Raw genomic sequence first — 72,089 nt, 5'->3', positions numbered from 1 at the left:
AATGGAAGGAATTCTTAAGATTGAGCAACACATGCCAATAATAGGACTTTTACTAAACAGTCAGCATGGATTCAGAAGAAGGAGGTCATGTTTTACCAATATGCTGTAATTCTATAAGGATACAAAAAAGGATATGATCAAAGTGGAGCATTTGAGATTTTATTTATTTTAACTTTCAGAAAGCATTTAATAAGGTGCCATATGAGAGGTTGCACATCAGATTAATAGAAGTGCGGGTTTGGGCTCAGACACAGAAGCAGAGTGTTATGGTGCGAGGAACCCTATCAGAAAAGTGTTCATAAGGCATTAAGAAAACTAACAGAATGTTACGTTATATACCATGATGTGTGGAATACAAGTCCAAGGAGGTTATACTGAATCTTTATAATGTACTGGTTATACCTCACCAGTTGTCCTGTGTGCTGTTTTGGTCTGCAGGCTACAAAAAGGACATAGCAGCGCCAGAAAAGGTCCAGAGAAGAGCAACTAGGCTGATTCCAGGGCTATAGGGGATGAATTATGAAGACAGATTAAAAGAGCTGAGTCTTTCCAGTTTAAGCAAAAGGAGATTAAGAGGAGACATGACTGAAGTGCTTAAAACTATGAAAGGAATTATTACAGTAGATCGAGACTGCTATTGAAACATGTGTTCATCAAGAACACAAGGACACAGTTGGAAACTTGTTAAGGGTATATTTCTCACAAACATTAGGAAGTTTTTCTTTACACAGCGAACCATAGACACTTGGAATAAGCTGCTAAGTAGTGTGGTAGACAATAAGACTTTAGGGACTTTCAAAACTATACTTGATGTTTTTTTAGAAGAATTAATTGGGTAGGACAGGTGAGCTTTGTTGGGCTGAATGGCCTATTCTCATCTAGATTGTTCTAATGTTCTAATGCATGTTTTCATGCAAAGATTATTATTATTTCACATTTCAGACGGAGTTTTTATAACATTAATGAAATGATGGGAAAGGAAATTAAATATATTACATGCAATAAATTCCTTATAATTCAAAGACTATTTGTATATAAATGCCTTCATGGTGGGTGGCATGGTGGCGCAGTAAGGAGACCTGGGTTCGCTTCCCGGGTCTTCCCTGCATGGAGTTTGAATGTTCTCCCCGTGTCTGCGTGGGTTTCCTCCATGTGCTCCGGTTTCCTCCCATGGTCCAAAGACATTCAGGTCAGGTGGATTGGCGATTCTAAATTGGCCCTAGATTTGTTTGATTTCAGCCTATTTAATCTGAGCAGTACTTCTCCCTCACAGTACCTCCTTAGTAGTCCCTATTACCACTGGGAGGTTATCTACTTCCTCACTTGTAAAGACCTCAGAAAAATTCTTATTTAGAGCATTCACTATTTCACTGTCTATATTGTTAAATTTTCCTTTGCTATTCTTGATGCACTTCCTCTTCCTTCATTGTTCTTTTAATACTGAAAGAATCTCTTTGTGTCATCTTTCACCTTATCTGCTATTTTCCTCTCCAACTGTATTTTAGCACCCCCTAATAACCTTACTTAATTGTTGTCCTCATGTTATAATATGCCTTATGATTCAATTTGGAGTTATTAGTCGTATACAGCTTATACAACTGTTTTGTTTTTTTTGCAGCTTCTTTTTTAACTCTTTATTAACTCAGTGCAGAGTTTTTTAAAATTTCATATTAATTCCAAAGTTAGGTATATACCTGTCATGCATTACCTGTTAAACATTTTTAAACCTGTTCCACTGCTTCTGTACTGTGTCCATTCTTAAAAGCTTATCCCAGTCTATCTTTCTTAGACTCTGCCAAATTTGTTCAAAATTTGCGCTACCAAAGTTAAACTTAACAGTTTTAGTCTTTGCATCTGCATTCTTACAAAACACTGAGAATTGTATTACATTATGGTCACTTGACCCTAGTGCAGGGGTCGGCAACCTGCGGCTCGCGAGCCACATGCGGCTCTTTGGATGTGAAGCTGCGGCTTTTTAGTTCCATACGCAAATATTATTTATTTTATCAAAAAAAAAAACATTTCAAAATCGTTCTGAATCGATTAACGAGGATTAGGCACCGATTCTATCTCTCAGCCACTTGTACTCGCTTTTCACCGCACCCCTCCCCCGTGACACGCGTCGTCACTGTCATCAGTCCGTCGGAAGCTCTCGAATGACGCCGTCGTCGGATGTTTCTATGTAGGTTTTAATTTGCTTTCGACGCAAGACAATTTGGCGTCTTCACCAGTGCTTTGGCTGTGACGTATAGTTTGTTGTTTCAAGTAAAAGAGTTAGAAGCGAATTATCTTCTCAAAGTTATGTATGTACATATATATATATAATAATAATAAAAAAACCGAAGGAAAGGTAGGTAACATAATTAGTATTATATTTTTAAAATACATATTATACATATTTTTTTCCAAATAAGATACCTAACTACTTTTTTGAAGTCAATAAGAATTGTCAAAAAAGAAACAAAGTACTACTGTTGGATATTACCGCAAAAGTGTTTTTATTAAAATATATATTTAATAAATTACCTATTTTACTATTTATTTATTTTATAGCTTTTACTATTTAAAAATTAGCGTTAAAATAATAATTATAAGTGTAAGTACCTATAAATTGTTATTTAATAAACCTATTTTCGAACTCTGAGGATCAAAGTAGGTAGGTATTTGCAGTTTTAGATTGTTTATATGTTTGGCAATTTTCATTGATTTCGGCATAGCTGGACATAACACCTTTACTCGTAAACTAAGTATCTAATATTTGCCAAAATTTAAAAAAATTGGGTTGTGTGGTTTTATGAAACCACGATGCAAGTGAAACTTTTGTTCTGATTGTAGGCATTTGACTCACTAGCTGTATCGTTGTCCATCACGATCAAGTGAACAACATTTACATCAAAACACTGATCAAAACACACAAATACCGCGGAGCACTTGCACGAATGAGTGAGAATATTAATTCTACACGTTTAGCTGTTGCGAGCCATGTACGCCGCCATATTGGACTTGGCTGCGTACACTTTACCCCTACTCCGGCTGCTTCACTTTACCCCTACTCCGCGGCGCTGATGCGAGCCATTGGCGCCGCCACATTGGCCTTGGCTGCTCGACCGAGCGTCTTTCACTTTACCCCTACTCCGCGGCCGGCTGTAATGGGACATGCGATAGATGGACGGAAAAATTTGAGGCGATGTAAAAAAAGTTTCACTTTAAAAAAAAAACTAAAACGTGCAGACTGCGCCGTGATAAACACGTTCTGACAAGTCCGTTCGTGCCAGTCGGCGATCACCGCACACGGGAGGCGACCACAGATGCGACGAAACTATGTACTTATAGTCAATCAGTACGTGAGAGAGTGAGACAAACAGTGTTTCGTGTCTAAATTATTTATTTCAATAATTAAATTATTAGAGAATTATTTATTTTATTTAGGTAAGTATTTTTAATTGGGAAATATCGTTGTAAAATGTTTTTTGATAAATTATATTTCATTATGCCCAGCTTCTCGTATGTATTTACTTAGGTATACGTTGACATAGTAAATAATTGCAAAACTTGTCATCTGCTGTTTTGGATACCTAAATAATAATTTTAAAAATTCTTTATTACAGCTTCACCGCAAGCATGGCATCTACAAAAAAAAAGAGAAGAACTGAAGAAGAGCATCGAGAATTCAATCGGGATTGGACGGAGTCGTTCGCTTTCATATGCAACTCAGATGGCCTTCCGACTTGTCTCATTTGCCACGAAAAACTCGCACACAATAAGAAATCAAATTTAGAAAGACACTTCACTAAAAAACATACTCAGTTTGCTAGTAAATATCCAGCCGGCGAAGAACGAAAAAAAGCTGTCGACGAGCTCCAAAAACAAAAACAGCAATCAAGTTCCATGTTAAGTAACTGGATGCAATCTACAAGTAATGTTAATCTGGCAAGCTTCGCGGTATCACTAGAAATTGCAAAAAAAGGCAAACCATTCACAGATGGTGAGTATGTCAAAGATTGCTTCATACGTGCATCTGAAGAACTGTTTCGTGATTTCAAAAACAAACCAGAAATCTTGAAAAAAATCAAAGATTTGCCACTATCTGCTAAAACAGTACAAGATAGAATAGCTAAAATGTCTTCAAATGTAACATATTTGCAGGTGGAAGATATTCAACTTTCTTCTGCCTTATCACTTGCTATAGATGAATCTTGCGACATAAAAGATACGGCACAAGTTGCCCTTTTTGTCAGGTATATGTCTTCCCAAGGTCCAAAAGAAGAACTTCTAGGATTGCTACCGCTCTCGGGACAAACTAGAGGGGAAGATATAGCGAATGCCGTGCAAAAATGCCATGAAGACAATAAGATCGATTTAAATAAAATCATTTCAATAGCAACTGATGGAGCCAGAAGTATGACAGGAAAAAATAAAGGGGCAACAATGATTCTTCAGAGCAAAATAAACCACGAAATTCTTACGTTTCACTGCATAATACACCAAGAAGCGCTTTGTGCCCAAACATTTCCGGCCGAAATAGTTGAGGTCATGAATTTGGTAATCAAGATTGTTAACAGCATCTTGTCAAAAGCACTCTACCATCGTCAGTTTAAAGAATTCTTAAACGAAATGGAGACTCAGTATTCCGACCTCCTTCTTCACAATAAAGTGCGATGGCTTTCCAAAGGTAAGGTGTTGAAACGTTTTGCTTTGTGCTTGATTGAAATAAATACATTCCTAAATGAAAAAGGCATTAATCACCCTGAATTAGAGAACGACACTTGGTTGCAAAAATTTTACTTTATGGTGGATATCACAGCGAAATTAAATGAGCTGAATCTAAAACTGCAAGGAAAGGGAAACCCAGCCTATGTTTTGGTAGAAGAATTGGTTTGTTTTGAAGAAAAATTCATTCTTTTTGCTGAAGATATTCAGAGCAGTAAATTACTTCATTTTCAATTTCTAAAGCAATATCGCGATAAAACCAGTGCAACTGTTGACACGAATTACTTCAGCACAGTTATAAAAAAAATTAAAGATGAATTTGCTGACAGATTTGAGCAATTCAAAACCAACAAAACCACTCTAGCATTCATAGTAAATCCTCTCAACACAAATAGTAACGAAATCCACATTGAGCCATTTGGAATTGATACTGGTTCTCTAGAAATGCAATTGATCGATTTAAAAAGTAAAGCTTTGTGGAGTGGAAAATTTACAGAGTTGAAAAGCAAGTTGGAAGAGTTGGAGGTCCAGAAATGTATGTACGTAACGCAACAAAAGTGGACAGCTTTAAAAGAAATGCCGCGAGTTGAGGCACTTATATTCGACGCATGGAATAGTCTTCCAGATTGCTACAGTGAGGTGAAGAAGTTGGCATTTGGAGTGCTGACTATCTTCGGATCGACATATTCGTGCGAGCAAGCGTTCTCTTGCATGAATATAATTAAAAGTAAAGTAAGAAGCCAACTAACAAATGAAAATTAAGAGTCGTGTTTGAAACTTAAAACAACAAGTTATGAGCCAAATTTATCCAAACTTTCTAAAACCATGCAAAGCCAACGCTCCCATTGAATTTGTTTGCTCAAATGTATGTTATTGTTTTTTTTATTTTAAGTACAAGTTACATTGTTTAGTAAAGTTTAAATTTTCTACTTGAATAACCATGCAAAGCCATCACTCCCATTGAATTTGTTTGCTCAATTGTTTGTTATTGAAGTACAAGTTAGTGTTGTAAGTAAATGTTTAATTGTTTTAATTTTTTACTTAAATAATAAGTAATTATCTAATAATGCCATATATATATATTATCTAATTTGTTGTGAAAAACACTACTTATATATGAATAAATAGATATTTTTTCTTATGAATAAATAGATTAGTTTTTTTTAATCAAAAAACTTTATTTATGCGAGTACTATTTATTGTTGGCAAGAAAAAATTTTGTGGCTCTTTAAAAACTTTGAAATTTTGTAAATTGTAATTTTTGACTCTTCCGACTCAAAAGGTTGCCGACCCCTGCCCTAGTGGTTCAATTACCTCTACACCCTCAATTCTATCCTGATTATTACAAAAAACTAAATCTAGACAGGCTTCACCCTGCATTTATGCTTTAACATACTGAGTTGAAAAACTGTCACTGATTACTTCTAAAAACTCTGGCTCTTGTGCTCCACTATTTGCAAGGTTATCCCAGTTAATATTCAGGTAGTTAAAGTCCCCCATGACTATAATATCCTCCTGTAAAATTGCCTTTTTAATATTACTAAAAATATGTGTGTTGAAATTACTGCCTGCATTAGATGGTCTATAACACACTCCCAAAATAGGACCTCTTTCCTTAATGCTTTCCAGTCAAAGCCACATGTCCTCACAAAGATGGAGCTCATCATCCAACTAAAGAGGACTTGCATTAAATTCTGTTTAACATAAACAGCAACCTCACCTCTTTTTCTGTTCTGTCTATCCTTCCTAAAAATGTGTATCCTTCTATGTTATACTCCTCTCCATTATTGTTATTTAGCCAGGTTTCCGTTATTGCTATAATATCATAATTATTCTCCACTACATACAACTCCAACTCACTTGTTTTATTTTTGATACTTCAAGTGCATTGAGGCAAGCTATTTTAATGTGTTACTCCTTATACTTTTACATTTAAATGTTGGGTTAGAATTTACATTACTATACATTTTTATTTTTACACTATTGTTTGTTTCATCATGTACAATTCTAAACCTGGCTTGTCCAAAACTCCCTGCCCCACCCCATTCCCTAGTTTAAACAATCCTAAACTAACCTACTCAAACGAATCCCCAACACACTGGTGATTCTCTGGTTCAGATGTAACTTGCCCCAGTGGATCAGGTCCCATCTGTTCCAAAAGGTTTCAATATGCCCCATAAATATGCTCTGAGGCTAAGGATCTGCGCTGGTATCCCGAAGGTTGCCGGTTCGAATCCCTGTCACTGCCAAAAGAGATCCTACTCTGCTGGGCCCTTGAACAAGGCCCTTAACCTTCAATTGCTCCAGGGACACTGCTACAATGGCTGACCCTGCGTTCTGACCCCAAGGGGTATGCGAAAACTAACAAATTCCTAATACGAGAAATTGTATATGGCGAAATAAAGAACAAAAAAAAAAAAAAAAACCTATACCCTTCTACACAGGCAGAACTTTAGATGAGACTACCGTGTCAGTTCTGCTCCTCAGCCTGGCACCTAACTCTTTAAATTTGGATTGCAGAATTGACAGGCTATCCTTATGAATGTCATTTGTTCCAACATAGACAATGAAAACTGGCCAACAGCTTATCCACCCTTTCAGGGAGGTCTTCCACCTGTGCACACGGAAATCAACACACTGTGCGAGACTCTCTGTCTGTAATTGGTCAGATTTCTTTATTTGTTCTCACTGACTTTTATGATTTCTCAGTTTAGCCCATAAATTTCTAGGTGCATAACAACTTTATATTTGGCACCTGTTCAGCTTAAGATTGTAAAACACAAAAGATCATAAGTGTCACAGATCATTAATGGTACCAAGTAGCCATCTGTTCAGGAGATCTATAACACATGCTGTCTCATAAAGGCAAACTGCATTTTTAACACTAGAATTCCTGAAGCCAGTGAAAAATACTTGTAATCCCAGCCCACTTTAAATCCCTTTGCACCTCTACCATCAGCGTCTTTTGTTTTGTCAATGCGTCAATCAGTACAAACAGCAAGCAGCCTGCTGTCCCATCCCCCACCTTGATAGAGCTCAGCTCGCGGGCAAAAAGGTCTCCCAGCTCTAGCCAAGGCTCTTTATCTGTGTGTGGGGTGCCTGGAGTTGTATAGGGTAAATAATACAGTATATAGTTATTTGGAATACATGCATTTCATGTGTGTTCTGTGTCTACAAAGACCTGGGTAAGTGTAGGATGAAAGGAAATGCGAGAAATGCAAGAAGTGCTGAACACATACCTAAAGCAGAAACTTTTTCCATGTTATATTAGTAATGATGAGAAGTGAATAATGTGTGAAGACTTTAGTCCAAATATCAAATAAACACGTGCGCTTTTATTCAAGAATTTAACCAAAGAAAAAAAAGCATTTGAGTTACATGTGGCTATCAATGAGTTCAAAACTCAAGCTCAAATGTCAGTCCACAGGGAGTTTATATATATTCTTGAATGGTGCAGCAGTAAGAACTGGCGCTTTATAACCTGAAGGTCCTGGGTTCAAGACCTGCTATTATTATTATTATTTCTACAGTATAATAGAAACACATTTGATTTGAGTCTGTAACACCCAGTGTAAATTTTTGCTACTTGTAAGAGTTAGCCCTCGTTTTTTTATTATTCAATTTTATTCTCTCAGTGACGTTCATATGGCACAACGAACTTGCCTCTCCCTCGTTGAGTTGATGGCATTTATCTCCATTCTTTTCACAAGAGCAGCACTGGGGCTGATGCCTAAAGTCATTTTAGTACATGAGCAATTTGCCACGCTAGTGTTTAGATCTGACAGCACCGCGTTGTCAGTTTTGAGCAGGCAAGTAGCAAAAATTTACACTGGGTGTTATGGACTCAAATCAAATGTGTTTCTATTATACTGTAGAAATAATAATAATAATAGCAGGTCTTGAACCCAGGATCTTCAGGTTATAAAGCGCCAGTTCTTACTGCTGCACCATTCTTACTGCTGAACGCCAGGGGAATGTGATCCATTGCTAATTAGCTTTTAAGATCCCCTGTTTTAAGCCAAGCTGTGTGCCAGCTACCATGCCCAGTTTGAGAAGACTGAAAAGCAGCATTACTTCAAGAAGGGAATTTCAGTGTCTATACTTTAGTAACAGAAAGAGTAACATTTGAAGTTGCTGGGGGCAAAGTCCCTAACAGCAAGCTGAGGAAGGGGACATCACACCACACTACAGACAAAGGACCATGTAGCCTTAACAAGAGTGAACTCCATTGCAAGCTGAGTCCTCCAATTCAACCTGGAGCAACAGCACACAATTTCATACATCAGATATCATCCATAAAGACTTAGTATTACAATACTTTTATCTGTGCCAAGATTAGAACACTAAACAGCCAATTGACAACCAGCTAAAAACTTTACATCTCATGTTTGATTGTTTCTGTGTAACAAGCTCATGATTATTTGGGAAAGGATTATAGAGAGTTGACTTAGGGATGAGACAACCATAAGGGAGGAGCAGTGTGGTTTTATATTCCAGGCAGATGAACAACTGATGCAGTCTTTGCACTGAGACAGTATATAGAGAAGAATTGAGTTGCATATGGTGTAAACTGATTTGGAGAAAGCTTATGACAGAGTACAACATCAAGAGGTCCATAGGTGCATGAGGGAGAAAGGAGCACCAGAGAAGTATGGGAAGATTGTACAGGATATGTATGAGGGAGTTAGAACTCGGGTTTAAAGAAATGTTGGGGTAACAGACAAGATCCTAATTAAAATAGGTCTGCACCACTTTAAGTCCTTACCTCTTTGATGTGCTGAGACATGAAATAAAAGACCAATGCCCCTGGTAAAAGCTTTTTGCTCATGATGTTGTATTGTGGAGCATCAGAAAAGAGGAAGTGGACAGGAACTTGGAAGAAAACTGAAGGGTTTTGGAAGAAGATAAATAGGAAGAAGTCTAAATATTTGAGGTTTCATGATGATCAGAATTTAGAAGTTAGCCTGCAGGGATAGCTATCGAAAAGAGTGGATACATTTAAATATCTAGAATCAGTGAGTGCTCAAGATGGAAAACTAGATGCTGAGATAAACCATAGACTGCAGTATGGATGGAATAATTGGAAGGAGGTATCAGGAGTATAATTTGATCGAAAAAGTTAAGGTGAAGTTCAAAGGCAAGGTTTAAGACAGTGATAAACCAGCAATGACGTATGTAGTTGAGACATGGACAGTAAAGGGAGCACAGGAAAAGACATTAGATGTGGCAGAAAAGAGAATGTTGAGATGGATGTGTGGAGTTACAAAAAAGGACAGAATTAGAAATGAGACAATCAGAGGGACAACAAAGTGGGACTGACATATAAGAATGTACAGGAAAGTAGATTGATGTGGTATGATATGACTTTTAATCCTAATGGATTAAGTTTATTTCTAATACCCTCATTATATCCATTTTTGCCAATCACTAAAATTTCTGTTTTCTCCTTATTTAGTTTGAGAAAATTACTACTCATCCATTCAGAAACACAAGTAAGACATTGTGTCAGTGAATCAAGAGAGTCGGGGTCAACAGGCGCTATTGATAAATACAGTTGTGTGTCATCAGCATAGCTGTGGTAGCTCACGTTATGCCCTATCTCCCTAATCTGACCTAACGGAAGCATGTAAATTGAAAAGAGCAGCGGACCCAGGATAGAGCCTTATGGAACACCAAATAGAATATCATATCTTTGAAGTATAATTAGCACAACTAACAAAGAATTTTCTACTTGCCAGGTAGGACTCAAACCAAGTTAAGACACTGCCAGAGAGGCCCACCCATTGACTAAGGCGATTTCTAAAAATATTGTGATCAATTGTATCAAGTACGGCACTAAGATCTAAGAGTATGAGAACAGATAAACAGCCTCTGTCTGCATTTACCTGCAAGTCATTTACAACTTTAACAAGTGCAGTTTCTGTACTGTAATTTGTTCTAAAACCCGACTGAAACTTATCAAGAATAGCATGTTTATTGAGGTGGTCATTTAGCTGTATAATGATTACCTTCTCTAGGATTTTACTTAAGAAAGGCAGGTTAGAAATTGGTCTAAAATTTTCAAACGTAGAGGAGTCGAGATTATTTTTCTTGAGCAGGGGTTTAACAACAGCAGTCTTAAGACAGTCTGGGAAGACCCCCATATCTAATGATGAATTTACTATGTCAACAATACTATCAATTAGAAGGCCAGCTACTTCTTTGAAAAAACTTGTTGGTATTGGGTCAAGGATGCAGGTGGATGGTCTCAGTTGAGAAATTATTTTAAATAAATCAGGTAAGTCTATCCTGGTGAAAGAATTTAATTTGTTTAAAATTGAGTTTAAGAGGATTTAAAGGGGTTTAAGAGGATCAGTATTGGAGAGATGTACTATATTATTTCTAATATCATTAATTTTGTGATTACATAATACAGCAAAAGCCTCACAAGTTTCACTGGAAGTTTTATGGAGGCATTCCATTTAGTGACCTGAGTTTAGCAGATAATCAATTGTACAGAATAAGACTCTGGGATTACCAGCATTGATATTTATAATTCTAGAGAAATATCACCACCTCTCAAGACGGACTATGTTGTTGTATTCTATTATTTTAGCCTTCAATATCTCATAGTGGATAATCAGTTTAGTTTCCGGCATGTTCTCTTTAGATCAGACACTCTTTGAGTCTTCCATGATACAGTATAATAGTGCATAGAAGATATACACGATATACAGTAGCATATGTCACACATACAACCCCATAAATTCAATACTGAAAGTAAATTTTAATGAGCGCCAACATAAAAAGCAGTGGATTAAAAAAAGAAACAATAGCTGAAATCTTTTTTTATTTTTTTTAAATATCAGGCTGCTGCTGATCCAGTGAACTCAAATATGAACTTCCAAACTGTTAGAACTACTTGGAACATCTAAAAAGCAACAAATAAGAATGCAGTTTGAAAAATGGTGGTGAAATTCATTGTGTCTTCATTTCATAGGCTTAATCTTAGAATACTTTCAATAGAACAAAAAATAAATATCTACTGTAAGTAAATTTAATGTGTAGACTGTAAAAGTAGCAGAACTCCAAAATACTCAACCACTAATTCTTGGCTCAAATGAAATGACTAGAATTTAACCAGGAAATGTGAGGAATTTCAGAATGGGAAATGTATAATTTCAGTAGCAAGTTTGTTCAAAAAGTCAAATTTACATAATTTTACAATAACTATTATCAGAACTAGTCCTATACTTTTTAAATCAGACAGTGATAATATTAATTACACTTTCTAGAAATCTGAAGTTTTAACATAATCATTAAAAAATGTTAACTTTGGCATTAGAAAATGACATCAATAGAACAAAGATAAAAACATATAACAATGTTATATATCACATGTAAAGATAAATGATATTGTTATACACCATTTAACTTATCTCTTTACTGAATCATTCATAGTTATACCTTAATTAAATGTTTAAAATTCAGAGTCATGCAAGTAAAAAACTGCAAAAGCACAACTGTGAAAAAAGTCTAATACTGTCAGTATATGGCAGTATTAAAAAAGAAATGCAAAAGATAGTACTATCAGTGAGGGGAAAATCATACAGATAGTATGTCTTTATTTAACAACTATGAATTCTGGCATAAATCCACTTACAGTGTTTATGATTTTTCTTCTACACTTCCATATGTTGTTTTTTTTTAATTATTGAAAATATTCCAGTCTGCCTTTTTCATCTATAACTTTGACAAAGATACTGTCCAAAACACTTTCAGAAACAGTTCTCTATAGAATGAGCTTCTAACTGGCTCAATGGGTACCAAATACTTTCCTGTGTTTGCATTTTGAATTGCCTTCTCTGAGGCTACATTGTTGATGCTGGGTGAAAGTTGACCACAAATGTAGAGATATTTAAGAGACTGTTAAACCAGTTGATAAGTATTTGTGTTTGACTCATATTTTAAGGGGTTACATTTAGATAATCATTTACACACTACTACATTTTATTGCCATTTTGCAATACTTCTTAGCTTGTTGTTTTTTCCATTCTTTATTTGTTTCTTCAATAGGCTGCACTCTATAGGGACCATTAAGAGGGTTGACCAAGGATGACTCCCTCATATCCTACAGAATCTGGTTTAGAAAGAAAAAACCCTATCCCCTTGGTGACTACTAGCATAGTTTCAGTGAGATAACAATCTTTATTTCGTCTAAACCTGTATATGTTTATTTGTAATGAAACCAGATAAATCAAGCAACAGAAGTTAAAAAGATGAAATCATACAACTTGAATAGCTGAATAAATGTCTCATAAAACGCTTTGTATGAGCTAGGTAGCCTTGAGAAGTTACAGGGTCAGGAGTTTTCCAGAGAGTGTTGCAGGCGGCAGAAGAAGAGCAAATAAGCCAGTGCAGATGGCAAGTTTTAAACCAAGAAGAACCAGGACAATCTGAAATGCTCTAAAACTCTCTCTTTTATACAGTACCTTAATGACCGACCATTTATGACTTACAGAAACAACGCAATGGTTGCATCATGCTAAAACTGAACTACTAATAATTTGTCAAAGGTCATGTTATTTGCCTGATCATTACAATGTAGCTAATATAATAACATAACTTTTAAGGTCTTAATCACTTATCATATCTCTTCTTACAACCTTATAAAATAGTATACACCTTATACTATTTTATCTTCAGTTTAAAGCTCATATAGTCTATTTAGCTGTCATACTATAAAAGTAGTTACTTTAGGATATTTGCATATTTTCATATATTCCAATATCCTATCAGCCTATCTGCAAACAATTCTTCAGCCATCATGATATTCTTTAATGTACAATATGTATGTTGACTAAATAAGCTATAGAAAAACATGCCTTTTAAGTATCTACTTAAATAAACTTAAAAGCTCTACCTATCTATCTATTTATCTTCTAAACCCACTTGTCCAGAGCAGGATCGTGGGGAAGGTGAAGCCTATCCCATCAAGTAAGTGCAAGGCAGGAACAATCCCTAAACAGGATGCCAGTCTATCAAAGGGTGTATGCACACACACTCACACTGGCAAATTTAGCTTTGCAAATCCACCTAATCTGCATATTTTTCTGTTTCCTCCTACAGTCCCATGTATCTGTCTAAATAATCCTTTTCCTATATTCATGCATAACACAAATATAATATTATGTGTCCCTTTTCCATACAATGTAACATTATTTTAAACCTCTATAAACACACCTTTGTTTTTTCACCTTTGGAATTATTTTTTCCCATTTTAACATATTGCAATGGCACTGATTAGTTGCATCAGCCTGTGCATGGCATCATAATGACTCAACAATAGTATGAGCTGGCATTCTATCATGCAAATGAGAAGCTTCAGATCCAGCTGCAGGTAAACCTAAAAAAACAGAAAGCCTGCCACAGAAGGACCAGTTGCTACTGCTCTTCTGGCTAGAATGTGACTTGTAAGGACCACATGCTAGCTGAAAGTGTGATGTATAGAGCAAGACTCAATTGATACTCCACATTGGTGGGCACTTCAGTGGGCTGCTACAACATTTACATGTGTTTTTTGCAGTATTTATTATTTTTAGTTTTCTGATGCCAATGTCAGTGCAGTGCCGTTTATTCACCACTGTTTTGTGTGTTTGTATTGTGGCTGTAGTCATGCTATTTTTTTTTTAATATTATTGATTTTATTATAATCATTCCATACAAATAGATCAATTTTTACAAAAATAGGATTGAAAACAAATCAACTCCAACCCCTGAGAAAGAGAGCATGGCCAACAGAGTAAAACTTAAAGCTAGTAAAAATAAGTAAATTGATGAGTTTAATAAGTGGATAAAGATAAATGGAGAAGAAAAAGAAATGGGAAGAGAATCTGCTTCCTCAGTGCTTTAAGAGCTTAATCTAAAATGTTATTCATTAGATCCTGCCAGGTTTTGAAAAAGTTCTGCACAGATCCGTTAAGTGAGAATTTGATTTTTTCCAATTTCAAATAGTATAAAACGTCAGTTGCCCACTGACTTAAAAGAGGAGAGTTAGGATTCTTCCAACTGAGCAAGATAGGTCTACGTGCCAATAGTGTAGTAAAGGCAATCACAGTTTGCTTGTCCTTCTCCACTTTAAACCCATCTGGGAGTACACCAAACACAGCTGTTAATGGGTTAGGAGGGATTGTAACACCAAGGCTGTCTGAAAGGCACTTAAAAATTTTTGTCCAGAATGATGTTAATTGCAGGCCCAAAACATGTGACCCAGTGAGGCTGGAACTTGATTGCAGCGTTTGAAGGTTGGATCTTGCCCTGGAAACATTTTGAACAATTTTAAACGAGACAGATGTGCTCAATATATAATTTTGAGGTGAATAACTGTATGCTTTGCACATATGGAGCTCAAGTGAATTCTCTGCATTGCTACCTTCCACTCCTTTTCTGATATGTTGATTGACAGATTCTTTTCCCACTGTCCTCTTGGATTTTTGAAAGGGAGGGACTGTAAAATGGTTTAATATATTGCAGAAATGCTGTCTGAGTCCTCGAAACTGAGCATTTTTTCCAGCATAGAGTAAGGTGGGAGAGGAGGAAAATCGGGCAGGTTCTGTTTAACAAAGTTTCTAATTTGAAGATAGTGAAAGAAATGTGTTGCTGTAAAGTTAAATTTGGAATGTAATTGTTTGTAGGAATCAAAGACGTTGTCTCTGTAGAGATCTCTAAGTGACTTAATCCCAAATGTTTTCCAGATATTAAAAACTGCAGATGTTTGCGAGGGTTGAAAAGGTGGTTCTCGTGCAGAGGTGCCACAGATAAAAGCTTCTCTATCTTAAAATGCTTCCAACATTGGTTCCATATTCTGAGTGAGTGAAGCACAATTGGGTTGTTAGTATATTGGCAATAACTTGCATTTATAGGGGCACAAAGCAGGGGATATAAAGAAATACTGCAGGATCTAATTTCTATTGCGGACCAAGCCTGTGTATATTCATCTATTTGTGTCCATGTCCAGGCTTTTATAGCTTGTATGCTTGCTGCCCAGTAATAAAACTGAAAGTTAGGTAGAGCCATGCCACCATCTGCCTTAGGTCTTTGTAGGGTCGCTCTTTGGATATGTGGATGTTTTAAATTCCAAATAAATGAGGTTATGGTTGAATCTAATTGCTTAAAAGATTATTTATTGATGTATATTGAAATGTTTTGAAATAAAAAGAGAAGCTTAGGAAAGATATTCATCTTAACAATGTTAATTCCTCCAGCTAAAGTGAGATGAAGGGTTGACCGTCTATGCAGGTCTTGGTTTATTTTTTCCATACAGACGGAGAAATATTGTTGATAAAGAGCTTTATGTTTACTTGTGATGTTTACCCCTAGGTATTTAAACTGATCTGCAATGATAAATGGGAAGGTGTCCATTCTAATATTGTATGCTTGAGAATTCACTGGGAAGAGCACACTTTTATTCAAATTAATTCTGAGACCGGAAATCTTTGAAAATTCTGTAAGTGCTGTTAGGACTGCAGGCACAGTATTTTGTGGGTCTGATATATACAGTACCATATTATCTGCATATAGAGAAAGTTTCTGTTCAAGTACTTCTCTGATAATCCCCTTTATCTGATAAGCATTTTGACAGTGAACTGCCAGTGGCTCAATGGCGATTGCAAAAAGTAGTGGTGACATGGGGCATCCTTGTCTGGTACCACGTTCTAGTTTAAAGTAGTCTGAATTAATGTTGTTAATACAAACTGAAGCTTCTGGATTGGTATATAGTAGTTTGTTCCATGCACAAATGTTTGGGCCAAACCCAAATTTCTGTAATGTAGTGAAAAGGTAGTTCCATTCAATCATATCAAATGCTTTTTCTGCATCCAACAATAATAATATCTCTGGGGTGTTTGACTTTGCAGGTGAATATATTACATTAAACAGGTGTCGAAGATTAGAAGCTAAGTGTCGGCCTTTAATAAATCCAGTTTGATCTTGTGATATTACTGAAGGCAGCACTTTCTCCATCCTTCTAGCTAGGACTTTGAAGAGTATCTTAACATCATTATTCAGAAGTGAAATTGGTCTGTATGACGTACATTGTAATAAGTCCTTATTTTGTTTAGGAAAGACGGTGATTAATGCTTGGTGAAACGTTTGAGGTAGAATTTGATTGTCTCTAGCTTCTATGAATGTTGCTAATAAAAGGGGAGTTAGCTGAGTGGAGAATTTCTTATAAAATTCAACAGGGTAGCCATCAGGGCCTTCTGCTTTCCCACTCTTAAGTGACTTTATAGCATCTAGTAATTCTGATAGTGCCAAAGGTTTATCCAATTCCTCTGCACTAAGAGTATCTATTTGTGGTATCTGTAATGCATCCAGAAATACATTAGATTGTGCGTTGTCTTCTTTAAACTCAGTAGAATATAAGGATTTATAGTAGTCTCTAAATGTGTGCATTACAGTATATTTTTATGGTCAATGATTTTGTCTCCGTTTGTGTTGGTGATTGCTGGGATTGCATTGTGAACTTCTTGCTTGTGGATTTGTTGAGCTAAGAGCTTATTAGCTTTCTCTCCATGCTCATAGTAATGATGTCTTGATTTAAAAATGAGTTGTTCAGTTTCTTTGATTGTTAAGATGTTGAGCTCTGAATGCAGAGCCTGCCTTTTCCTATGAAGAGCCTCACTTGGACACCTGGCATGTTCTTGATCTATTCTAGTAATTTCGTTGATTAGCTCTGATATCTTCTTGGTTTCTAATTTATTTCTGTGGGAAAGATATGAGATAATCTGTCCTCTTAAGAAGGCCTTCAGGGTTTCCCAGAGTATTCCTGCAGAGACCTCTGAGGGTGTATTTGTCTCTAGTAAAAAACTGATTTGTTTCGATATAAATTCTGTACAGTTCTCGTCTGCTAATAAAAGTGGGTTAAGACACCATCTGTGAGATGAGTATGTGGGGCATAATGATTTTAGCAACAAGATCAGAGGGGCATGGTCAGAAATAACAATAGCGTCATACTTGCAAGATTTAATTGTAGGCAATAAATTGTTATCTATAAAGAAAACATCAATTCTTGAGTAGCAATGATGCACTGGTGAGTAGAAGGAATATGTTCTTGAGTTTTGGTTTAGAAACCTCCAGGGGTCTGATAAGTTGTGGTCAGTTACAAACTGTTGTGAGAGACGGCCGGCAGCTCAATCCGGCCAGGACGTCCCAGAATGGGAAGAATGGAGAAGGGCAGCCTTTCCAGGACACTGCCTCCCCCAGGACGCTAGGTGGCAGCTCTCCTGGACGGTAGCTGTGCCCCGGATTCCCTCAGGGCATTCTGGGACATGGAGTTCGTTTTCTCAGCCCTGTTGGGTGCCATGGGTGCCACCAGGGGGAGCTCATAAAGGACCTGGGGACTCCTACATTTCCTACAACCCAGAAGTAGTTCGAAATCACGAGGACGGAATCCCACAGTACTTCCGGGATGCTTGAGAACTGATGATGTGTCGTTGACCCGGAAGAAGAGAAGGAGCACTTCCGGGTCAAGGAATATATAAACGACTGTTTGAGACCCAACAAGCGGAGCTGGAGTTGGGAGGGTGTGTAATGGAGTTGCTGGGAGTGGAGGATTATTGTATTATTGATTATTGATATTTGGGAATTGTGACAATTGTGGTGCTTTGTGCACTTTATTTAAGAAAAGAATTAAAAATTATATTTGGTGCTATTATACGTATGTCCTGAATGTCTGTCTGTTGGGTTTCACTGGGCAACAGTGACCCCTAGTGTTCACACTGTGTAATTGTCTTTGCAGTGTTAGGTCTCCTGTCACAGGGGTGATGACATCTATCTAAGTCTAGATTTAAAGCACAATTAAAGTCCCCATCCGTTATAATTTATGAGTGTTCACATTGGGAATGGATGTAAATACATTTTGCATGAATTCTCTATCATCCACATTTGGTGCATAAACATTTATCAAAATCACTTTACAGTTAAATAAATTGCCCATGACTATCACATACTGTATCTCCCTTCAGGATTAGATACTACATCTGATAACACAAACAAGACTGTTCTATGTATAAGAATTCCCACACCTCTAGTTTTCTTTGTAAAGCTGGAATGGAACATTTGGCCAGTCCAGTCTTTTTGTAGCCAGAAACTGATCCTTGCTTAATAAGTGGGTCTCCAGTAAAAATACTATTTTAGCGTTTAGACCTGTTGGGTGAGAGAAACTTTCTTTCTCTTTAATTTGTGATTCAGGCCTTTAACATTCCAGCTCACAAAGTTAACTGTCCCATCATGGAGACATTGATTCTGAATTTTTGTTGTAATTTTGTAGTCTTAACTGGAAGTGAGACAGCTTTAGCCTTAATTTCCAATTATCCCAGGTGTCATTGCCATGCAGCCTATTGTTACGTTGGTAATTATAAGGACTAAAAGGATAGATTAGATATAGCTTGCTCTCTTTCTTTTCCCTCCTTCTCCCCCCCCCCCCCCCCCTTTCACCTCCCCACATGAGGCTGGACCCCACTTCACAAAGTCCAAGTCCTCTGACATACCTAGAGACAGGGCATGTCCAAAACAAAACAAGTCCCCCAGCAGCGGCATTTGAAGATTAAAAATTGAGATATCTATTGCCGAAAAAGTGTAAATACTATAAGCATAAAATGTAATCTTCAACAGTCTTGAAATATTAATATAGTAAACCCAGGAAATTGTGTTAAAATGTGGCCCTGGACAAGCATAGTAAACCCTAATGCAATAATAACAATAACAATAAACCAAGTGTATGATGTTAAACAGTCTCCTTTAGAATAGTAAAAAAAAATGTTACTAATTTAATTTCTTCCACACATACGCATATACGCGTATAATTGTAATTAAAACATAAACAGAAAGTGGCCAAGAAGAGGAAAGGATGTATAATTATGGTACCAGTATCATTGCAAGCGGATCAGACAGCAGGTAATATCTTCTTGCCATGCCATGACAGTCATGTTATTTCTAAACAATGTCAGTTGCTGGGCACTTGGGTGTCATTTTTGAGCGTGGCATCTTGTTTCGAAAATGCTGTGCATATTATCCAAACATTGGGGAAAAAAAACAAAACAGAAAGTCCATGAAGCCAGGCCTAGAGTTATCTGGAAGAAGTAAAACTAAGTTAAAGGACTAATCGCTATATCTAGTTCAACTTTAACTTTGATTTGTGTATTTGTCTTAGACAACTGGTTTTGATTTAGTTCTTTTGGTATTTCCAACCCCTTTCTGTTTCAAGATTGCTCTTAAATAAGCAATCTTAATCTGTAGATACTTTTGCAAATACCATTGCCTGATTTGCTGTCTTTTATTTTTTAAACTCTTGAGCTTAATGCCATCTGTGAGTTCTCAACAATTACATACAAGTGCTAAATCAGTTCATGCTGGAACAGTTAATAATGTAAAACTTTACTAGATCCCCAGTAAAGTAAGTGTTTTTATAATAGATTATACATAGAGCTTGTCTAAGGTTTTTTCACCATACGTTTTGGCTTATTACATTCCTAAAATTCCCATTGTTACATTCCCTAAAAATAGGCAGATGCTTCAATTGTATATTAAGGTTAATGGATACAGTTTCAAGAGGCTAGAATGAATTTGTTAGAAACTCCGAAAGAATTGATCATTTTAATTGTCTGATGAACGTTTTTTTTTTTTCCTGACAAAACCACTACCTGGTGTCACCAGTGCAAGATGGTAGTTATGACATAATGGTTTAAGGTATATTCTTTTAAATTGCCCATTTGTGCCTTGTTACAAGTAAAACATTTCAGTGTTATCATATATTTTTAAGCTTTATTGCAGATTAGGTATTTACTGTAATAGTGGACATGCATCCATCTAATGACTGACATTTTCAGAAAGATAATGCCCCACATCAGAAATATTGGTGCTCCACAGCTCAGGAACCTCCATATGTTTGAACTCTGAAAGTGTTTAATGTGTTCTATAAGAAGTTTTTTTTTATTTTACTTTTTTTTGGAAGTAAATGCTGCTTGTCCCCACAATGACACTCTCACTCTTTCATGGAAAGTTGTGCAAAACTGCAATTTAATACGGTCCTCCCACTAGTTACCATATAATCAACATCTCACTAATTGATGAAAATGAAAACATGGTTAGTTTACACATCTTTATAACAAAAAAAATCTAAATTTTTTCTTGTTTTGTGAGTCGAAGATAAGTAAACATACATTTGATGAATTGCAATTTCATATTCCAAACACTCATTCATGGAAGGTGTAGTGGGCAGCAGGATCCTATTGTTTAATTTAATATTGTTTCTTGCATCAGTAAGGTGCTGCTGGAGTATGTGAATTTCCCCTTGGGATTAATAAAGTATCTATCTATCTATCTATCTATCTATCTATCTATCTATCTATCTATCTATCTATCTATCTATCTATCTATTGCAGCAGTTATCAGATGCAAGGTAGAATTGTGAATACAATACATACATCACCATGATTTATAATTAGATTATTACCTTGTTCAAATATCTGATACAGGTGTGACTCTTTAAAAATTCTTGAGTCATGAACAGACCCTGGCCATTTAGCCTCCACATTTGATACAAGGTAGGATGCATCACAGATCATCTGAGAATTTATAGCATGTAGGTCAAACTATTTTATTGTATGTCAACATGCCTATTGGCTATTTTCAACTCTTACAAAAAGTTACATTACCTGCATGTTAATACTGTGGAAGCCTTTTCTGTTTATGTAATCTGGCTCATTTGGACCTGATGGGGCCTTTATTTGGATCTGCGTACAATCCAGTGCCCCAATCACATTTGGAAATCCTGGGTAATGAGAATGTTAGGCTGATTGTGAGATTCTTTATGGAACTGTGGGTGTTTTTGCCTGTGTATTACCTACCTGCAATGGCATGAAACGCCTCTTTTATTGTCTGCACACGCAGGTGTCCAGGAAACACTATGAAAACCCTAAGGAAATATTTCAGAGCTAAACAGACTTTACGAATTGCCTGGCAAACTGCACTTTTAGATAGATTTTCCGCAGTATATAAAAAAAGTGTCGCTTGCAAAAACCTCAAAGCAATGCATACTGTCTGCGTGGTTGTGAGAGCCCGACTTCGCCTAGTTTGACTTTGAATATAAGGTGCTAATAAATCTTTGAGGTACAATATTCAATATACAATATACAATATAAAGCAGTATCTTTCGAAAAGAATTTCCTCCAGGAGCAATAAAGGATCTTGCCGATGCCAAACAATTAATCCACGTACGAAAAATACCCCATGGCCTACATCAAAACACTTAAAATATAATTCAACACATTTTAAAAAAATAACAAAAGCAGTTTGAATGCAAATAAAACAAAGTTAATACAAAACACAGTACATCTGAAGAGAGACAAAAAATTTTAATTTATTTTGCACAAAAATGAGATATTACTGAATTTGGAACTTATACTTTTTCAGTTTGGAATGCTACTGCAAATGTAGTAATTTTTCTATATGAAAATAATTTGAACAAAATCATTACTATTTTTAAAAGTAATACATTTAATTACTTAAACAACAAAGATATACAAGACTAGAATGTGACAGTGGTAATTAATAATATTAATAGATACGAAAAAGAATGCAACATTATTTAAAAATGACTGTTATATGAATGATACCATAATGCTTGAAGTTTTGGTGGAACATCACATAAATTATTGTCAACTTAAATATATATTAAATAATATTGAAAACACTAACGCATATTTCATATTATTTTAAATAATAAAACAATCCAATAATAATATGATGATAATTAGATACTAATTTGTCAATAATCATTTTTCGGTAGAGAAACAAACCTATTTCTATGAAATCAGAAGAAAAATCAAATGAGGTGTTCCTCTTCTAGGCGCTGTTGTTATGTGGATGCTTACCAATGCTTTAAAAGAATGTACAAAAGTGTTACTGTTTTCTCTAATTCATATAAACAGCATTATTGGTGTAATCATTTAGTCACTTATAAGCTTTGTTCTAGATGAATTGTTTTGGAAAATCTTGCCAGTTGCAATTAATTTAAGGGCTTTTCTGAACCAACTGTAAAAGAAACCATACACAAGAGGGTTAAATGTTGAGTTCATGTAACCAAACCATAATAAAATCTCAGTAAATAATTCAGACATAACGTGATTCAAAAGGGGATCAATGATGTTGCACAAGAAATACGGGACCCAGCAGACAATAAAAACTCCCATCACAATTGCCAGTGTTTTTGCAGCTTTGGTTTCTCTTCTGTTTGATGCAGCCCTCTTTTTTAGTTCCTCGTGACATTGATGTCCTGCGTCTCTTATTGCCCTGGCCTGCCTACTAGCAACTGAAAAAATTTTTATATAAATGCATATCATAACAATCCCTGGGATATAAAAAGAAAGTATTGATGATGAAAGACCTGATACTTCATTTTGCATTAGATAACAGCTTCCCACACATTTTGTATTGACATATTGGTCTTCTATTCCTTTTATGTTTAACTCAAGAAACATAATTATAAAACCAAGCACAGCTGACAGAACCCAGGTGAAAACAATAAAGATGAATGTTACAAGGTCCGTAACAATATTTTTGTACCTTAAAGGATGGCACACAGCAAAATAACGATCAATAGATATTAGACACAGATGAATGATTGATGCGGTACAAATCATTATAGCTGAGCTAAGATGAAACTTGCAGAAAAAATCACCAAAATACCAACAGCTTTCAGCAATTCGAGCCATGAGAGGTGGCATAACACAGCCCCCTAAAAGTAAATCAGCCAGTGCCAAAGAGAGGATGAGATAATTTGTTGGAGTATGAAGCTGTTTGAAGTGTGATATGGTAATAACAACCAAGAGGTTTCCAAATACAGTCACAACGATGATTATGCACATCGTTATATATGTTATTAATGAATAGTCAACTGAATAGAGTTGTTTTGGGCAAGAATTATTAAGTGAATCATAGCAAACTAGGATATACTTTGAAATCCTGTTTTCATTCAAATTCATAATTTGTAGCCTGGAGTTCGAAGTGTCCTATCCTAAAGACAAAAATGTAAATACAGTACCAGTATATGCATATTAAATCAACATTTAATAATATTTACCTTAGCACACAATTGTAAGATTTCAAAACTTTAGGAAAAGAATTTTATTAAGTTGTTAGGCTAAAGCAACATGTTGTTGAAGATAATGACTGTTAGGTAATAATATAAATGATAAGTATGATAGCACAAAAAATCAGTGTCTGAGACCTCCTAACCTTTAACTTTTGACCTTTTGACATTTTAAAAGCTAAATTACTGCTATACTGCAAAATTTCATTATATTATGCTATATATATTTTAAGACATTCATTCATATTATAACTGTAAATATTGTAGCTCAGGGCCAGGAGCAGGCTAATTAGCATTTTTTTGTTTAAAGTGCTATTTCCAAAATTGGTAATTTGACTACCAAATCAAAAAGGTATATTTCAAATACAGTATATTATTAAAACCAGTTCACTTTCACAAAGAAAGACTTAATCATATTTGTTATTTGATACCAGTTTCAGATTTAGTCAGATATATTCATTTCACTTGCAGAAACTAACAGTAAATGGTGGTGATCTTTCTACTTAGAAAATATGTAATCTCTAGAACTACCAAAAATTATTTTTAACTTCAATTTTTATTTGATTATTGTCTGTTTTCCAACTTGGACTGCCCTAAATCATGCAAGTTGATTACATGGTAGAAACAAGAATGATCAGAGATTTGTTTGTGGCTTTTAGGATTTTTTAGAATATTTTTGAAAAAAGTAATAGCAGAGTGTTGGTCAAATAATGGTGTAGTTATTATAATTGGAAAATTTGATTCTTTTAAGAAAATAAACCACTAATGAAAATAACACACTTCAAAAACAAAATCTTTCACCATTCATTTTCTTTCTAAAGCCATTAATTCTGTAAAATATGAATGAGCATGGTACCTTTTCTCACAGCATCAAGCACAAGGCAGCATCCAAACCCTAGATAGGTTTCCGTTTGACCTATTGACTTGAAATTTGGTACACATATATTACATGACGTCTACTATCCACTTTCAGGGTGATGATTGACCTCCAAGATTATTCCTCTTTTTATTTTTATTTTATTTCATTGTAGAATCAACTCTTAGCAGGGCCTGCAGGGCGGCCGTGTGGTACATACGTACGGGCGGCATTCTCACCCCTACCACCTTCGCCGTCACTTCCCCTAACTCTTCATATCTTAAATCATTCTTGAAGCAGATTGAAGACTTAAGTGCCAGCTTAAGTGAAAAATTAAAGAAAATGTACTAAGTAATTGCAACACAAACACTGACAATGAGTTTGCCGACAAGAAGAAGCGGGCCGCTAGAGTGGAAAAAAGAAGAGCTGCTCAGGAAGCAGCAAGTGCATCAACTTCTGAGCAAATGAATCCTAAACTTACAGAGAAAGAGTATGAAAACTATGAATGCTCAAGTCAAGTGTATTCACTGCACATTATCATGCAGTGCGCAGTTACTGGTATTTAATAATTAAATAATGCTTCGGCCAAAATACTGAAACTGAGTGCAGGTGTAATTAATGGATATATAAAAAGAATTAACATCACTTTGTTTTGAAATTTATATTCATGGAATGCTTCGCTAAATATTAATGATTCCTGTAAATAATGTAAAGTTTATCATATTAATTACAACATGTCATATGTATTTTTTTTCACATATTTTCCACATTGTTTATCGTTATAGATCAATTTACTGCCACCATCCATCTATTGCCATTATTTTTGGCAATTTACTCTTCTGCAGGGAAATGATATGTTTATGATTTTACTTAGTAAATGGCTAACAACTGAACACCGTTATGTGCTTACTTAGTATTTTCTGCTGCCAGTGTAAATGCAGGTAATGTAAATCTAATGTTATTTGTTGCTAAGCTTTTGAAATGATCTCTTTATTGACGGATTTTATAAATGAAATGTATTGATACTATGATAATATGCTAAGCAGGATAATAATGAGGATTTTTTAAAGAAATATGGTATATATTGAATTAATATTCTCATTGATTTTTCTGATGATGGTGATCATTATCATTTATATTAATCATCATAAAATAAAATTTTAATGACTTAAAATTGTGTATATAACATTTTACAATTATTACTTAGTTAAATCTTACATACAGCAATAATTTAGTCGTGCAGAGGTATTATATAAATTGAGGTTTAACTTGTTGCTGTATAATATGGTTCAGACTTTTATTTTTGTTTTAATAAAGAAGATGTATTAATAGCTAAATATCTATTGAGATGGATTGAGAATAAAATGTACGTCATCATTTTAATTATTATGCTGTACCCTTGCAATTATGCTTGGCTAAAACCTTGGCAATGCATGTAAAATATATAAGTATATTTATACAGTATATGTAGTTTAGTTTTAATTTAAAATTAAAATATAGAGAAACCAACACCCAAAACAAAGAAGTTAAGTCACATACCTTTGTTCAAACCCTTCTGCTGAAGCTGCACTGCTTTTCTTCATGAACACTTTTATAAGCCTGACTTCAGCCTAACAAACATGAAAAATTGGCTGACTATCATTACTTTCCAGATTTATGGCAGATTTGCAGACAGTTAAACAAACATGTTACCTTGATTACCCCAAGGACTGCTTCTTCTCCCATTGGCATTCAAGCTTTTTCTTGATGATTAGACAAAATACAACAGAATAAACATTCCTAAAAAGCAGTATAAATACTTAAATTGAAAAAGCCAACACTGATAAAACTGTCATCCTTTAATGACACAAATAAATATAAATGTGAAATAAAAGCAGAAAAGAAACCCCAGCAGACAGTGTGCACTGTAAAAAATGAATCCTCCTCTAAATAAAAAATTCTTAAGTAACTAATTAAAGCTTCCATTTCTGAGTTTGATCCACATCTCATTGACAGTTCACAGGGTAAAAGATTCAATGTTACTGATTTAAAAATTTAAATGGACCCAATTAAAAATAACAAACAGTGAACATCAGTGAGCATATTCTCATCTGGATCTAATTATTCCAGTGGTTTCTAAAGACAATATGGCCATATGAACTAACAGTGATGAATCTTGGAGATTAACAAGCAACTTTCTGATGCATATATGTAACATACAGGCTACTTTTTTCATGTTTCCCAAAAACTCTATTAAGCAGCCACTTTATGGGTGGCCATACAGTACAACTTTGTTATTGTGATTTTTACTGTTCCCTATGGATTTCCTGGATTTTTGACCCCTGATGTAATTCTAGACATTCCTATTGGATTTGTGTTCTTGATTTCATTTGCCTTTAGGTTTTCCCCTAAAGGTCAAACATTTTTTGCTCTTTATTCCTACTTATCTTTAATTATTTTTTAAAATACATTCTTTTATTATAAAAGACCATTCTTTTGTGTAAGCCAAAGGTTTGACAGTGTTCCTTCTGCCTGTTTTAATATTTTTTGAGCATTGAATCATAAAAGCTTGTTCTCCATTTTGAGCATGTGAAGCCTGAATGCCATCTCTTGAGTTTGGAGTTAGGTTACTTGGGGTAAGGACTGTCCTGGGGTCAGACAAGAATCAGTATTAGTGTGTCCTTTTTTGTGTGTGTCTTATGAGGTTTACATTCATTTTGTGCTTTTCTGTGGTGAATATCATAAGTATGAATCTTCAATATTCACAAACACCTTTCTAACACTTGTAGTGTAACATCAGACAAAACTTGCCTGTTGCTTTTTGAGACCTCATGGTATCAGCTAAAATCTCTGCACGTCTCACTGATATTGCCAACCTGGAAGAAAGAACACCATCTTGTTTTTCCAGCTTGTCCTTCTATTTAGCACACACACCTCTGTACTGCTTGGTTCATTATCACAACCACCTGCTGAGTTGGTATGTAATCTAGTGGTGGTGGTTGATGACCAGTTTCAATTCAAAGATCATGTTGTTATGGCCTCTTGATCATGCAGAATCACTCTGTATAATATCCACTAGATCAGACCTTATCTGAAACAGTATGTAGCCTAACTCCTGGTCCAGGTTCTTGTCTTGTCATATGTGGATTAATGCAACTCTCTGCTGGAAGGACCGTCAGCATGTGTCACCAAGCCACTGCAGATGGTTCAAAATGCAGCAGCATTGGAGTTCAACCAGCCAAGTTCAACAAGTCATTCCTCTCTTCAGATCACTAAACCGGCTCATATTAAGCTCAGATTCTTGAAGCTTGCGTACAGATAAATCAATGGAACTAAACCTATAACTATAGAAACACTTGTGAGGTCCTATGCTCCTTCTTGACCACTCAGGTCTGCTGTTGAATGGCATCTGATGATGCCACCTCTTTATAGTATCAAGTCTCAGTCTAGAGTATTTTCATGTGTAGCTCCAGGCTTGTAGAATGAGCTTTCCACCGCCATTGGAAACTCTGCCTCCCTTAATGTGTTAAATCAGCATTTGAAGACTCTCTTGTTTGGTAAGTTTCTATCAAAGTTGTATTAGTTGTTAAGTTTTGTAAATCTGGGAATTGTAACTAGCTTATATTTAGTTTTCTACTCTTGTCCTGTAACACTTGTTCCCAAACATTTTCCAAACTGATGCTACTCAAATTTGTTGACCTTTTTTTGTAAGTCACTTTGGGTAAAAGTGTCTGCCAAACAATAAACTTAACTGTAATGTATAGTAAATGATCACATTACTGTGCAGCCACCCATGATGTCTGAATGAAAGTGGACATCCTAACCTTTCAAGAAACATACTGTATTGGATCCTCTAAGGACGAAGTCTAAAAAACAATAAGGAACCACTTAAGAATATTTATGTTTGGTAGAATGCCCAGTGGACGCTGGGTGGGCTTTTAGACTTAAAACCCCTGTGGATATTGTTTTTTTCTCCAGTTTATCTTGATTTATTTCTCTCTTCCCTAGTCATTTGATCTTATCATTTGACTTATCTTTAGAGACTTAAAATCAGTTCCAGTTAAGGACTTTACTTTTCTTTTAATTATATAACTATTTTATGTAAGTGTGTATTGATTTATTCTTTATCTTTTAATTCAATATTATTTTTAGTAATTTTAATTTGTTTTTTCTTGTAACTATTTCTTTGACATCTTGTAAAACACTTTGATCCAAATCATGTTTATGAAAATGTGCTATAGAAATAAATCTTGGTGCTGTTGTTATTGCAAAAGATTCAAATAGGGACAGTGCATGCACTCAGGCCTGAGAGAAGCTACCAGGTCAGTGATGGAGACCTGCAAGTAAAACAAAAACTGCCAGCCCAGTAATAGCATGAGAATTAGCTTGTAACATAGAGATAGAGGAGAAATGCAAGCCTAACTGAGTTCTGTTTGTGCTGATTCTTTTTGTTATCTGTCTTAGGGCTCCTTCCTAGGGCATAACAGCCCTAAACAGCCTTGTTCTGGCCTACTGACTCACTGAGTTTCTTTACTTGTACTATATTCTTTGTATCACAAGTTTTTACAGTATTTTTCACATGAGTACTCTGTGGCCACATTTTTGACTTTGGGCGAAAGTTGACCACAATTGTATAGATCAGAGGTGGGCAAGTGCGGCCTTCGAGGTCTTTTTTTGTGGCCGTCATGAAGGTATCAGTGAAACAAGTGATTGCAGCCTTTTGGCTTGTTCACACTAGCCGAAAATGTTCAACGAAACAAACAACGTAAATGAAGATTTATTTGGTCTCCGCGTTCATACCTGATGGAATTGTCAATGACAGCTAACGAAATACAGCCAAACTGAATGCAAGTTATGCCAATAGTAGTCAAGCTAGATATTTACTTCGGAAAGAGTGCACACGCACTGTAGATTTTTGCGAGTACCGTTGTAATTATTTCCCGCGGTAACTTAAGTGGCCAATCAAATGGCACCGAAAAGGGTTAAAGTTCAGCATGCTTAAATTTCAACGAAAGTAGTCAGATCCATCATTTCCTCATCTGTTAATTATCGTTGTGTTTTACTGGCCATATAATGCAGTTACCACCGTCAAAGAAATCCAGACATGCAGACGATGAAAATCGACAGTTCAACAGTGAATGGGAGTTGGATTTCTTCATGTCAAACCAAGGAAACTCCATGATGTGCCTAAAATGCAAGACGCAAATAAGAACATTAAAGAGATCAAATGCAAAACAGCACTATGAGAGTTGTAAGTCACACATGAAGTACATCAATTTAAAAGATGAGGCCAGAAAGCAAGCGTATGACTACTTGAACAAGAGCCATAGAAAAGAAACATCCATGTTCGCCAAATTCAAATCATTCTCTCACAAAAGTTGAGGCAACATTTCGAATCGCCTTCAAATTGGGTGCTGCTGGAAAACCATATACTGATGTAGAGCTATTCAAATCATGCATGCTTGAAGTTGTTCAGTGTCTTGAACCATCTCAACTTCAAAAATTTAAAGATTTACCTCTATCACAAAGGACAACTGTGAGGCGCCAAGGTGAGATCGCAGTTGACTTAAAAAATGAACTGAACAAAATATGTCCCAATACTTTGTATTCTGTAGCATTGGATGAATCCTGCGATACAACAGATACGGCACAACTGCTTATTTTCATCAGAACAATGTCACCAACATTTGACATCCATGAAGAGTTGTTGTCCCTAATCAGTCTCAAATCAACAACAAAGGCACAAAATATTCTCACAGCATTTAACAACACTTGTGTAGAGAAGAAATTGGATCTAAAGAGACTTGTTGCTGTGTGTACAGATGGAGCTCCTGCAATGGTAGGAACAACGGGCGGTTTTGTGACTCTACTTAAACAACAAATTCACTCTCAATATCCGGAATCTCCCACATTATTGTCACTGCATTGTATTATACACCAACAAGCTCTATGTGCCAAGTCTGCAACCTTGAACAATACATTGGAAGACGTCGTTGATATTGTGAATTTCATTTGAGCTTGAGCCCTCAATCATCGCCAGTTTAGAGAACTCCTCCAAAATGATGACTCAACTGAGAAAGAGGACTTTTTATATTACTCAAACGCTTGTTGGTTGTCAAGAGGATCTGTTATAAATAGAATTTATGAATTGCAAGGCACTATCAAAGAGTTCTATGCATCCAAAGGAGTGGTTTGTAAACTCAATGACATCAACTTTTGCATGAACCTGGCTTTTCTCAGCGATCTTTTGAATGAACTCAACAGTCTGAATAAGCAACTCCAAGGCAGAAATCAAAGTGTCTGTGACCTCTGGCGGAGTTTAAAAATTTTTCATCGCAAGTTGAAATTGTTTCACGGCAACTTTCAAAAGCAGCAGCTCTCCGAATTCTTTCCGTGTCTGAGTAATTTTGCCAGTAACAACCATCTGTAAAAATAGGCTCAATTCTCCGATATCCGTGTCAATGACAATGATTTACGGCTGGTTTCAGTGCCACACCTGATGGAACCTGACAATGTGCCAGAGAAGTACCAAATGATAAACACAAGCTATCCCAAAATTCTGTGGATTTGAGTTCACTTTGGCGTGATGCTCACATCTACCCCATTCTGCGCGAACACTCTCGACGGGTGTTAACATGCTTACAGAATTAATTTGTGTTATGGATTATTCTTACACTTTTACACACTTTGGGGTCAGCATAAAGTTTAATAATAAATAATTAATAAAAGCATGCCTATATATGTTGTTAATGACTTCATAATGGTGCGGCCTTGTTCGAGTTAAAGCAGTCGTCAGTGGCCTTAGTGCGAAAAAAGGTTGCCCACTACTGGTATAGATGTTTAAGAGGCTATTATACCTTCTTCTTCTCCTTTCAGCTGCTTCTGTTAGAGGTTACCACCGCAGATCATCTTTTACCATATCTTCCTGTCCTCTGCATCTTGCTCTGTAACACCCATTACCTGTATGTCCTCTCTCACCATATCCATAAACCCGTTTTTTGGTCAGTGCCACCTTCTCCAATCCATATGACATAGCTGGTCTCACTACTGTCCTGTAGATCTGTCCCTTTCATTCTTGCTGATACTCATCTGCCACAAATTAAAGGTACTCCTAACACTCTTCTCCACCCATTCCACCCTGCCTGCACTCTCTTCTTCACCTCTCTTCCACAATTCCCGTTTCTCTGTACTGTTGATCCCAAGTATTTAAACTCATCCACCTTTGCCAACTCTACTCTCTACATCCTCACCATTCCACTGACCTCCCTCTCATTTACACACAGCTATCCAATTGTTTACCCGGGCCTTGACCGATCCGGTATGGAAATCTGTATTGTTGTCCACATGTTGATCTGGCAAAATTTTACACCAGATGCTCTTCTGGATGTAATCCTCCCCATTTATCTGGGCTTGGGACCAGTACCGAGAAACACACTGGTTTGTGTATCCCCTGTGGCTGTGTTTTAAGAGACTGTTACACCAATTGATAAATATTTGTACTTGACTCATATTTTAAGGGGTTATATTTGGATCATCATTTATACACTTATACATTTTTATCACCAGTGTACAGTACTTCTTAATTTGTTGTTTTTTCAATTCTTACCTTAACTTTGGCATTAGAAAATGACATCAATAGAACAAAGATTAAAACATGTAACAATGTTATACTGTATATCACAAGTAAAGATAAATTATATAATTATACACCATTTAACTTATCTCTTTACTGAATCATTCATAGTTATACCTTAATTAAAGGTTTAAACATCCAGAGTCATGCAAATAAAAAACTGCAAAAGCACAACTGTTAAAAAAGTCCAGTACTGTCAGTAGATGGCAGTATTAAAAAAGAAATGCCAAAAATTAGTACTAGATGGAAAAAAAACCTACAGATAGTATGAATACAGCTATGAATTCTGGCATAAATACAATTATTTATGTTTTTCTTCTACATCTGGTTCCATGTCTTTTTTTAATTATTGAAAATATTCCAGTCTGCCTTCTCAGTCATTAACTTTGACAAAAATATGGTCCAAAATACTTTCAGAATGAGTTCCTAACTGGCACAACAGGTACCAAATACTTTCCTATGTTTGCATTTTGAGTTACATTCTCTGAAGCCACATTTTTGATGCTGGGTGAAAGTTGACCACAATTGTAGAGATATTTAAGAGACTGTTATACCAGTTGATAAATATTTGTGTTTAACTCATAATTTAAGGGGTTATATTTAGATAATCATTTACACACTTCTACATTTTTATTGCCATTTTGCAGTACTTCTTAGTTTGTTGTTTTTTCCATTCTTTATTTGTTTCTTCAATGATAGGCTGTACTCTATATGGACCATTAAGAGGGTTTACCAAGGATGTCTCCCTCAAACCCTGCAGGATCTGGTCTAGAAAGAAAAAATCCTAACCCATTGGTGATTGCTAGCGTAATTTCAGTGAGATAATAACAATCTTTATTTCATCTAAACCTGTAAAAGTTTATTTGCAGAGAAACCAGGTATATCAAATACCCAAAGTTAAATAAATGAAAGCATAAAATCTGAACGGTTAAATCAATGTCCACAACATGCATTATGTGAGCTAGTTATCCTTGAGCAGTTACAGGGACAGAAGCTGCCCAGACAGTGTTGCACGTGGCAGAAGGAGAGCAAATGAGAATCTAAGACGCTCTAAAACTCTCTTTTATATAGTACCTTAATGAATGGCCATGTATGAATTACAGAAACAAAGCAACTGTTACATCATGCTAAAACCAAAAAACTAGCAATTTGTCACTGGTCATGTTATGCGCCTGATCATTACAATGTAGCTAATACAATGACATCATATCTTAAAAGGTCTTAATTGCTTATCGTATCTCTTCTTACAACCTTATACACACTATTTTATCTTCATTTTAAAGCTCACATAAGCTATTTAGCCGTCATACTATACAAGTAGATACTTCTGTATGTTTTCATATTTGCATATATCCTATCAGCCAGTTTGCAAATAATTCTTCAGCCAGATTTTCTTTAATGTACAATATGTATGTTGACTAAACATTCTACAGAAAAACATGCCTTTTAAGTAGCTACTTAAATTAAATTAAAAGCTCTACCTATCCATCCATTCATCTTCTAAACCCACTTGTATAGAGCAGGATTGTGGGGAAGCTGAAGCCTATCCCATCAAGCAGGTGCAAGGCAGGAACAATCCCTCAACAGGATTTCAGTCTATTACAGGGCGTATATACACACGCACGCACACACACACTCTCACACTGGCAAATTTAGCTTTGCAAATCCACCTAATCGCCATGTTTTTCAGTTTCCTCCCAAAGTCCCATACAACTGTCTAAATAATCCTTTGCTATGTTCACACATCATACAAATGTAATATTATGTGGATATCGGTTTATCTAACCATTTTCTCTTACTGTTTAATATAGAAATACTGATAGATAAAAAATAATGAGAAGCATATTTTAAAAAAAACGCTTCTTTGATTCATCTACAGCTTCAAAGTTTAAAAACATTTTAAGCAACCAGTCCATTTATAGTGCTTACTACAGTAGTGATAATAATGTAAATACTAAGGTGGAAAATTTTAATACTAAAGTGAGAGCTGGCGCTGACATAGTCGCTCCTAAGAAGGCAGTTAAAAAAATCCTCTAGCACTGTTACACCTTGGAAGACCCAAAGTGTCTGATTTAAAGAAAAATCTGATTTAAGAGTGTCTGATCTAAAGAAAACATGCCAGAGAGCTGAGCGTAAATGGAGAAAAACTAAACTGTTTATCCACTATGAGATATTGAAGGCTAAAATAACAGAATACAACAACATAGTCCGTCTTGAGAGCCGGTGCTATTTCCCTAAAATTATAAATAACAATGCCAGCAATCTGAGAGTTTTATTCTCTACTATTGATCGTTTGCTAAACCCAGGCCACTCAATGGAATGCCTCCGAAAAACTTCCAATGAAACTTGTGAGGCTTTTGCTATATTTTTTAATCACAAAATGAATGACATTAGAAATAATATAGTACATCCCCCCAATACTGATCCTCTTAAACCCCGGTATTCCATTTTAAGCTAATTAAATTCTGTCACCAGGATAGATTTACCTGATTTATATTTCTCCACCTGTGTCCTTGACCCAATACCATTTACCAATACCCAATACTCTTTTTCAAAGAGGTATCTGATGTGCTAACTGAGAGTGTTCTTGACATAATAAATTCATCATTAGATATGGGGGTCTTCCCAGACTGTCTTAAGACTGCTGTTGTTAAACCCCTGCTCAAGAAAAATAATCTTGACTCTGTTTTTGAAAATTTTTGACCTATTTCTAACCTGCCTTTCTTAAATAAAATCCTTGAAAAGGATTCGAACGCTTCTTTGATTCATCTACAGCTTCAAAGTTTAAAAACATTTTAAGCAACCAGTCCATTTGTAGTGCTTACTACAGTAGTGATAATAAAAGGTGAAAAGGTGATCATTATGCAGCTAAATTACACTCTCGCTCTTTCATGGGAAGTTGTGCAAAATTGCAATTTAAAACTGCCCTCCCACTTGTTTCCATATTATAAACATCTCAATAATTGATGAAACTGAATACATGGTTAGTTTACAGATCACTATAATAAAAAATAAGCTCAGTTTTTTTTCTTATTTTGGGAGTCAAAGATATGTAAACATACATTTGATAAATTTCCATTTCATGTTACAAACCAGCTCATTCAGGGCATGGTCAGCAGGCAGCTGGATCCTATCGCAGCATTTATCAGGTGCAAGGCATGACAAGGTGCCAGTCCATTCCAGGGAGAACGCACACCAGGGCTAATTAAGAAATGCCATTTTACCTAACTTGCATGATTTCAGACTGTGGGATGAAACCGGAACACCCAGTGAAAACCCATATGGACACAGGTAGAACACACAAACTCCATACAGGGATCACACCCAGCATGCAAATTCCGGTCTCCTTACTGCAAGGCATCAGCATTACTACTGCACCACCATGCTGACCTGCAATACTGCATATTTTGCCATTACCTCTAAAATAATGTATAAATCTCTTAAAAATCATTGCCGAGGCTTTATTAATTATTTGTAATTAATTTATAATGTGTAATTAAATGATAAGCACACTTTATAAACCTGTTGAGACAGGCTGACTGGAAATTATTCATGAAACAACATGTCAAAACACTTAAGGTACATAATGAAAAGAAGTCAATATTATTCAATAAAAATATTTTTCCTAGTTTTTAAATTTAGAGATATGCTCTACATCAAAACACTTAAAATATAATTCAAAACATTTTTTTAAAAATAACAAAAGCAGTTTGAATGCAAATAAAACATAAGTTCTGATTAATACAAAACACAGTACATCTGAAGAGAGACAAACATTTTTAATTTATTTTGCACAACATTAGATATTACTAAACTGGGAATTTATATTTTTTCAATTTGGAATGCTATTGTAAATGTAGTAATTTTTCTATATGAAAATAATGAATTTGAGCAACATTGTTACTATTTTTTAAGTAATACATTTAAATATTCAAAGAATAAAGATATACAAGACAAGAATGTGACAGTGGTAATTAATAATATTAATAAACACTAAAAGAATGCAATAATATTTAAAAATTACTGTTATATAAATGATACCATAATGCTTGAAGTTTCAACTTAAATATATTTAACCTACAAAATAAAATAATATTGAATGTAGTAAAGTATATTTCATATTATGTTAAACAATTAAAAAATCCAATAATAATATGATAATTAGATACTAATTTGTCAATAATCATTTTTCGATAGAGAAACAAACCTTTTTCTGTGAAATTAGAAGAATTATTATTAGTATAATAATTTAGTCACTTATAAGTTTTGTTCTAGAAGAATTGTTTTGGAAAATCTTTCCAGTTGCAATTAATTTAAGGGCTTTTCTGAACCAACTGTAAAAGAAACCATACACAAGAGGGTTAAATGTTGAGTTCATGTAACCAAACCAGAATAAGATTTCGATAAGTAATGGTGACATAACGTGATTCAAAAGGGGATCGATGATGTTGCACAAGAAATACGGGACCCAGCAGACAATAAAAACTCCCATCACAATTGCTAGTGTTTTTGCAGCTTTTGTTTCTCTTCTGTTTGATGCATCCCTCTTTTTGAGTTCCTCGTGACATTGATGTCCTGCATCTCTTATTGCCCTGGCCTGCCTACTAGCAACTGAAAAAATTTTTATATAAATGCATATCATAACAATCCCTGGGATATAAAAAGAGAACAAGGACGAAGAAAGACCTGATATTTCATTTTGCATTAGATAACAGCTCCCCACACATTTTGTATTTACATATTGGTCTTCTATTCCTTTTATGTTTAACTCAAGAAATATAATTATAAAGCCAAGCACAGTTGACAGAACCCAGGTGACAACAATAAAGATGAATGTTACAAGGTCCGTAACAATATTTTTGTACCTTAAAGGATGGCATACAGCAAAATAACGATCAATAGATATTAGACACAGATGAATGATTGATGCAGTACAAAGCATTATAGCTGAGCTGAGATGAAACTTGCAGAAAAATTCACCAAAATACCAGCAGCTTTCAGCAATTCGAGCCATGAGAGGTGGCATTAGACAGCCCCCTAAAAGTAAATCAACCAGTGCCAAAGAAAGGATGAGATAATTTGTTGGAGTATGAAGCTGTTTGAAGTGTGATATGGTAACAACAACCAAAAGGTTTCCACATACAGTCACAATGATGATTATGCACATTATGATATATATTATTAATGAATTGTTGACTGAATAGAGTTGTTTTGGGCAAGAATTATTAAGTGAATCATAGCAGACTAGTGTATACTTTGGAATCCTGTTTTCATTCAAATTCATTATCTGAAGCCTGGACTTTAAAGTGCCTATCCAAAAGAAAAAAATATAAATAATATTATATGCATATTAGATCAACAGTTAAAAATATTTAACAAAACACACAATTTTAAGATTTCAGAACTTTAGGACAAGAATACTATGAAGTTGTTAAGGCTAAAGCAACATATTGTTGAAGATAAGAACTGTTAGTTAATAATATAAATGATAAGTATGATAGTCAGCACAAAAAAAACAGGGTCTGAGACCTCCTAACCTTTAACTTTTGACCTTTTGACATTTTAAAAGCTAAATTACTGATTTACTACAAAATTTCATTACATTATGCTATATATATATATATATATATATATATATATATATATATATATATATTAAGACATTTATCTGTTTTATAAATGAAAGTAAATGAAGGAGCAGGCTAATTAGCATTTATTTGTTTTAAAGTGCCATTTCCAAAACTGTTAATTTGACTACCAAATCAAAGGGGTATGCTTCATATACAGTATATTATTAAAACCAGTTCATTCTCACAAAAAAAGACAATCATATTTGTTATTTGATACCAGTTACAGATTTAGTCAGATACATGTATTTAACTTGGAAGGAAATTAACAGTAAGTGGTGGTGATCTTTCTATTTGGAAAATATCTAATCTCTAAAACCAAAAATGATTTTTAAGCTCAGTTTTTATTTGCTTATTATGTTTACCATATTAATTTTATCAGGTCATATGCATTTTTTTCACATTTTCCACTTTTTTATCAATATAGATCAATTTACTCTTCTGCGGAGACATGATATGTTTATGATTTTACTTAGCAAATGGCTAATAACTGAGCACTGTTATATACTTACTTATTATTTTCTGTTACCAGTGTCAATACAGGTAGTGTAAATCTTATGTAATGTGTCACTATGCTTTTGAAATGATCTCCTTTACTGACATATTTTATGAGTGAAATGTATTGATATTATGATAGTATGCATTGCAGGATATTAATGGAATTTTTTAAGAAGTATTGTAGGTGTTAAATTAACATTCTCATTGATGTTTGGGATGATGGTGATCATTATCATTTAGATTAATCTTCATAGAATAACATTTTTATGACATTATGTATACAACATTTTACAGTAATTACTTAGTTACTGTAAGTCTTACAGCAATAGTTTAGTTGTTTAGAAGTAATATCTAAATTGAGGCTGATCTTATTTCTGTATAATATGGTTCATGCTTTTATTTTTGTTCTTAGAAAGTAGATGTATTAATAGCTGAACATCTGTTCTGATTTATTTAGAATGAAATGTACATCATCATTCTAATAATTACACTGTACCTTTGCAATTGTGCTTAGGTAAATCCCTGGCACTGAATGTAAAAGATATACATACTGTATATTTATATATATAGTTTACTTCTAATATAAAATGAAAATATATGGAAACCAACAGCCCAAAACAAAGAAGTTAAGTCACCTACCTTCGTTCGAACCTTTCTGCTGATGCTGCACTGCATTTCTTTAGAAAGACTTTTATATACCTGACCTCAGCATAACAAACATGAAAAATTGGTGGTCTGTCCTTCCAGATTTATTGCAGACTTGCAGACAGTTAAACAAACATGTTATCTTAATTGCCCCAAGGATTGCTTCTACTCCCACTGGAACTTGATGACTAAACAAAATACAACTAAATAAATATTCTTGAAAAGCAGTATAAATACTTAAGTGGAAAAAGCCAACATTTTTAAAATTGTCATTTTAATAGCACAGATAAATATGAATGTGAAAAAAAATTTTCAGTGCAAGAAAAGAACACCCAGCAGACAGCATGCACTTTATTAATAAAAAAACTCTAGTAAAAGTAACCAATTACAGTAACACTTCTGAGTTTGCTCCACATTTAAAAATTTAAATTGACCCAACTTAAAATAACTAACACAGTAAACATCAGTGAGTCTGTTCAAATCTGGAGCTAATTATTTCATTGTAACAAAAAAATCAGGTGTTTTTATAGAGAATTAGGGTCATGTCACCCAGTAATGAAGAATCTTAGACATTAACACACTCCTTTTTACAGGTTATCTTTTTATGCTCTTTAAAATAAACTCTTGTATTATAAAATACCCTTCTTCTAATATTGTGAGCCCAAGGTTTGGCAGTGTTCCCTCTGCCTCTCTTAATATTTTTGAGCATTGAACTATAAAAGCTAGTTCTCCTTTGGAGCCTGTGAAGGCTATCTGTCGAGTTTGGGGTTAGGCTGCTTGGTGTGAGGCACATTCCTTGCTCAGACCAGAATAAGGATTAGTGTGGCATTTTTTGTGTGGGTCTTAGGAGGTCTACATTCATTTCTGGGCTTTTCTGTGGTGGATATCATAAGTATGAATCTCCACTATTCAAAAACACCTTTGGAACTGTTTCAAAAGTGTAACAACAGATGAAACTCACCTGTTGCTCAATGAAGAGCCATGACTATATCTGTTGTTCCCTCCAGAAGACCACACAGTATCAGCTAAAATCTGTGCATGTCTCACTAATATTGCAACCTTGAAGAAAGAACACCATCTTGTTTTTCCATCTTGTTCATCTATTTAGCACCTGCACCTCTGTACTGCTTGGGTCATTATCTCTAACACCTGCTAAGTCGGCATGCAACCTGCTGGTGGTGACTGATGACCAGTTGTCCTTCAACAATCATGTTGCTGCAGTTTCTCAGTGTTGCAGATTCACACTGTACAATATCCACAAAATAAGACCGTATCTGACACAGTATGCAGCATAACTCCTGGTCCAGGCTCTTGTTTTGTCACATGTGGATAACTGCAACTATCTGCTGGCAGGATCACTGGCATGTGTCACCAGGCCACTGCAATGATTCAAAATAGAGCAGCATGTTTGGTGTTCAACAAGCCAATGCAGACACAAGTCATTCCTCTCTTTAGATCACTACACTGTCTTCCTGTAGCAGTGTGTATTAAGTTCAAATCTGTGATGCTTGAATACAGAAAAATCATTGGAACTGGACCTATAAAGCAAGCACTTGTGAGGCCCTAAGCTCCTTCTTGACTACTCAGGTCTGCTGCTGAATGGCATCTGGTGATGCCACCTCTGCGTGATATCAAATCTCAGTACAGACTATTTTCATGTGTACCTCCAGGCTGATAAAATGAGCTCCCCACCTCCATTTGAAACTCTGACTCCCTCAATGTGTTTAAGAAGCATTTGCACACTCTCGTTTGGTAACTTTCTGTCTGAGTGATATTAGCTGTTAAGTTTTGTAAATCTGGGATTTGTAACTAGCTTATATTTAGTTTTAAGGTCTTTACTTGGGATAATCATATTTGTACAATTGTCCAGTAATGTGTTCCAAAACATTTTCCAGACTGATATTACTCAATTATGTTGACTTTTTTTTAAAGTCGTTTTTGGGTAAAAGTGTTCTTCTAAGCAAATAACATAAATGTTATGTGCAGCTGCCCATGATCTCTGAATGAAAGTGGACATACTAACCTTCCAAGAAACCTACAGTATCAAATCCTCTAAGACAAAGTCCAAAAAAAAGAAGGAACCACTTAAGAACATTTATGTTAAGTAGAATGTCCAGTTTAGGCTGGATGGGCTTTTAGACTTAAAACCCCCGTGGATCTTGTTTTTTTTCTTTTTTTTCTGTCCTCTCCCATCATCTGACCTTATCATCTGACTCATGAGACTGAAAAATATTTTCTATTAATTCTATATCTATTTTATGTAACTGTGCATTTATTTATTTTTTATATAATTGTATTCAATATTACTCTTATCAATTTTAATTTGTTGTTTCTTGTAACTATTTCTTTAACATCTTGTAAAGCACTTTGTGCCACATCATTTGTATGAAAATGTGTTATACAAATAAATGTTGTTTTTGTTGCAAGAGATTAAATATAGGGACAGCTCTAGCACCCCAACCTGACAGAAAGATACCAGGTGATAGTCAGAGACCAGCAGGTAAAATCAACAAAAATGAGACAGCCCAGTAGCAGTATAAGAATTAGCTTGTAATGTAGAGACAGAAGAGAAGTGCAAGTTTGAATGAGTTCTGTTTGTGCTGATTCTTTTTGTTATCTGTCATAGGACACCTTCCTAGAGCATATCAGCGAGAGTAGTATAGGCACTTCAATTAAGGGCGGTGTTTTCCAATAAACAGCCTTGTTCTGGCCTATTACCTTACCAAGTTTGTTTACTCGTATTCTTTGCACCGTAAGTTGTTACAGTATTTTTCACATGAATTTGAATGTGATAATTACAACACAGAATTTACAGTAAGGAGTGGTTGATGGTCACAGGTAGTCCTCCATATCTTTAATTTTGACAAAGATATGGTCCAAAACATTTTGAGAAAAACTGCTGTATAGAATGTGCTCCTACCTGGCACAATGGGTACCAAATGCTTTGCTACATTGCATTTGGAGTTGCCTTCTCCATTGCCACATTTTTGACGTTGGTTGAAAGTCGACCTCAGTTGTACAGAAATTTAAGAGACTGTTACATCAGTTGATAAATACTTGTGTTCAACTCATATTTTAAGGGGTTATATTTAGATAATCATTTATACACTTCTACATTTTTATCACAATTTTACAGTACTTCTTAGTTTGTTGTTTTTTCCATTTTTTATTTGTTTCATCAAAAATAAGCTGCACACTATAGGGAGAGAGTTGAAAATGGATTGTCTCCCTCTTACCCTGCAGGACCTGGTTTAGAAAGGAAAAGCCCTAAGCCCTCTGTGACTGCTAGCATAGTTTCAGCAAGATAATAACGATCTTTATTTCATCTAAACCTGTATAAATTTATTTGCAAAAAAGCAAAATATATCAAACTCCAGAAGTTAAACAGATGAAATCATACAACCTGAACGGCTGAATAAATCTCTCATAAAACGCTTTGTATGAGGTAGTTAACCTTGAGCAGCTACAGGGTCAGAAGCTGTCCAGAGAGTGTTGCAGGTGGCAGAAGAACAGCAAATGAACCAGTGCAGGTGGCAAGTTTTAAACCGAGAAGAACCAGGACAATCTGAAATGCTCTAAAACTCTCTCTTTTATATAGTACCTTACTGATTGGTCACGTATGACTTACAAAAACAAAGCAATGGCTGCATCATGCTAAAACTGAACAACTGATAATTTGTCAATAGTCATGTTATTTGAATGATCATTGCTACGTAGCTAATACAATGACATCATAACTAATAAGGTCTCAATCACTTATTGTATCTCTTCTTACCAGCCTATACACACTATTTTATCTTCAGCTTAAAACTCACACAATCTACAATATTTAGCAATCATATTATACAAGAAGACACTACTGGATATTTTTATTTTTTCATATATCCTAATATCCTGTCATCCTCTCTGCAAGTAATCCTTTGGCGATAATGATATTCTTTAATATAAAATATGTACACTGATTAAACATTCTACATAAAAACATTCCAGTTCAATGTCTGTTTAAATTAAATTAAAAGCTCTGTTTATCCATCCAGCAATCTTCAAAACCCCACTAGTCCAGACCAGGATCATGGAGAAGCTGGAGCCTATCCCAGCAAGTGTCGGGTGCAATTTAGTACTGCTCTCCCAATAGTTACCATACGTATGATCAACATGTCACTGAGTGACTGCACAATTTTTATGAAATTGAACACATGGTTAGTTTACACATCTTTATAATTAAAATATAAGCTCAATTTTTCTCTCGTTTTATGAGTCAAAGATAAGTAATCATATATTAGATTGATACAATTCCATTTTCCAAATCCACTCATTCAGGGCACGTTCAGGGGGCAGCTGGAGCCTATTGTAGCTGTTTTCAGGTGCAAGGTAAGAACAACAACTGGGCAAGGTGCCCGTCCATTGCTTGGCGAACACACACCAGGGCTAATTAAGTAACACCATTTTACCTAACCTGCATGACTTCAGACTCTGGAATAAAACCGGAGCACCCAGAGGAAACAAATATGGATACAATGATAACTTTCAAACTCCGTATAAAGAATACACTCAGTATGCAAATTTTTTCCTCCTAATTGCATGGTAGAAACCTTACTTCTGCACCGCCATGCTGACATGCAATTTTGCATATTTTGGCATTGCAACTAAAATAAAGTGTAAACCTCTTAAAATTGTTCTATAGCCTTCATCCATTCATCCATTATCCAACCCACTATATCCTAACGACAGGGTCACGGGGGTCTGCTGGAGCCAATCCCAGCCAACACAGGGCACAAGGCAGGAAACAAACCCTGGGTAGGGCGCCAGCCCACCACAGGGTGCGCACACACACACCCACATACCAAGCACACACTAGGGACAATTTAGAATCACCAATGCACCTAACCTGCATGTCTTTGGACTGTGGGAGGAAACCAGAGTACCCGGAGGAAACCCACGCAGACACGGGGAGAACATGCAAACTCCACAGAGGGAGGACCTGGGAAGTGAACCCGGGTCTCCTAACTGCGAGGCAGCAGTTCTTAGCCTTCATTAATTATTTGTAATTAATTTATAATGTGTAACTAGATGATAAGCACAATTTATAAACCTGTTGAGACTGGTGGCTGGAAATTAATCATGAGACAACACATCAAACACGTAAGGTGTACATAGAAAAGAAGTAAATATCATTTAATAAAACTGTGTGCCTAGTTTTTAAATTTAAAGACACATTATACATTAAAACACTTAAAATATAATTCAACAGATTCTTAAAAATAACAAAAGCAGCTTGAATGCAAATAAAACTTAAGTTATGATTAATACAAAACACAGTACATCTGAAGAGAGATAAAAGGTTTTAATTTATTTTGCACAATATTAGATATTATTGAAGGGGAATTTTATACTTTTTCAGTTTGGAAAGCTATTGAAAATGTAGTCATTTTTCTATGTGAAAATGGTTAATTTGAACATTATTATTTTACATTTACATACATTTAATTACTCAGACAACAAAATATACAAGTCTACAACATGACAGTGGTAATTAATAATGTTAAGAAATACATAAAATAATGCAACATTATTTAAGAATGACTGTTATATGAATGATACCATAATGCTTGAAGTTTTGGTGGCACATCACACAAATTATTGTCAACATAAATATATTTAATATACAAAATAAAATAATATTGAAAGCAGTAAAATATATTTTCATATTATGTTAAATAATAAAACAATCCACTAATTATATGATAATAATTAGTTGCTAATTTGTTAATTATCATTTTTTTGTAGAGAAACAAACCTTTTTCTATGAAATTAGAAGAAAAATCAAATGAGGTGTTCTTCTTTTATGTGCTATTAATATGTAGATGCCGAGTACTGATTTAAAAGAATATACGAAAGTGTTACTACTTTCTCCAATTCCTATAAACAGTGTTATTAGTATAATAATTTAGTCACTTATAAGTTTTGTTCTAGAAGAATTGTTTTGGAAAATCTTGCCAGTTGCAATTAATTTAAGGGCTTTTCTGAACCAACTGTAAAAGAAACCATACACAAGAGGGTTAAATGTTGAGTTCATGTAACCAAACCAGTCTAAGATTTCGATAAGTAAAGGTGACATAACATGATTCAAAAGGGGATCAATTATATTGCACAAGAAATATGGGACCCAGCAGACAATAAAAACTCCCATCACAATTGCTAGTGTTTTTGCAGCTTTTGTTTCTCTTCTATTTGATGCAGCTCTCTTTTTTTGTTCCTCATGACATTGATGTCCTGCGTCTCTTATTGCCCTGGCCTGCCTACTAGCAACTGAAAAAATTTTTATATAAATGCATATCATAACAATCCCTGGGATATAAAAAGAGAACAATGACGATGAAAGACCTGATACTTCATTTAGCATTAGATAACAGTTCCCCACACATTTTGTATTCATATATTGGTCTTCTATTCCGTTTATATTTAACTCAAGAAATATAATTATAAAACCAAGCACAGCTGACAGAACCCAGGTGAAAAAAATAAAGATGAATGTTACAAGGTCCGTAACAATATTTTTGTACCTTAAAGGATGGCACACAGCAAAATAACGATCAATGGATATTAGACACAGATGAATGATTGATGCAGTACAAAGCATTATAGCTGAGCTGAGATGAAACTTGCAGAAAAATTCACCAAAATACCAACAGCTTTCAGCAATTCGAGCCATGAGAGGTGGCATTAGACAGCCCCCAAGAAGTAAATCAACCACTGCCAAAGAGAGGATGAGATAATTTGTTGGAGTATGAAGCTGTTTGAAGTGTGATATGGTAACAACAACCAAGAGGTTTCCACATACGGTCACAACGATGATTATGCACATTATGATATATATTATTAATGAATTGTTGACTGAATAGAGTTGTTTTGGGCAAGAATTATTAAGTGAATCATAGCAGACTAGTGTATACTTTGGAATCCTGTTTTCATTCAAATTCATTATCTGAAGCCTGGACTTTAAAGTGCCTATCCTAAAGAAAAAAATATAAATAACATTATATGCATATTAGATCAACAATTAAAAATATTTAACAAAACACAGAATTATAAGATTTCAGAACTTTAGGACAAGAATTCTATTAAGTTGTTAGGCTAAAGCAACATATTGTTGAAGATAAGAACTGTTAGTTAATAATATAAATAATAAGTATGATAGTCAGCACAAAAAAATCAGGGTCTGAGACCTCCTAACCTTTCACTTTTGACCTTTTGACATTTTAAAAGTTAAATTACTGCTTTACTACAAAATTTCATTACATTATTATATATATATATATATATATATATATATATATATATATATATATATATATATATATATATATATATTAAGACATTTATCTGTTTTATAAATGAAAGTAAATGAAGGAGCAGGCTAATTAGCATTTATTTGTTTTAAAGTGCCATTTCCAAAACTGTGACTACCAAATCAAAAGGGTATGTTTCATATACAGTATATTATTAAAATCCAGTTCATTCTCACAAAAAAAAGACTTAATCATATTTGTTATTTGATACCAGTTACAGATTTAGTCAGATACATGTATTTAACTTGGAAGGAAACTAACAGTAAGTGGTGGTGATCTTTCTATTTGGAAAAAATCTAATCTCTAAAACCAAAAATGATTTTTAAGCTCAGTTTTTATTTGCTTATTGTCTGTTTTCCAATTTAGACTTCCCTAAATCATATACGTTGATAACGAGGTAGAAATAAGAATGATCAGAGACCTTTTTCGGCTTTTAGAATGTTGTATTTTTGAAAAAAGTAATTTGCACATATGATTCTTTTAAGAAAATAAATCACTAATGAAAGCAAAACACTTCAAAAACCAAAATCTTTTACCATCCATGTTCGGTAAAATATGCATTAACATGGTGTCTTTTCTCACAGCATCAAGCACAAGGCAGCCTCCAAACCCTAGATAGGTTTCCTACTTCAGGACAAATTTCCAGGCTTTTTTTCCATTAAAAATAAACATTACTGCCTATATTCTCTAAAATATTAAACAGTCTTTTCCACATTGTGTTACTGCAGAGTGTATGTAATGTTTTCAATTAATAGTATATAATAATTAGGAAATAATGCTTCAGCCAAAAAAAACTCAAACTCAGTGCAAGGGTAATTAATAGATATTTAAAAAAAAAAACTGATACCACTTTGTTTTGAAATTTATATTCATGGAATGCTTCACTTAATAATAATGATGCCTGTAAATAATGTACTTATGTTTACCATATTAATTTTATCAGGTCATATGCATTTTTTTCACATTTTTCCACATTTTTATCAATATAGATCAATTTACTCTTCTGCGAAGACATGATATGTTTATGATTTTACTTAGCAAATGGCTAATAACTGAGCACTGTTATGTACTTACTTATTATTTTCTGTTACCAGTGTCAGTACAGGTAGTGTAAATCTTATGTAATGTGTCACTACGCTTTTGAAATGATCTCCTTTTGACATATTTTATGAGTGAAATGTATTGATATTATGATAGTATGCATTGCAGGATATTAATGAAATTTTTAAGAAGTATTGTAGGTGTTAAATTAACATTCTCATTGATGTTTGGTATGATGGTGATCATTATCATTTAGATTAATCTTCATAGAATAACATTTCTATGACATGTATATAACATTTTACAGTAATTACTTAGTTACTGTAAGTCTTACAGGCAATAGTTTAGTTGTGCAGAGGTAATATCTAAATTGAGGCTGATCTTGTTTCTGTATAATAGGGTTCATGCTTTTAGTTTTGATCTTAGAAAGTAGATATATTAATAGCTGAACATCTGTTGATTTATTTAGAATAAATAGAATAAAATCATCATTCTAATTATTACACTGTACCTTTGCAATTGTGTTTAGGTAAATCCCTGGCAATGAATGTAAAATATATACATATATTTATATATGTACTTTACTTCTAATATAAAATGAAAATATATGGAAACCAACAGCCCAAAACAAAGAAGTTAAGTCACCTACCTTCGTTTGAACCTTTCTGCTGATGCTGCACTGCATTTCTTTAGAAAGAATTTTATATACCTGACCTCAGCATAACAAACATGAAAAATTGGTGGTGTGTCCTTCCAGACTTGCAGACAGTTAAACAAACATGTTACCTTAATTGCCCCAAGGATTGCTTCTTCTCCCACTAGAACTTGATGATTAAACAAAATACAACAAAATAAATATTCTTGAAAAGCAGTATAAATACTTAAGTGGAAAAAGCCAACATTTTTAAAATTGTCATTTTAATAGCACAGATAAATATGAATGTGAAATAAAATTTTTCAGTGCAAGTGTGCAAGAAAAGAACACCCAGCAGACAGCATGCACTTTATTAATAAAAAAACTCTAGTAAAAGTAACCAATTACAGTAACACTTCTGAGTTTGCTCCACATTTAAAAATTTAAATTGACCCAACTTAAAATAACTAACACAGTAAACATCAGTGAGTCTGTTCAAATCTGGAGCTAATTACTTCATTGTAACAAAAAAATCAGGTGTTTTTATAGAGAATAAGGCCATGTGACCCAGCAATGATGAATCTTAGAGATTAACAAGCTCCTATTTACAGGTTATCTTTTTATGCTCTTTAAAATAAACTCTTGTATTATAAAATACCCTTCTTCTAATATTGTGAGCCCAAGGTTTGGCAGTGTTCCCTCTGCCTCTCTTAATATTTTTAGCATTGAACCATAAAAGCTAGTTCTCCATTGGAGCCTGTGAAGGCTGTCTGTCGAGTTTGGGGTTAGGCTGCTTGGTGTGAGGCACATTTTCTTGCTCACACCAGAATAAGGATTAGTGTGGCATTTTTTGTGTGGGTCTTAGGAGGTCAACATTCATTTCTGGGCTTTTCTGTGGTGGATATCGTAAGTACGAATCTCCACTATTCAAAAATACCTTTGGAACTGTTTCAAAAGTGTAACAACAGATGAAACTCACCTGTTGCTCAATGAAGAGCCATGACTATATCTGTTGTTCCCTCCAGAAGACCACACAGTATCAGCTAAAATCTGTGCATGTCTCACTAATATTGCAACCTTGATGAAAGAACACCATCTTGTTTTTCCATCTTGTCCATCTATTTAGCACCTGCACCTCTGTACTGCTTGGTTCATTATCTCTAACACCTGCTAAGTCGGCATGGAACCTGCTGGTGGTGACTGATGATGACCAGTTGTCCTTCAACATTCATGTTGCTGCAGTTTCTCAGTGTTGCAGATTCACACTGTACAATACCCACAAAATAAGACCGTATCTGACACAGTATGCAGCATAACTCCTGGTCCAGGCTCTTGTTTTGTCACATGTGGATAACTGCAACTATCTGCTGGCAGGATCACTGGCATGTGTCACCAGGCCACTGTGATGATTCAAAATAGAGTGGCATGTTTGGTGTTCAACAAGCCAATGCAGACACCAGTCATTCCGCTCTTTAGATCACTACACTGTCTTCCTGTAGCAGTGTGTATTAAGTTCAAATCTGTGATGCTTGAATACAGAAAAATCATTGGAACTGTACCTATAAAACAAGCACTTGTGAGGCCCTAAGCTCCTTCTTGACTACTCAGGTCTGCTGCTGAATGGCATCTGGTGATGCCACCTCTGTGTGATATCAAATCTCAGTCCAGACTATTTTCATGTGTACCTCCAGGCTGATAAAATGAGCTCCCCACCTCCATTTGAAACTCTGACTCCCTCAATGTGTTTAAGAAGCATTTGCACACTGTCTTGTTTGGTAACTTTCTGTCTGAGTGATATTAGCTGTTAAGATTTGTAAATCTGGGATTTGTAACTAGCTTATATTTAGTTTTAAGGTCTTTACTTGGGATAATCAGTTTTGTACTCTTGTCCAGTAACGTGATCCAAAACATTTTCCAGACTGATATTACTCAATTATGCTGACTTTTTTTTAAAGTCGTTTTTGGGTAAAAGTGTCTTCTAAGCAAATAACATAAATGTTATGTGCAGCTGCCCATGATCTCTGAATGAAAGTGGACATACTAACCTTCCAAGAAATCTACAGTATCGAAACCTCTAAGACAAAGTCCAAAAAAAAGAAGGAACCACTTAAGAACATTTATGTTAAGTAGAATGTCCAGTTTAGGCTGGATGGGCTTTTAGACTTAAAACCCCCGTGGATCTTGTTTTTTTCTTTTTTCTCTGTCCTCTACCATCATCTGACCTTATCATCTGACTCATGAGACTGAAAAATATTTTCTATTAATTCTATATCTATTTTATGTAACTGTGCATTTATTTATTTTTTATATAATTTTATTCAATATTACTCTTATCAATTTTAATTTGTTTTTTCTTGTAACTATTTCTTTAACATCTTGTAAAGCACTTTGTGCCACATCATGTGTATGAAAATGTGTTATACAAATAAATGTTGTTTTTGTTGCAAGAGATTAAATATAGGGACAGCTCCAGCACCCCAACCTGACAGAAAGATACCAGGTGATAGTCAGAGACCAGCAGGTAAAACCAACAAAAATGAGACAGCCCAGTAGCAGTATGAGAATTAGCTTGTAATGTAGAGACAGAAGAGAAGTGCAAGTTTGAATGAGTTCTGTTTGTGCTGATTCTTTTTGTTATCTGTCATAGGACACCTTCCTAGAGCATATCAGCGAGAGTAGTATAGGCACTTCAATTAAGGGTGGTGTTTTCCAATAAACAGCCTTGTTCTGGTCTATTACCTTACCAAGTTTGTTTACTCGTATTCTTTGCACCGTAAGTTGTTATAGTATTTTTCACATGAATTTGAATGTGATAATTACAACACAGAATTTACAGTAAGGAGTGGTTGATGGTCACATGTAGTCCTCCATATCTTTAACTTTGACAAAGATATGGTCCAAAACATTTTGAGAAAAACTGCTGTATAGAATGTGCTCCTACCTGACACAATGGGTACCAAATGCTTTGCTACATTGCATTTGGAGTTGCCTTCTCCATTGCCACATTTTTGACGTTGGTTGAAAGTCGACCTCAGTTATACAGAAATTTAAGAGACTGTTACATCAGTTGATAAATACTTGTGCTCAACTCATATTTTAAGGGGTTATATTTAGATAATCATTTATACACTTCTACATTTTTTTCGCCATTGTACAGTACTTCTTAGTTTGTTGTTTTTTCCATTTTTTTTTTGTTTCTTCAAAAATAAGCTGCACACTATAGGGAGAGGGTTGAAAATGGATTGTCTCCCACTTACCCTGCAGGACCTGATTTAGAAAGGAAAGGCCCTAAGTCCTTTGTGACTGATAGCATAGTTTCAGTAAGATAATAACAATCTTTATTTCATGCATAAGTTTATTTGCAAAGAAAGAAAATATACCAAACACCAGAAGTTAAACAGATGAAATCATACAACCTGAATGGCTGAATAAATGTCTCATAAAACGCTTTGTATGAGGTAGTTAACCTTGAGCAGCTACAGGGTCAGAAGCTGTCCAGAGAGTGTTGCAGGTGGCAGAAGAAGAGCAAATGAGCCAGTGCAGATGGTTTTAAACCAAGAAGAACCAGGACAATCTGAAATGATCTAAAACTCTCTCTTTTATATAGTACTTTAATGATTGGTCACGTATGACTTACAAAAACAAAGCAATGGTTGCAGCATGCTAAAACTGAACAACATTTGTCAATGGTCATGTTATTTGCCTGATTATTGCTACACAGCTAATACAATAACATCATAACTAATAAGGTCTCAATCACTTATTGTATCTCTTCTTACAAGCCTATACACACTATTTTATCTTCAGTTTAAAACTCTCACAATCTATTTAGCAATCATATTATATAAGTAGACACTATTGGATGTTTTTATTTTTTCATATATCCTAATGTCCTGTCATTCTATTTGCAAGTAATCATTCAGCAATGATGATATTCTTTAATATAAAATATGCACTGACTAAACATTCTACATAAAAACATTCCAGTTCAATGTCTGTTTAAATTAAATTAAAAACTCTGTTTATCCATCCAGCAATCTTCAAAACCCCACTAGTGCAGAACAGGATCATGGAGAAGCTGGAGCCTATCCCAGCAAGTGTCAGGTGCAATTTAGTACTGCTCTCCCACTAGTTACCATACGTATGATCAACATGTCACTGAGTGACTGCACAATTTTTATGAAATTGAACACATGGTTAGTTTATACATCTTTATAGTTAAAATATAAGCTCAATTTTTCTCGTGTTTTATGATTCAAAGATAAGTAATCATACATTTGATTGATACAATTCCATTTTCCAAATCCATTCATTCAGGGCAGTCCATTGCTTGGCGAACACACACCAGGGCTAATTAAGTAACACCATTTTACCTAACCTGCATAACTTCAGACTGTGGGATAAAGCCGGAGCACCCAGAGGAAACCTATATGGATACAAAGATAACATTCAAACTCTGTATAAAGAGTACACTCAGTCTACAAATTTTTTTCTCTTAATTGCAAGGTAAAAACCTTACTTCTGCACCGCCATGCTGACATGCAATTTTGCATATTTTGGCATTACAACTAAAATAATGTGTAAACCTCTTAAAATTGTTCTATAGCCTTCATTAATTATTTGTAATTAATTTATAATGTGTAACTAGATGATAAGCACAATTTATAAACCTGTTGAGACTGGTGGCTAGAAATGAATCATGAGACAACACATCAAACACGTAAGGTGTACATAGAAAAGAAGTAAATATCATTTAATAAAACTGTGTTGCCTAGTTTTTAAATTTAAAGACACATTATACATTAAAACACTTAAAATATAATTCAAGAGATTCTTAAAAATAACAAAAGCAGCTTGAATGCAAATAAAACATAAGTTATGATTAATACAAAACAGTACATCTGAAGAGAGATAAAAGGTTTTAATTTATTTTGCACAATATTAGATATTATTGAAGGGGGATTTTATACTTTTTCAGTTTGGAAAGCTATTGAACATGTAGTCATTTTTCTATGTGAAAATAATTAATTTGAACATTATTATTTTACATTTACATACATTTAATTACTCAAACAACAAAATATTCAAGTCTACAACATGACAGTGGTAATTAATAATGTTAAGAAATACATAAAATAATGCAACATTATTTAAAAATGACTGTTATATGAATGACACCATAATGCTTGAAGTTTTGGTGGCACATCACACAAATTATTGTCAACATAAATATATTTAATATACAAAATAAAATAATATTGAAAGCAATAAAATATATTTTCATATTATGTTAAATTATAAAACAATCCAATAATTATATGATAATAATTAGTTGCTAATTTGTTAATTATCATTTTTCTGTAGAGAAACAAACCTTTTTCTATGAAATTAGAAGAAAAATCAAATGAGGTGTTCTTCTTTTATGTGCTATTAATATGTAGATGCCGAGTACTGATTTAAAAGAATGTACAAAAGTGTTACTATTTTCTCTAATTTCTATACAGTGTTATTAGTATACTAATTTAGTCACTTAAAAGTTTTGTTCTAGAAGAACTGTTTTGGAAAATCTTGCCAGTTGCGATTAATTTAAGGGCTTTTCTGAACCAACTGTAAAAGAAACCATACACAAGAGGGTTAAATGTTGAGTTCATGTAACCAAACCAGAATAAGATTTCGATAAGTAAAGGTGACATAACATGATTCAAAAGGGGATCAATGATGTTGCACAAGAAATATGGGACCCAGCAGACAATAAAAACTCCCATCACAATTGCTAGTGTTTTTGCAGCTTTTGTTTCTCTTCTATTTGATGCAGCTTTCTTTTTTTGTTCCTTGTGGCTTTGATGTCCTGCGTCTCTTATTGCCCTGGCCTGCCTACTAGCAACTGAAAAAATTTTTATATAAATGCATATCATAACAATCCCTGGGATATAAAAAAAGAGAACAATGACGATGAAAGACCTGATACTTCATTTTGCATTAGATAACAGCTTCCCACACATTTTGTATTAATATATTGGTCTTCTATTCCTTTTATGTTTAACTCAAGAAATATAATTATAAAACCAAGCACAGCTGACAGAACCCAGGTGAAAAAAATAAAGATGAATGTTACAAGGTCCGTAACAATATTTTTGTACCTTAAAGGATGGCACACCGCAAAATAACGATCAATGGATATTAGACACAGATGAATGATTGATGCAGTACCAAGCATTATAGCTGAGCTGTGATGAAACTTGCAGAAAAATTCACCAAAATACCAACAGCTTTCAGCAATTCGAGCCATGAGAGGTGGCATTAGACAGCCCCCTAGAAGTAAATCAACCAGTGCCAAAGAGAGGATGAGATAATTTGTTGGAGTATGAAGCTGTTTGAAGTGTGATATGGTAATAACAACCAAGAGGTTTCCACATACGGTCACAACGATGATTATGCACATTATGATATATATTATTAATGAATTGTTGACTGAATAGAGTTGTTTTGGGCAAGAATTATTAAGTGAATCATAACAGACTAGTGTATATGTTAGAATCCTGTTTTCATTCAAATTCATTGTTTGTAGCCTGGACATTGAAGTGTCCTATCCTAAAGAAAAGAATATAAATAACATTATATGCATATTAGATCAGCAGTTATTAATATTTAACATAGCACACAATTGTAAGATTTCAAAACTTTAGGAAGAACTAGGGGGCTTCGCCCCCTGCTTGCTTTGCTTGGCAACCCCCCTGGCCTGCGCTGTGCGCCAGCCACTTTGCGTCTCTGTCGCACGCATAAATGGATTTCACTTTCACCAAACAACATATCTTTTAATTCTCGTGGATATGACCCTTCATTGGGAAGAAACACTACTTTTCCCTGATGGCAACACGAATTAGACAATCTACAAGTCTCCAACTTAAAGTTTAAATCCGAACAATATATTCAAGCTCTTTTCGCTGTTCCTTTATTTTACGAGTAATAATTTCCATTTGTTTGCGCTAATGCAATCTTTACTATCATTTTTTGGAGACTTTTGAATTTTAGTACTTTCATTGTCTATATCCTGCTCTGCATGTTTATCACACCAATGTTTTTGAATTCTTTACAACGTTCCACTTTGTCATCTACTCTTTGTATTTTACTTCCGGCCCTGGGTGTGGTTAAATCTCTTGGCACAAAGTCTCATCTCGTGGGACATGAAAGTATGACTTTCAGTAGACTCTCTGAAAAAGTCACGTCTCTCCCAGGATTTTTTTTATTATAATAGAGAGATACGATTGAGTTGTTTAGCTAATGCAACATGTTTAAGATAAGGACTTTTAGTTAACAATATTAATGATAATACAGTATCCATCCATCCATCCATTTTCCAACCCGCTGAATCCGAACACAGGGTCACGGGGGTCTGCTGGAGCCAATCCCAGCCAACACAGGGCACAAGGCAGGAAACAATCCCGGGCAGGGTGCCAACCCACCGCAGATAATACAGTATGATAGGACGTATAAGTCAGCAAAAACAATCAGGGTCTGAGATCTCCAAACTTTTGTCCTTTAACATTTTAAAAGCTATACTACAAAATACTATACTACAAAATGTCATTTTACTACAGTAATCCCTCCTCCATCGCGGGGGTTGCGTTCCAGAGCCACCCGCGAAATAAGAAAATCCGCGAAGTAGAAACCATATGTTTATATGGTTATTTTTATATTGTCATGCTTGGGTCACAGATTTGCGCAGAAACACAGGAGGTTGTAGAGAGACAGGAACGTTATTCAAACACTGCAAACAAACATTTGTCTCTTTTTCAAAAGTTTAAACTGTGCTCCATGACAAGACAGAGATGACAGTTCTGTCTCACAATTAAAAGAATGCAAACATATCTTCCTCTTCAAAGGAGTGCGCGTCAGGAGCAGAGCCTGTCAGAAAGAGATAGGAAAGCAAACAAATCAATAGGGCTGTTTGGCTTTTAAGTATGCGAAGCACAATGGCACAAAGCTGTGGAAGGCGGCAGCTCACACCCCCTCCGTCAGGAGCAGGGAGAGAGAGAGAGCCAGAGAAAAACAAACAGTCAAAAATCAATACGTGCCCTTCGAGCTTTTAAGTATGCGAAGCACCGTGCAGCATGCCGCTTCAGGAAGCAGCTGCACAGAAGATAGCAACGTGAAGATAATCTTTTCAGCATTTTTAGACGAGCGTCCGTATCGTCTAGGTGTGCGAACAGTCCCCCTGCTCACACCCCCTACATCAGGATCAGAGAAAGTCAGCACAAGAGAGAGAGAAAAGTACGTTGGGTAGCTTCTCAGCCATCTGCCAATAGCGTCCCTTGTATGAAATCAACTGGGCAAACCAACTGAGGAAGCATGTACCAGAAATTAAAAGACCCATTGTCCTCAGAAATCCGCGAACAGGCAAAAAATCTGCGATATATATTTAAATATGCTTACATATAAAATCTGCGATAGAGTGAAGCCGCGAAAGGCGAAGCGCGATATAGCGAGGGATCACTGTATATATAATTTAAGCCATTCATCAATATTATAAACATAAATATTGTAGCTCAGAGCCATGAGCAGGCTAATTAGCATTTTTTTTTGTTTTAAAGTGCCATTTCCAAAACTGGTTATTTGATGACCAAATCAAAAAGAGTGTGTTTCTTATATACTATTAAAATCATTTCATTTTCACAAAGAAAGACTTAATCATATTTGTTATTTCATACCAGTTTCAGATTTACTCAGATACGAGAGATGTTCAAAAAGTTTCCGTACTTTTGTTTTTTTCGTTGGAAGGCAGGAGGAGTAGTAATTGGACATTAAAAAGTTGGTACAACACTGGGAAAATTGCATTGCAAACGAAGGTGACTTGCAGGAAAATCACAGTAAGTGGTGGTGATCTTTCCACTTGAAAAATATCTAATCTCTACTGTTACTAAAAATTATTTTTAAACTTTTAGGTTAGGATAACAAATACATTTTTTATTTGATCATTTTTTCAAGTTTGGACTTCCCTAAATCATAAAAGTTGATTACAAGGTAGGAGCAACAATGATTAGAGACTTGTTTTGGCTTTTAAAATTTTGTATTTTTAAAAAAAGTAATACCAGACTGTTGATCAAATAGTTATGTAGTTATTATAATGTGCACATTTAATTCTTTTAATGAAATAAACCACTAATAAAAACAAAACACTTCAACAAACAAAATTTTTCACCATCCATTTCCTTCCTAAAGCCATTAATTCTGTAAAATATGCAAGAACATGGTACCTTTTGCCACAGCATCCAGCACAAGGCAGCATCCAAACCCTAGATAGGTTTCTATTGCAGGGCAGATTCCCAGTCTTTTTTCCCTTAAAAATAAACAGATTCACTAAAACATTAAACAGTCTTTCTCACATTGTGTAACTGCATATTGCATGTAATAGTTTCAATTTATAGTATATAATAAGTAAGAAATAATGTTCGGTCAAAAAAATGAAACTTGAGTGCAAGTGAAATTAATGGAAATTTTAAAAAAATTAACATCACTTTGCTCCGAAATTTATATTCATAGAATGCTTCGCTAAATACTAATGATTCCTGTAAATGGTGTACTTAAGTTTACCATATTAATTTAAACATGTCATATGTATTTTATTTTCACATATTTTCCACATTTTTATCAATGTAGATCAATTTACTTCCGCCATCTGTTGCCATTATGTTTTTGGCAGGAATATGATATGTTTATGGTTTTACTTAGTAAATGGTTAACACTTGATACCAAGTAAGTACATAACAGAGTTCTTCTGCTACCAGTATGAATACAGGTAGTGTAAATCTAATGTTATTTGTTGCTAAGCTTTTGTAATGATCTCCTTTATTGGTGTATTTTATAAATGAAATGTATTGAAACTATGATAGTGTGCTATGCAGCAAAATAATAAGGGATTTTTTTAAAGAAATATTGTATATATTGAATTAACATTCTCATTGATGTTTTCTGATGATGGTGATCATTGTCATTTATATTAATCTTCATAGAATAACATTTTCATGACATAAAATTGTGTATATAACATTTTATAATTATTACTTAGTTAAATCTTACATATTGCAATAGTTTAGTTGTGCAGAGGTACTATCTAAATTGAGGCTGATCTTGTTGCTGTGTAGTATGGTTCATGCTTTTATTTTTGTTCTTATGAAGTGGATGTATTAATAGCTGAACATCTATTGAGATGTATCGAGAATAAAATGTACATTATTATACTGTACTTTTGCAATTGTGCTTAGGCAACACCCTAACAATGTATATACATATATTTATATGTGCAGTTTACTTTTAATATAAAATGAAAGTATAGGGAAACCAACACCCAAAACAAAGAAGTAAAGTCACATACCTTCAATCGAACCCTTCTGTTGATGCTGCACTGCTTTTCTTAATGAAGACTTTTATATACCTGACCTCAGTCTAACACCCATCCATGAAAAACTGGCTGACTATCATTACCTTGCGGATTTATCGCACTCTTGCACACAGTTAAATAAACATGTTACCTAAATTACCCCAAGGACTGATTCTTCTCCCATTGGCACTTGATGATTAGACAAAATACAACAAAATGAACATTCCTGAAAAGCAGTATAAATAATAAAAAATAAAAAGTTGGTAAAGCCAACATTGTTAAAACTGTCACTTTAATGGCACAAATAAATATGGATGTGAAACAAAAACAGAAAAGAATGAATAAAAATGAATCCATCCATCCTCTTTCGCTTATCCGAGGTCGGGTCGCGGGGGCAGCAGCTTGAGCAGAGATGCCCAGACTTCCCTCTCCCTGGCCACTTCTACTAGCTCTTCCGGGGGAATCCTGAGGCGTTCCCAGGCCAGCCAAGAGATATAGTCCCTCCAGTGTGTCCAGGGTCTTCCCCGGGGCCTCCTCCCGGTTAGACGTGCTTGGAACGCCTCACCATGGAGGTGTCCAGGAGGCATGCTGATCAGATGCCCGAGTCACCTCATCTGACTCCTCTCGATGCGGAGGAGCAGTGGCTCTACTCTGAGCTCCTCCCGGATGACCGAGATTCTCACCCTATCTTTAAAGAAAAGCCCAGAGACTCTGCGGAGGAAACTCATTTCAGCCGCTTGTATTTGCAATCTCGTTCTTTCGGTCACTACCCATAGCTCATGACCATAGGTGAGGGAAGGAACATAGATCGACTGGTAAATTGAGACCTTTGCCTTTCAGTTCAGCTCCTTTTTCACCACGACAGACCGATGCAGAGCCTGCATCACTGTGGATGCTGCACCGAGCCACCTGTCGATCTCCCGCTCTATTCTTCCCTCACTCATGAACAAGACCCCGAGATACTTGAACTCCTCCACTTGGGGCAGGATCTCGCTCCCAATCCTGAGAGGGCATTCCACCATTTTCAGGCTGAGGACCATGGTCTCGGATTTGGAGGTGCTGATTCCCATCCCAGCCGCTTCACACTCGGCTGCAAACCGATCCAGAGAGAGCTGAAGATCATGGTCTGACGAAGCAAACAGGACAATATCATCTGCAAAAAGCAGTGACCCAATCCTGAGCCCGCCAAACTGGACCTCCTCAACGCCCTGGCTGCGCCTAGAAATTCTGTCCATAAAAGTTATGAACAGAATCGTGACAAAGGGCAGCCTTGGCGGAGTCCAACTCTCACTGGAAACGGGTTCGACTTACTGCCGGCAATGCGGACCAAGCTCTGACACTGGTTGTACATGGACCAAACAGCCCTTATCAGGGGGTCCGGAACTCCATACTCCTGGAGCACCCCCAACAGGATTCCCCGAGGGACAAGGTCGAACGCCTTTTCCAAATCCACAAAATACATGTAGACTGGTTGGGCAAACTCCCATGCACCCTCCAGGACTCTGCCTAGGGTGTAGAGCTGGTCCACTGTTCCACGACTAGGACGAAAACCACACTGTTCCTCCTGAATCCGAGATTCGACTATCTGACGGACCATCTATCTCTCCAGGACCCCCGAATAGACTTTTCCAGGGAGGCTGAGGAGAGTGATCCCTCTGTAGTTGGAACACACCCTCCGGTCCCCCTTCTTAAAGAGGGGGACCACCACCCCTGTCTGCCAATCCAGAGGCACTGTCCCTGATGCCCATGCGATGCTGCAGAGGCGTGTCAACCAAGACAGTCCTACAACATCCAGAACCTTGAGGAACTCTGGGCGTATCTCATCCACCCCCGGGGCCCTGCCACCAAGGAGTTTTTTGACCACTTCAGTGACCTCAGTCCCAGAGATGGGAGATGCGTGTCCCCAGGCTCTGCTTCCTCATTGGAAGACATGATAGTGGGATTGAGGAGATCTTTGAAGTACTACAGCCACCGACCCACAATGTCCAGAGTCGAGGTCAGCAGCGCACCATCCCCACCATATACAGTGGGGCGCTGGATGGTGGACCAGAATCTCCTCAAAGCCATCCGGAAGTCATTCTCCATGGCCTCCCCAAACTCCTCCCGCGCCCGAGTTTTTGCCTCAGCAACCACCGAAGCTGCATTCCGCTTGGCCTGCCGGTACCTGTTAGGAGCCTAAGGGTCCTGTAGGACTCCTTCTTCAGCTTGACGGCATCCCTCACCGCCGGTGTCCACCAACGGGTTCGAGGATTGCCGCCACGACAGGCACCGACCACCTTACGGCCACAGCTCCGGTCTGCCACCTCAACAATAGAGGCACAGAACATGGCCCATTCAGACTCAATGTCCCCCACCTCCCTCGGGACGTGGTCAAAGTTCTGCCGGAGGTGGAAGTTGAAGCTACTTCTGACAGGGGACTCTGCCAGACATTCCCAGCAGACCCTCACAATATATTTGGGCCTACCAGGCCTGATCGGCGTCCTCCCCCACCAACGAAGCGAACTCACCACTAGGTGGTGATCAGTTGACAGCTCCGCCCCTCTCTTCCACCGAGTGCCCAGGACATGTGGCCGCAAGTCCGATGACACAACCACGAAGTCGATCATCGAACTGAGGCCTAGGGTGTCCTGGTGCCAGGTGCACATATGGACACCCCTATGCCTGAACATGGTGTTCGTTATGGACAATCCATGATGAGCACAGAAGTCCAATAACAAAACACCACTCGGGTTCAGATCGGGGGAGCCATTCCTCCCAATCACACCCTTCCAGGTCTCACTGTCATTGCCCACGTGAGCACTGAAGTCTCCCAGCAGAACAAGGGAGTCCCCAGCAGGTGTGCCCTCTAGCACCCCTTCCAGGGACTCCAAAAAAGGTGGGTACTCCAGACTTCTGTTTGGCGCATACACACAAACAACAGTTAGGACCCGTACCCCCACCCGAAGGCGGAGGGAGGCTACCCTCTCGTCTACCGGGGTGAACCCCAATGAACAGGCTCTAAGTCGGGAGGCAAAAAGTATGCCCACACCCGCTCGGTGCCTCTCACCAGGGACAACTCCAGAGTGGTAGAGAGCCCAGCCCCTCTCAAGGAGACTGGTTCCAGAGTCCACGCTGTGCGTCGATGTGAGCCCGACTATATCTAGCTGGAAACTCTCAATCTTGCGCACTAGCTCAGGCTCCTTCCCCTTCAGAGAGGTGACATTCCACATCCCAAGAGCCAGCTTCTGTAGCTGAGGATCGGACCGACAAGGTCCCCGCCTTCGGCCACCACCCGACTCACACTGCACCCAACCTCCTTGGCCACTCCTACAGGTAGTAAGCCCATGGGAATGGGGACCCATGTTGCCTCTTCGGGCTGTGCCTGGCCGAGCCCCATGAGTGCAGGCCCGGCCAGCAGGCACTCGCCATTGATCCTCCTCTGAATAAAAAATTCTTAAGTAACTAAATACAGCTGCACTTCTGAGTTTACTCCACATCTCATTGACAGTTCACTGGATAAAAGATACACTGTTACTGATTTATAGAAATGAAATTGACCCAATTTAAAATAACAAACAGTGAACATCAGTGAGCCTATTCTCATCTGGAGCTAATTATTCCTTTGTAAAAAAAAAACGAAAAAAAAAAAAACAATAAGGCTTTCTATAGATGACAACAGTGATGAATCTTACAGATTAACAAGCAACTTTCTAATGCATGTATATAACATACAGCCTACTTTTTGCGTGTTTCCCAAAAACCCTATTAAGCAGCCACTTTATGGGTGAGCATAAAGAACAACTTTGTTGTTGTGATTTTTACTGCTCCTTATAGCTGGATTTTTTACCTCTGCTATCATTCTAGATATTGCTATTTTATTTGTGTTCATGATTTGGTTTGCCTTTAGGTTTTCCCCTAAAGGTCAAACATATTTTGCTCCTTTTTCCTGCTTATCTTTAATTGTTCTTTAAATTATTTTATTACAAAAGACCATTATTTTAAGTGAGCCCAATATTTAAGTGTTCCTCCTTGGTATCTTAATATTTTTGAGCATGTGAAGGCTGAAGGCTTTCTGTTGAGTTGGGACTTAGGCTGCTTGGGGTGAGGCCTGCCTTGGGCTGAGACAAGAATCAAGATTAGTGTGGCCTTTTTACTGTGGGTCTTATGAGGTCTGCATTCATTTTGTTATGCTATTCTGTGCCGAATATCATAGGTATGAATCTCCAATATTCAAGAACACATTTTGAAGTGTTTGAAAAGTGTACACTTGTAATGTAACATCAAATGAAACTCACCTGTTGCTTTATGAGACCACACAGTATCAGCTAAAATCTCTGCATGTCTCACTGATATTTTTTCCAAGTTTTCCATCTGTTCAGTACCCCATCTCTCTTCAGCATGGCTCATTATCACTAACACCTGCCAAGTTGGTATGTAACCTAGTGGTGGTGTTTGATAACCAGCTGCACTTCAAGGATCATGTTGTTATGGTTTCTTGATCTTGCAGAGTCACTCTGTATGATATCCAGTAGATCAGACTGTATTTGATACAGTATGCAGCCTAACTCCTGGTCCAGGCATGTCTGTAATACTCCCAACTCTCTGCTGGCAGCATGTTTGGTGTTCAACCACCTAAGGCAGGCACAAGTCATTCCTCTGTTCAGATCACTACACTGGCTCCCTGTAGCAGAACAAATTAAGTTCAAATTCTTGATGCTTGCATACAAATAAATCATTGGGACTGGACCTATAAATAAAGAAACTCTTGTGAGATCCTATGTTCCTTCTTGACCACTCAGGTCTGCTGTTGAATGAGATCTGATGATGCCACCACTGCGTGATATCAAATCTCAGTTCAGACTATTTTCATGTATACCTCCAGGCTGGTGGAATGAGCTCCTCACCTCCATTCAAAACAGTGACTCCCTCAATGTGTTAAAGAAGCATTTGAAGACTCTTGTGTCTGGTAACTTTCTATCAAAGTGATATTAGTTGTTAAGTTTTGTAAATCTGGGAGTTGTAACTAGTGTGATGCCTGGGAGCGTACAACTGCCCCAACCTAACTCAAACAGGCATGACACAGGTTCATCACACAACACATACGTTTATTCTTTGGCTGCCAAATTCCCAGCAATATAAAAATAATGTCCATAATGACAATAAAATCCTTCTGCTTCCAGTCCTCCACACAGGATTTGTCTGACTCTGACTCCCGAATGGAGTGAGGTGGCTCCTTTTATGATGGCGCTGGGTGTGTTCCAGGTGGCTCATTAATCAGACCTGGAATCACTCCCAGGTTTGGTGAGAGCCCAACGAAAGGCTTTGCAGTTCCCCCTTGCGGTCCCCAAGGAACCCAGCAAGGCTTTGCCAAACTCCAAGTCCCAGCATGCCCTACAAGAATCCATGGTGCCGCAACCGCCCAGGAGAGCTGCCCTCTAGCATCCTGGGGAAGGTATTGCCCTGCTGATGCTGTCTCCCCCGGTCCTTCCACGCAGTTGGCACACCAGCCAGGTAATGGCTGTGGCCATGACCGCCTGTCACACTAGCTTATATTTAGTTTTGAGGTGTTCACAGGGGGTAATCAATTTTCTACTCTTGTCCTGTAGCACTTGTTCCCAAACATTTTCCAAAATAATGTTGTTCGATTATGTTGACCTTTTTTTGTAAGTTGCTTTGGGTAAAAGTATCTGCTAAGCAAGTAAACTTAAATGTAATGTATAGTAAATGATCACATTACTGTGCAGCCGCCCATGATGTCTGAATGAAAGTGGACATCCTAACCTTCCAAGAAACCTACTATATCGGATCCTGTAAGAGGAAGTCTAGAAAACAATAACAAACCACTTTAGAACATGTATGTTAGGTAGAATGCCCAGTGAAGACTGGGTGGGCTTTTAGACTTAAAACTGCTGCATATCTTGTTTTTTTTTTATCCAGTTTATCTATCTTGATTTTTTTTCTCTTCTCCCTGGTCATCTGACCTTATCATTTGACTCATCTTTAGAAACTTAAAATCAATTCTAATTAAGGACTTTTATTTTAATCATTTAACTATTTTGTGTAAGTATGTATTGATTTATTCTTTGTTTTAATTCAATTTTATTTTTTTCAGTTTTAATTTGTTGTTTCTGGTAACTATTCCTTTGACATATTTTAAAGCACTTTGAACCAAATCATGTTTACGAAACTGTACTATAGAAATAAATCTTGTTGTTGTTGCAAAATGTTGAAAAGATACCAGGTAAGAGGCGGAGACCTGCAGGTAAAACCAATAAAACGAGCTAGCCCAGTAGCATCTTGAGAATTAGCTTGTAGCATAGACAGAGACAGAGGAGCAGTGCAAGCCTGACTGATTTCTGCTTGTGCTGATTCGTTTTGTTATCTGTCTTAGGTCACCTTCCTAGGGCATAAAAGCGAGAGTAGTAAGGGCACTTAAATTAAGGAGGTGTTTTCCAATAAACAGCCTTGTTCTGGCCTCATTAAACAGCCTTGTTCTGGCCTACTAACTCACCAAGTTTGTTTACTTGTATTCTTTGCACCACAAGTTGTTACAGAATTTTTCATATGAGTACAATTGAATGTGATAAATGTATTACAGAATTTATAATAATAAGTGGTTGATGGTCACAAGTACTCCACCATATCTCTAACTTTGACAAAGATACGGTCCAAAACACTTTGAGAAACACTGCTCTATTGAATGAGTTTCTACCTGGCACAACAGGTATGAAATAATTTCCTACATTGTATTTTGAGTTGCCTTCTCTGTGGCCACATTTTTGACATTGGGCAAAAGCTGACCACAAAGATATTTAAGGGACTGTTACACCAATTGGTAATTACTTGTGCTTAACTAATATTTTAAGGGGTTATATTTAGATAATCATTTATACACTTCTACATTTTTATCACAAGTTTACAGTACTTCTTAGTTTGTTGTTTTTTCCATTCCTTATTTGTTTCTTCAATGATAGGCTGCACTCTATAGTGACCATTAAGAGGGCTGAACAATGATGTCTCCCTCTTACCCTGCAGGACCTGGTTTAGAAACAAAAAACCTTAACCTCTCGGTAACTGCTAGCATAGTTTCAGGGAGATACTGTAATAATAATCTTTATTTCATCTAAACCTGTATAACTTTATTTGCAGAAAAAACCTAATATATCAAACACAAGACGTTAAACTGATGAAATCATACAACCTGAATGGTTAAATCAATGCCACACAACATGCTTTGTATGAGCTAGTTAGTCATGAGCAGTTACAGGGTCAGAAGCTGTCCACAAAGTGTTGCAGGTGTCAGAAGAAGAGCAAATGAGCTGGTGCAGGTGGCAAGTTTTAAACCGAGAAGAATCAGGAGAATCCAAGATGTACTAAAACTCTCTATTTTATACAGTACTTAATGAATGGTTGCGTATGATCTACAGAAACAAACCAATGGTTGCATTATGCTAAAACTGAACAACTGAAAATTTGTCACTGGTCATGTTATGTGCCTGATCATTACAATGTAGCTAATACAATGACATCATAACTTAAAAGGTCTTAATTGCTTATCGTATCTCTTCTTACAAGCCTATTCACACTATTTTATCTCCAGTTTAAAACTCACACAATCTATTTAGCAATCTTACTCTACAAGTAGATACTTCTAGATGCTTTTATATTTTCATACAGTGGTGTGAAAAACTATTTGCCCCCTTCCTGATTTCTTATTCTTTTGCATGTTTGTCACACAAAATGTTTCTGATCATCAAACACATTTAACCATTAGTCAAATATAACACAAGTAAACATAAAATGCAGTTTTTAAATGATGGTTTTTATTATTTAGGGAGAAAAAAAATCCAAACCTACATGGCCCTGTGTGAAAAAGTAATTGCCCCCTTGTTAAAAAATAACCTAACTGTGGTGTATCACACCTGAGTTCAATTTCCGTAGACACCCCCAGGCCTGATTACTGCCACAGCTGTTTCAATCAAGAAATCACTTAAGTAGGAGCTGCCTGACACAGAGAAGTAGACCAAAAGCACCTCAGAAGCTAGACATCATGCCAAGATCCAAAGAAATTCAGGAACAAATGAGAACAGAAGTAATTGAGATCTATCAGTCTGGTAAAGCCATTTCTAAAGCTTTGGGACTCCAGCGAACCACAGTGAGAGCCATTATCCACAAATGGCAAAAACATGGAACAGTGGTGAACCTTCCCAGGAGTGGCCGGCCGACCAAAATTACCCCAAGAGTGCAGAGACGACTCATCCGAGAGGTCACAAAAGACCCCAGGACAACGTCTAAAGAACTGCAGGCCTCACTTGCCTCAATTAAGGTCGGTGTTCACGACTCCACCATAAGAAAGAGACTGGGCAAAAATGGCCTGCATGGCAGATGTCCAAGACGCAAACCACTGTTAAGCAAAAAGAACATTAGAGCTCGTCTCAATTTTGCTAAGAAACATCTCAATGATTGCCAAGACTTTTGGGAAAATACCTTGTGGACTGATGAGACAAAAGTTGAACTTTTTGGAAGGCAAATGTCCCGTTACATCTGGCGTAAAAGGAACACAGCATTTCAGAAAAAGAACATCATACCAACAGTAAAATATGGTGGTGGTAGTGTGATGGTCTGGGGTTGTTTTGCTGCTTCAGGACCTGGAAGGCTTGCTGTGATAGATGGAACCATGAATTCTACTGTCTACCAAAAAATCCTGAAGGAGAATGTCCGGCCATCTGTTCATCAACTCAAGCTGAAGCGATCTTGGGTGCTGCAACAGGACAATGACCCAAAACACACCAGCAAATCCACCTCTGAATGGCTGAAGAAAAACAAAATGAAGACTTTGGAGTGGCCTAGTCAAAGTCCTGACCTGAATCCAATTGAGGTGCTATGGCATGACCTTAAAAAGGCGGTTCATGCTAGAAAACCCTCAAATAAAGCTGAATTACAACAATTTTACAAAGATGAGTGGGCCAAAATTCCTCCAGAGCGCTGTAAAAGACTCATTGCAAGTTATCGCAAACGCCTGATTGCAGTTATTGCTGCTAAGGGTGGCCCAACCAGTTATTAGGTTCAGGGGGCAATTACTTTTTCACACAGGGCCATGTAGGTTTGGATTTTTTTTTCTCCCTAAATAATAAAAACCACCATTTACAAACTGCATTTTGTGTTTACTTGTGTTATATTTGACTAATGGTTAAATGTGTTTGATGATCAGAAACATTTTGTGTGACAAACATGCAAAAGAATAAGAAATCAGGAAGGGGGCAAATAGTTTTTCACACCACTGTATATCCCAATATCCTATCAGCATATTTGCAAATAATTCTTCAGCTGTCATGCTTTTCTTTAATATACAATATGTACGCTGACTAAACATTCTACATAAAAACATGTCTGTTAAACATCTATTTATATTAAATTAACAGCTCTGTCATTCCATCCATTCTTTTTCTAAACCCACTTGTCCAGTGCAGGATCATGGAGAAGCTGGCAACTATTTCAGCAATTATCTGGTGCAATGCAAGAACAATACCTAAACAGGATGCCAGTCTATCACAGGGTGTACGCACACACCCATATTGGCCAATTTGGCATTGCAATATTATACCTCTATAAATAAACCTTTGTTCTTTCACCTTTGGAATTTTTTTTTTCCAAATCTAATATACTGTTAAGGCAGTGGTTAGTTACATGATCCTGGGCATGACATCACATTGACTCACAAATAGTGTGAGCTGGCATTCCATCATGCAAATGAGAAGCTTCAGAGCCAGCTTCAGGATAACATAAAAAACAGCAGGCCTGCCACTGTCACACAGAATTTTCAACTAGTGTAAAAATAGCAACTTGTTCATCTAAGGACAATGTGCTACCTGTAAGTGTGATGTAGAGAGCAAGACTCCATTGACAATCTACATTGGTGGGCACTTGCATGGGCTGCTAGAATATTTACATGTGTTTTTTTTCATTGTTTATTATTAATTAAGTTTTATATTGCTGTTGTCAGGGCAGGGTCATTTATTCATCACTGTTTTGTGTGTTTTGTGGCTGCCATCATGTTATTTATTAACTCTTTTAAGGGTTAATTTTTTTTTTGTTTCTTTTCTCCCAGGGCTGAATATTTTTCAAAAATTTAACTTTTTTTAAAAAAAGAACACAAAGCAATGGTTTAACACATCAAATCCAACAAAAAATATTTATTTTTGATAAATGTTACTGTCTTGCATGTTGTATGAGCCTGCATACTATATGATTTCACATACATATAACATACATGTTACACAGCAAAGTCCTGCAAGGTATGATATCGCTCAAAGCAGCCAATTGCATGCATTGCCACATTGCACTGCTTACAATATGTGTTGCACTGGTGCCTCCTTTTCAATTGTCTGTTGCTGCACACAACACAGTCATTTTTGTACTTTTTGTCCTCATATGTTGCAGGAAAGTGGCGCTCAGTCAGCCTGTCTGGCACTGCTCTTTGTGATGGCCTTCCTCGCTTTGCCAAAGGCACTGCAACTTACTCTAACAGCAAGCTGTCAACCACCTTCTTGCGGAAATCTGCTGCAGTCATAGTGCTGTCACTGTTTTCCTGTTTGAACAATATATAGTCATTTGTAAGTGCAATCTCACGCATGTGATGGTACACAGTGTGGTACCACTTGGTGGACTTATGGCTGGACTTAAACCCCAGCATCTGATCCAGTCGATCAACTCCAGCCATTTTAAAGTTATACTCCTCAAGTGCAACTGGCTTGTCCAGCTTCCTACCTTTTGGGTTTCCCTTTTGACGAATAACTTTCTCACATATATTGTTAGCGTGTACTGTAGAGAGACAAGTCACCTGTTTGATATTGTGCCATGCCACTGCCACCAAGTTTTCTGCCCGCATGAAAACCGGATTGTCACCTCTTTTCATCTTCAGCCTGTCTGGCTTCAACTGTGAAGTATGTGTCTCCTGTTCACCCTCACTGTGCCACAAGCTCCAATTCCCCTGCTCTGTAGCTCAATGAACAATTCTGGTGATGTATAAAAATTGTCCATGTACACAACATGACCCAAATGTTCATAGCCCTGAAGCAGCTACAACACAACCTGACTTGTCAAGTGACAGTTCTCTCTTTGAAAGGAATACTTTCCTGTATATGTAATTACTTTCAGACAGAAACCAGTGTTTGCTTCTGCCAGTACAAAATCCTTTATGCCATTCTTTGTGGGCTTGTCTGGCATATATTGTCAGAAAAAAAGGTGTCCCTTGTATTTTATCATAGATTCATCCACAGACAAATCACGGCCAGGCTGATAAAATTGTTTATATGTTGGTTTCACAATGTCAAGCAGGGGCTGAACTTTATACATGGGGTTATAGCCTGGCTCACCCCTTGGGATTTGCTTCTGGTTATCTCAGAAGTGAATAAAACTTTTCAGCATCACGTACTTATCACGCGGAATAATCTGTCCAAAACTACCAGGGGACAAAGCACGTTTGAACCAATGCTCCCTGAAGTTATATCGCCAGTCTAGTCCCATCTCTATTTGTAATGCCACAAAGCCCCTTATCTCATCTTTTGTTGTGGGTTTCCACTTTGAAAAACGAGAATGCGGTGCAAGCACAGCCCGCGATTCAAAAAATTGCTCTGCATACTTGTTTGTCTCGTCTGACAGTAGCTGAAAGCAGCCTCAGGAAAGAACAGCCTGAAGTAGTCCAGCGGCTGGTAATCTGTCGTGTCCAACAGCAAGCCATGCTGTCTTGTGAAGTCCGGTAGTCAGTTTGGCTCCCACGGATCAATGTCTGGGTATTCCTCCCACACGAACCTTGTCGTAGGTGCATCGACTGCACGAATGCGCTCAGCTGGCAGCTGATCAGCTGGGGTGACATCGGCTGGTGTCTGATCAGCTGATGCCAGTTCCTCACTCTCTTGCTTGACCTTCTGATCACTCAACAAAATCAGATTCTGAAAAATCAGAGTCCGACTCAGCAATAATGCGCAAAACATCATCTGCTGAGTATTTTCTTTTCTGCACTCACTTCGCTCCCTCGTGAGATGTTGATGCCATCTTTCCTTTGTTTACATTTCGTAACTCACGCACACACAAGGATTAGATGCCGAGTCAATGAGTCTAACATTCCTCCAAGCAGAGAGGGAATGCCTGTAACGTAACAGTGAGTTTTGTCGCCATTAACAGCTGATTGTTGCCCTCTACCCCTGGATGTCGACTTTTGTTGACATACACCCTCAACCCCTCCTGTCGACAAAAGTCGACATCCGCCCTAAAAGAGTTAATGATGTCAGTTGCTGTTTACCTGGGTATCATTTTTGAGTGTGATGACATCATGTGTTTAAGTACAGTGTATGTTATCCAAACACTAGAAAAATAACAAAAAACAGAAAGCCCATGAAGCCAGGCCTAGAGTTACCTCGAAGAAGTAAAACTAAGTTACTTAAAGGACCTTTCGCTATAGTTAGTTTAACTATATATATAGTGAGGTTTCTGAACTCTTTTGGGACCCTCCCCCACCAACGGGACGACACACTGAAGCATGATTGCTGCGTCTGTGGAGGGCTGCTTGTCCATTGCCAGGGCAACTGTAGATTCGCAGCACATCAGCATAGCGCCACAGAATCAACTGCAAGCCAATCACAGTCGCGCTATAAGCGCCTGTCGATGATGGGTGTTGCAAGGAACATTATAAATGCAGAGAACAGTACAACTTGGCCACAGACCTTGTCCTGAACCTGCCTGTTTGCTGTGTCTGTGTATCGGAGAGTGGTAGATCCCACTACAATAAATAACTGTGTTGTTCCTATTTCAAGTTGAATAAAGCTGGTTTTGCTAAAGTACTGAGACTCAGCCTCGTGTTTTGAGGTGCAAGACAGTGACTTGCACGTCACATGGTACCAGGAGTGGGGTCTTGCACCAATGGAGTACCAAGAGGCATATGATACCCTGTTACCAGCAGAAGAAAATGAGTCTCCTACAGGGGCCCCGGTCTTCATGCTCCCCAAAGAGTCTCCTATTCTGCTTCTAGCACACGGCAACACTGATCCATTGGGACAGGGGAGCCTTGGCAGCTATTGTGGCCCTGTTTTTAACCAGGGAGGCCCTACAGATCATGCGAAACCTCCCTCCCAAAAGACTTGACAATTATGACTTTCTGAAACAATAGATCCTCCTCTGTACGGTGGTGAACCCTGTGGTCAAGGGGCGCCAGCTTCTTCTGTGGCATATTGATCCAGACTGTCCTATACAAGGACAGATCCAGGACTTAGTACTTCTGATTTACAGCTGGATCCACAGAGACACTTTTGAGCGCATTACGGAGAAGCTCCCTATTGATGTAGTCCTGTCAGAGATACACAAGAGCCTTTGTGATGAGATGCTACAGTACAATGTCTACTCACTCTTAGATCTGACCCACAGACTGAAGGGCACACAAGCCACCTGGAAACAACGGGGCTACTCAAGCTTGACCCCGACTTCAATCCAGCCACCGCAGAATTCTAGGGTTGCCAGTGCCACAAGTGGAAGACGTCATCGTGGGAGCACTATAGTGCACACCAAACACAGCTGTTTTCGCTGTGATCAACCAAGACATCGGGCTCAGGAGTGCCATTTCCCATCTTCGCAAACCA

At 36.5% G+C, this 72,089-nt stretch overlaps 3 protein-coding genes across 3 annotated transcripts; all 3 read right to left on the bottom strand.

The window, feature by feature from the left end:
- Nucleotides 1–22,462: 22,462 nt before the first annotated feature.
- On the bottom strand, nucleotides 22,463–23,758 carry LOC114649519 (trace amine-associated receptor 1-like). The gene has a single exon (XM_051924165.1). It carries the CDS (start codon nucleotides 23,730–23,732, stop codon nucleotides 22,698–22,700), a length of 1,035 nt encoding a protein of 344 aa, XP_051780125.1. The 5' UTR covers nucleotides 23,733–23,758; the 3' UTR covers nucleotides 22,463–22,697.
- A 12,781-nt stretch (nucleotides 23,759–36,539) lies between these two features.
- LOC114649518 (trace amine-associated receptor 1-like) lies at nucleotides 36,540–37,591 on the bottom strand. Its single transcript, XM_051924760.1, has one exon. It carries the CDS (start codon nucleotides 37,589–37,591, stop codon nucleotides 36,557–36,559), a length of 1,035 nt encoding a protein of 344 aa, XP_051780720.1. The 3' UTR covers nucleotides 36,540–36,556.
- A 7,327-nt stretch (nucleotides 37,592–44,918) lies between these two features.
- Nucleotides 44,919–51,414, bottom strand: LOC114649517 (trace amine-associated receptor 1-like). Its single transcript, XM_051924759.1, has 2 exons — nucleotides 51,359–51,414; nucleotides 44,919–46,090 (listed from the first exon to the last, which is right to left on the bottom strand). Exons 1-2 carry the CDS (start codon nucleotides 51,412–51,414, stop codon nucleotides 45,025–45,027), a joined length of 1,122 nt encoding a protein of 373 aa, XP_051780719.1. The 3' UTR covers nucleotides 44,919–45,024.
- Nucleotides 51,415–72,089: the final 20,675 nt, after the last annotated feature.

The sequence above is a fragment of the Erpetoichthys calabaricus genome, chromosome 3 (assembly GCF_900747795.2).
Source record: "Erpetoichthys calabaricus chromosome 3, fErpCal1.3, whole genome shotgun sequence".
NCBI classification, from domain to species: domain Eukaryota; kingdom Metazoa; phylum Chordata; class Cladistia; order Polypteriformes; family Polypteridae; genus Erpetoichthys; species Erpetoichthys calabaricus.
This window is presented reverse-complemented; position numbering and strand designations above follow the sequence as displayed.

Excerpts from the sequence above, each read along its gene's own strand:
- LOC114649519 (XM_051924165.1), bottom strand. The coding sequence starts at position 23,732 with ATGAATTTGAATGAAAACAGGATTTCAAAGTATATCCTAGTTTGCTAT.
- LOC114649518 (XM_051924760.1), bottom strand. The coding sequence starts at position 37,591 with ATGAATTTGAATGAAAACAGGATTCCAAAGTATACACTAGTCTGCTAT.
- LOC114649517 (XM_051924759.1), bottom strand. The coding sequence starts at position 51,414 with ATGCTATCAGTCACAAAGGACTTAGGGCCTTTCCTTTCTAAATCAGGT. Across the intron at positions 46,091-51,358 it reads TCTAAATCAGGTCCTGCAGG|GATAGGCACTTTAAAGTCCA; the intron begins GTAAGTGGGAGA and ends TTTTTTCTTTAG.